The sequence below is a fragment of the Humulus lupulus genome, chromosome 4 (genome assembly GCF_963169125.1).
Source record: "Humulus lupulus chromosome 4, drHumLupu1.1, whole genome shotgun sequence".
NCBI classification, from domain to species: Eukaryota; Viridiplantae; Streptophyta; class Magnoliopsida; order Rosales; family Cannabaceae; genus Humulus; species Humulus lupulus.
This window is the reverse complement of record NC_084796.1, coordinates 53,083,496-53,155,584: the sequence shown is the minus strand read 5'-3', so window position 1 is coordinate 53,155,584 and position 72,089 is coordinate 53,083,496. Positions and strand designations below refer to the sequence as shown.

The 72,089-nt window shown below is 37.9% G+C and overlaps 2 long non-coding RNA genes across 2 annotated transcripts; one reads left to right on the top strand and one right to left on the bottom strand.

The window, feature by feature from the left end:
- Positions 1-40,927: 40,927 nt before the first annotated feature.
- On the bottom strand, positions 40,928-50,040 carry LOC133828965 (uncharacterized). The gene is made up of 4 exons (XR_009891419.1): positions 49,566-50,040; positions 46,465-46,512; positions 41,052-41,146; positions 40,928-40,966 (listed from the first exon to the last, which is right to left on the bottom strand). It is a non-coding gene; the product is annotated as an uncharacterized LOC133828965 (long non-coding RNA).
- Positions 43,200-45,113, top strand: LOC133830441 (uncharacterized). The gene is made up of 2 exons (XR_009892040.1): positions 43,200-43,302; positions 43,754-45,113. It is a non-coding gene; the product is annotated as an uncharacterized LOC133830441 (long non-coding RNA).
- Positions 50,041-72,089: the final 22,049 nt, after the last annotated feature.

Below are 72,089 nucleotides of genomic sequence, written 5' to 3'. Positions count from 1 at the left end.
CCTGTCTTTAGCCTCCTGAGGGATGTTGTCCTCTGCTATGAGGGTTTTTCTCCCCAGCTGTTTGGCACTAGGGCTTCTGGGATGCTGCTCAACCCTATTCAGTCTTTGCTACTGAGCATTATCTCGACCAGCTCGAGAGGATGGTTGTTACTCAGGATTTTGGACTGGTCCCTCTTGTTGAGCAGCGGGATGTTGCTCTGGCCCTTGAGGATTCCTTGGTTGTGGTGGATTATGGTGATTCTGGGGATGGTCTGAATGTGGATTTTGTTGAGGGTGAGTGTTAGGCGGCTGATTTGGTTGGAAGGCACGTGCAGGTTGTCCTCGTGCCAATTGCATGGCCACTTCTTAGGCCACAGTGGCATCCCTCTGTCGACAATCCATGTCAGCTCGTCTCTCATTCAGCTCTTAGCGCTGCCGGTTAATCTCCCTTTGCTGCAGCACCATTGTCTCAGCTGCATTCTCTTAATTAGCTCTCAGATTAGCTAATTCCTCTTGCAATACAATCAAAGTTGTTCACAAGGTTTCATCATCCATCTCCTCCTCTTCTTATTCCATCTGTGGCTCATCTTCTGCTACATCTTGTGGAGGAGGTTGATTTGGCATATTTTCATAAGTTTGCCCCACTTTCATGGTTGTTTTTGCCATTGATTTTCTTGAAGGTCTTGAGTTCAACTCTCAATGAAAGCACTAAAATGTTGACTGTTGATTTAGCCAACAACGCGGAGTCATCAAAACGATAAGGATTTGTAAGCTGAATGCAAGAACTAAACAACACCTGGATTTATAGTGGTTCGGCCCTAGATATTGGTAATAACCTTCTTCCACTTAGTGTTTTTATTGATGTATTAGGAAACCTGCGATCAACAAACCATGGTTGACTGAGTTTCACAAGCTCCAAAAAAGGATACAAAAGTTTGAGTATATAAAACATTGATTCTCTCTTAATACAAATTGTTCCCCTTTTCAATGAATCCCTTGAGTCCTATTTATAGACTCAATGATATACATATGGGCCAATGGGTCGTGTCTACATTTTGATTCAATCATATTAAAATAATAACAGAAATCATAATCTTTACATAAAAGCAGGGTCAAATATCTTAGAAATATCTAACTTATAACTGTATTTGAACTCTGGCTTTGTTACTATGACCAGACCTGGTGGCATATACATCACATCTACTGTCGCACAATTATCTTTATTAAATCCATTGAGCAACTTATCTTCTGGTCACTGGTCGACCTAGATGTAAGCACTAAGTAGTCACGTGCAACCCACGTGCGTACTAATCTTGCCACGTCAGCAAGTAAGTATTTTTTAGGGTAAACATAAGTATTATATGAACTGAGAGTTCATCTGTGAGAAAAAAAATTATTTTTCTACTCATTGTGTATTTGGGGTTCTTAAAACTATTGAGGAGAGAGGATGGTTGGACACAATTTCTAGTTTTGATGGGTACATTCATTGGGTAGTTAAAAAATTATATGCAAATTTTAATGATGAGTTATTTGATAAAAAATCATTAATGTTTGAGAAAGCTTATGCCCGAGGGAATTGGTATGTCTTTAATAATAATGAGATTTCCAAGGTTTTAGGTATTCTTATCGATAGTAAGTTTGACACTTTTGAATTTTTCGAATACATGGTGCTGTCTAAATTGGTGGGTTAAAACTATGAAATGGGGGCCAAACACAACTCTACAGATTTCTGATCTGACACATTACAATGTTGTGTTTCACAAGTTTGCCATCAATAATTGGGAACCAACTACTCATTCTTCCATTATTACTCTTGAATTGGCATTCTTTCTCAACAAAGTTAGCACCGGCATCGTGGTGAATTTGGCTACTTCCATCTTTGATCAAATCATGGCTTTGAGTAATGCCACGAAAAAAAGGTCAGCACATTCTCTTTGCAAGTGTTATTTACTAATTCATTGAGTCTAAAAGACCTTTGAAGATGAAATATGAGTCACTTATCCCCACTCCAAAGGGTGCAAATTATAAAGTGAAAGAAGAGGTTGGCTCCACATTTGCAAAGAAGACCAAAAATATTACCTTGAAACCTGATGTTTATAAATCTGCTGGTACTGATTTGGTAGTTATCAAAACAGATATTGGAAATGTCCATTCAGTTGTCCACAATTTAAAACATTGATTGAATGTTATGGAAAGACTTCAGCGACATATCCTGGACAAATTGACTACTCTGACCAGTTTTGCAGCACCATCTGGTGCCAAGTAGTTTGCTCATCTCTAGACACTTTAGTTGTTCTTCCCATTTTGTTTTATTTTATTTTTATGTCTGTCATGTACAGAACCATGTTTCTATTTATTTTTTGTCCTTTTTTTGTTCCTTTTTCCATGTTGTAAGCCAATAAGGGGAAGTAATTTAGGTTTATTTTAAACTTTTTGTTTGAAGGAGTTATTTATTTTTTATGTTAAACTTTTTACAGTTAACATTCATCTTTCTTGGTTATGTCTATGGCCTATTTACTTAAAATGTCTAATGGAATGGGAGTTTGTATAAACTCTTTGTCGAAACTAACCATTGTTTTTTCATGTACTTTTTGAATAAATTAAAATAATTATTTTTGTCTAAAATGGTGCCAAAGAGGGAGATTGTAAAATCCATATTTGAAAATTTTATATTAGACAAATTATTTTACAATTCAAAAAGTCATATTGGGAATTTTCGAATATATTATTCATATGGCTAAAGTCAAGAAATATTTTATTAAGGATTTGTTTCTTTAACTTAGTATTTTTTATGACAAATATTCTTGATTTATTTCCTTTGTGTATTTCAGGAATATAGAGTGCTTTAATAGTTGGGGAGAATATTTTATTTATAGAATATTATTCTTAAATAAAATATCTCTTTCATTGTTTACAAATAAAGATTTTTTATATGAAAATTTTATTTCTTTTAAATCTGACTAAATTACTGCATGATTTGATTTATTCTGAGAAAGTTTCTTATTCAAGAATGAATCTACACGTCTTAATTGTCCAAGTGCATTCAAGCTGTTGAGACAAATTTTCAATTTGTTGACACAAATAGATTTATTTGTTACAAGAATTTGTGTGAAATTTTTTAATTGAATCTTGAAGATTTTGTGTACTGTGTTGCACGACTACTCTAGCTATAAATAGAGGATCTATAACATCCCGTGTTTTGAACACTCTGTAATGACCCAACTACTCTAGACTTTGGACCATTAATGAAAACTAAGCATAGACACTAATCCCTAATAATACTTACAAGTGAAATAATCATACTTTATTAAAAACTTGTAAAAGCAAATGTTAAACTTACATAAACTCAAAGCAGGATATGGGATCCCATTGTTTTAAAACCAAAACATGACATAATGATAATTTAAAAAGAGATTACATAAATAGGTGCGGAAAAATACACATAAACCATAAATAAAGACTTCATCCTCGAAACCGAAACTCTCGACTCCTTGAATCCATTCCGCCTCAATACACATTCCCCAAGCATCCACGAACCTTTCCCGCCACTATAGCTAATTTCCTGCACATATAAACATAAAAGGAATGAGCCTAATGCCCAGCAAGGAAAATCTAACATATAGCCATATACATAAAAAATTTATAATGCAACATAAAAATATACCATAACACTTATGTCACATACATACTATAACACTTATGTCACTACATACTATAATACTTATGTCACATACATACTATAATGGCCATTATTACTTGGGGTCCCATAAACTAAACAAGTCATATGCCCATTAGATTAGTGGGGTCTTGCTTGCTAAGCAAGTCATATGCCCATAATCTATTTGGGGCTTGTTAGTTGTATAGGTCATATGCCCAAGTCTACAAGCATACTTAACATAGCATATTACATAACATAAAATCATAAGATAACATATAAAAGCATATAACACATAAATCCTATCCTATTTTCCTTACCAAAATTACCGGGATATGAGGACAGAGTTGGGACTTTGGAACACTCCTAAAAACCAAAAACTCATGTGCAAGCTCTTAGATTTCCTAACCAAAAATAAGAATAAGGTTAGAATGAGTAGAAGACTATGAGAACTTTAAAGAACATAATACAGAAATGGACTAGAGTTTGGAAATACCTTGAAGACTTATATGATAAATCTAAATCTTTCACCGAAATGTGTATAGAACCTTACTTCCCAAAGTGTTTGATAAGCTTATGATGATCAAGCTTATAATTCCCAACCCAAGTGTTTACACTCTCACACTCACCTAGCAACTTGCAGCCTCTGAACTTAGAGTAATAGATGAATAAATGGCTCGACACTAGGTCCTATTTATAGAGTTTAGGAATGAAAAGATCTTCATTTAACTTGAATAAAAATAATGGCTTTTTAAGTGAAAATAATTTGAATTATCGTTCAGTAGAGGCTGAAGACTCGTTCAGAAAGGTGCTGGACTTATCAAGATGTTGAAGGTTTGAATGGAAAACGATTTCAAAAACTTTCAAATTATGCTGAGAGGGGCGATATATCGCCCCCCTGTAGGCGATATATCGCCTGGGCCAGTATGCCCGAGGCAATCGTGCAACGTTTTGTGTTTTTCGTATCTTCGTGCTGCGATATATCACCCCCTATAGCTGCGATATATCAGCATACGCTGATTATTTAAACACAAAATTACACATTTTTAGCTTAATTTGAATTGAGTAAACAGCCTTGACTAAGCTCTTTTACGTTTTCAAAGCTGTTGACTGACCTTAGAGCATTCAAATTTTACCCTTAATAAATTTAATCCTCAAAATACTTAATCATTAATAACCCATACATAACATGTGCTATTATCTATTTGGTTCTTATCTAAACCTTATAGTATAATAAATATTATCCTCAATATCAATCATATTATTCAAACCTTAGGTTAAAATTAATATTCCTAAACTATAGGTTAAACATAGAAAATCTACAAGTACTACTATGAGTGTCCAAATAAATCCCGGTCTGAACCAAAATTCCACAGTCATACTGATAATACTATTATTACTATCATACTACTATCTAACTTAGCTAAGTAAAGTTCTTGGACTCTACACACCCGTTAGTAGCTGGTTGGAGCCATTGAAGAATTATGTGGAATATTATTTTTACAAATGATATTATATGAATTGGTGATGATTAGTGAATTTTATAGTTGTTGTGATGATCCAGTAAAGGATCTAGTTTTATTCAAAGAAAGATTGATCTCAGACCACGGAATAAACCCTAATGGGAGAAAAATCTCAGATTAAATAAAATAATGGCATAAAAACATTAATATTGTCTGGCAACTAAGACTTTATAGTCAAGCCAATAAGTTTAAGAAAAATCGATTGAGGTTTGAATTACAATCAACCAGGCTTAAGAATGAGAATTTCTTATTCGGGCCTCCAAGGGCATTTTGTCAATTTGATAAAATTACCAAAATTATGTGATATGTGACAAATTTAGTTTTGGCCACAAAGTAATTTAATTAATTATGCTTGGAGATTTAAAAACTATATGTTAAAAGTTAAAGGAAATGTAGAGCACAAAATTCCCAAAGGACCCTTGGATTCCTTAAATGTGAGGTAAAATAAGTAGGGGTATAAAAGTAATTTTCAAGGAAAGAAAGAGAGAGAGAGAGAGGTGGATGGCAAGGCTAGGTCCTAGGGCTCTCAAGAGCTAGGACACATACCCCAAAGAGAATAGGAAGAGTCTTACCCATTCACAAGTTAAGGGTTTAATCATTGTTTTCCTCTCAAAACAATTTTCTCTCCACCATTCCCCCTCCCAAAACCAAGGCACCCTTTCTGTAACGACCAGGATTTTCAAAACTCGATAATGCGGAAATATAAATGTTTTCATTTAACAAAAAGTCTCAAAAACCCATATAAAAAAAACTTTTAAAAAGTCATATGGCCATACTTAACATTTAATTACAAACTGTTGACCCTAGATTTGGGCAACTGACACGGAGTCACAATTTGCTTGACGTGTATGAATGCGTTGAAAAGAACGTAATGACGAAAAGAATAAGAACACGATATTTTATAGTGGTTCGGCCCCAGAATCTAGTAATGACCTACGTCCACTTAAATTGTTATTAGATTGAGATTCAAAGGAGTGATCAAAGAACTCGGGTTCAATGAGTTTCACTAGCCTCTGAAGAAAAAATACAATATGGTTTCTATGACCTTTCTAATCACAAGAGATTTAGAAGTCTGAAAAGAGAAAAATAGAGCCTGATCCTCTTCCCTGAGTCCTCTTCTTCTATTTATAAGCTCGGGGAAGATTTACATTGATTTGTTACAGATATTATTTCCTAAATAATAGGATACTCAAGAAATCATGGGAGAGAATCTCGGATTTGCTCATAACCGCCCAAGATCTTTTCTGCGTATAAAGTGCATACGATCAGTCTAGTCGTATGAAAAACTGATCGTCTGATACAGGGTGCTTTCCTGGTCGATAGTCGAACACGCATTCTTCCAGGTGTCAGCCATGTGTAATTAATGCTTGCCACGTCATTCGCTTCTGATTTTTTGGATAACATTTGCCCCCAAAGTTTGTTTGTTGCGACCAGTAACGAAGAAACTTAAGGGAATAACTGTTCATATCCCCACGATGTCTGTCAGAACCCCCGTGCGTTCTTATAAACCATGACATAATTATGTCTAATCAAGCCTTTTCAGTTTCCAAAAAGGTAATTTTGATGGCTTGTCCACTTCCCCACGTTTTGAAAATGAGAAACGATGGTTACCGCCTTTTGGCTGTCCCTTTGCTTTTTATAAGTAGATCTTCCTTCTCCTTCAAGAAAATTTTTTATTCATCAACTTTGCTAAAGTCTTCAAGAACCCGCACCTGTGTTCAAAGCTCCGAAAACCAGTCCGACGTTGTGTTGCAGATCTTCCGATTCAAGTTTTTACCTTCCTCCGAATCATCTTCTCGCCCAGGTAAGAACTTTGTTCCCTTTTGATCTGAACTACGCCATGCATGCTATTTTTCTACTCTGATGTGCTGCGTTCTTGAATAGGGTTTTTTAGGGTTTTTGATAGGAACCACTTGATATTTTGTAGAAGTGCGTCTTTATACCTGGTATGGGTCTGTTTAGGACTTTGATAGGAAGAGTTTCTGATTTGGGTTGTGTAATGACCCACTAATCTAGACTATTTGGACCATTAACGAAACTATACATAAAACTTACATTTTTATGAAAATACCATAATTTATTGAGTAACTTGCAAAGTAAGAGTTATTTACAAATAAACAGAATACTAAGAAGGATTATGGGATCCCATTGTCTTTAAAAACAAAAGATGATTTAAAATAAAAGACATTACATAATTGGTGCGGAAAATACACATAAAACCATAAAAACATAAAATGAGACTACATCCTCGAATCGAATAACGCTCGGACCCTTGACTCCATTCATCATCGATACACATCCTCCAAGCGTCACGAATCTTACCGCCTCTAAGCTTATTTTCCTGCACATAAACAGAAAGGAGTGAGCCTAATGCCCAGCAAGGAAAATCTAACACAAAGTCATATACATACTTTCATAAAAACATAAAGACTTAACATAATACATATAACATACACTTATTATAATGGTCATTATTACTTGGGGTCCCATAGACTAAACAAGAATATGCCCATGGGATTAGTGGGATCCTACTAGCTAAGTAGGTCATATGCCCATAACCCTTTTGGGGTCTTGTTAGTCATATGGGTCATATGCCCAAGCCTACAAACATACACATATACATATCATAACACATTAATAACATAAAACATATAGATAACACAAGCACATAACATATTGATTCTAGCCTATTTTCCTTACCAAAGTTACCGGGATATAATGGACTGAGTTGGGACTTTTTGGAACACTCCTAAAACCATAAGAAGGAGTGAGTCTAAAGAAAGGAGATGAAATGAAAGAGATGGAAAGACTAAACCATAAAAACATACATACCGACTTATATGCTTAAGAACTTGGATTCCCTAACCAAAATAAGAATGAGGTTAGGGGACTGAGTAGAAGGTTTTGAGAAAGGAAATAACATGAAATAAATGAAATAGAGTTTCGGGTTTACCTCAAAGATTTGCAAGATCAATCTAACCTCCACCGAAATACTATAGAACTCACTTCCCAAAGTGTTTGATAAGCTTATGATGTTTAAGCTTATAGTTTTTCCCAAACCAAGTGTTTACACTCTCACACTCACTTAACACTAGCAGCTTCTGAACTTAGAGCAAATGGTGAATAATGGCTGGGTACTAGGTCCTATTTATAGAGTTTGGGAATGAAAGTATCTTGATTTTACTTGAATAAAGATAATGGCTTTTTAGGTGAAAATCATTTGAATAATCGTTCAGCAGAGGCTGAAGACTCGTTCAAAAGATGCTGGACTTATGGAGGAGTTTGAATGGCTGAAAGGAAAAGAATTCAAAAGTATTTGAATTTATGCTGGAGGAGGCGATATATCGCCCCCTATAGGCGATATATCGCCTGGACCATTGTTCCCGAGGCGACCGTGCATCGATTCGTGTTTTCCGTATCTACGTGCTGCGATATATCGCCCCCTATAGCTGCGATATATCGGCACACGCTGAATATTTAAACACGAATTTACACATTCTTAGCTAAGTTTGAATGGAGTAAACAGCCTTGACTAAGCCTTTAACGTATTCAAAGCTGCTGACTGACCCTATATCATTCAAACTTTACCCTTATTTAATTTAATCCTAAAAAATACTTAATCCTTAATTACCATTCATAACATGTGCTTAAAATCCTATTGGTTGATGTCTAAACCTTATAATATAATAAATATAATCCTTAATATCAGTCACATTAATCAAACCTTAGGTTATACTTAATATTCTTAAACTATAGATTAAACTTAGAAAATCTATAAGTACTACTATGAGTGTCCAAATAATTCCTGGTCTGAACCAAAAATCCATAGTAACAAATATAACACTAAACATACTATAATACTACTAAAAAATTAGCTAAGTAAAGTTCTTGGACTCTACAGGTTGTTAGGCTGTTGAAAGTTTCACCCTTTAGGCTAGACGAAAGAAAAACTGAAAAATTTTACCGCCCTTTAGGAGTTGAAAAAGGTTCTTTTTAGAAAATCTTTTTCTTTCCTTTTCTGATTCGATTTATCCACGTTGAAGTCAGCGTAGGATTAGGATGTTGCTGGCTACTTAGGCACGAGCAACATTATCCCAGCTTCCCCACACTACTTCGCGGATTGTGTCTGATCTCCTCCATTGTTTGTTTGCATTTCATATGCAAGACCCTTGGGGGGGAGAGAGACCTATCGAAGACGAACTCCTAGCCCAGCTGCTCGAAGGCGAAGAGAATCCTTCCACATTGATTCCAGAAATCTCATTTTCACGCCCTAACCCAAATCCTCCACCAGCTTCTGCCCAAAAAATGGCCAGAACAAAAACCAAGGCCAGAAAAAGACGCGACCCTCCTCAAAGTCAGCCTCCTGCTGACGCTCCCTCAACCAGTGGTCGAGGAGAATTTCCTCCTGAGACCGAAGTTCAGGCACGTGCCCGACCTCTCCATGCCAACCAGACGGCTGTCGAGTGGCATGTGGTAGCTCCGAGCACGGTGACCATTCGAATGGTCTCCAATTATTTAACCAAGTACAATCTGACGGGGGTGACCCTAGTCAGACCTACTGTCGACCAGCGAGCCAACCTTCCAGGTGGGGCTTATAGCGCCTGGTCAAGATACCACCTTGAGGTGAGTGCCACCCTGCCTTTGCATTCATTTTTTCAAGGGGTGGTTAATTACTTTGGGGTGGCCCCTTTCCAGATTACCCCAAACGGATACAGGATGCTGACTGCGCTTTACATCCTTTACAAAATCCAGAAATGGCCAGCCCCCTCCCCTCACGAGGTCAATTATTTATTTGACCTCAAATCCAACCCTAACCAAGACAGTACAGGGTTTTTTCATTTTTTCCATCAAGAGACAGGACGAACCTTCCTGTCCGAGACCACCCATATCTCTAATGCAGAGAAGTATCACTTGGAGTACTTCCTCACACCTGATATTGCTGCGGACAACCTGGCGTTCACCCAAGGAGGTAAGGAAATTAATGAGCCTTAAACCAGTAGTTCCTGCCCTTTAACTTTTTCTTGTCGTAACATTCTACTGTTCCACTATATTCCAGGTCCATGGTTGCGCCCGACTCCCACTCCAGGAATGGAGTCGAGGGCAGCACTCTTAGCGAGTATGTCCAATGCAGCTAAGAGTGTAAAAAGTTTGATCACTGAGGCTAACCTTAGGTTGGCTGGCCTTAAAGGCTCTCCACCTACGACCAGTGAACATGCGGCGGGTGGTGTTCATGCTGGGGGACGCGAGCAGGGTCCCGAGCAGCAGCCTCAGTCACCTCCTAGGAGGAGGCCAACTGGGGTTACTATCAGGGAGTCTGCTGCTACCCATCGAGCAGCAGAACCGTCGGTCCCCAAGGGCAAGGGGAAACAAAAGGCTACTGAGCCTGCCGAACAGTCTGACGACTCGTCGAATGAACACGGTACACAATTCTCGTTTTTAAATAACTTGCCCATTCCCGTCCATCTATTTGACGGGGACGGCAACTTTAGGAACGCTCCTTCTTTAAATTCAGATTTCTTCCAGGAACTAGGTAGTTCTGTAGATAGTGTTACGACCAGTAGGCATAGCTCGGGTACCTTACTTTTGCAACTCTTACATTCTAACTTTTGTTTCTTTGCGATCCTTTAAACTTATTGTTTGAATGTTATCCTTTGCGCAGGCATGAATTCAGGGGACTTCTTTGCACACTATCAAGCTGCTGCCGAAGCTTCTGTCCCGAAGGATGGTAAAAGGGTCCGAGGGGAAAGTAGCAAGACCCCAGCGAAGAAAGCCCGAACAGAAAATGTTTCCACAGATGCTCCCTCCAAAGAGAACTTAACACATCTGCCTGCTCCCGAGCAGCGAACTCCCTCTCCTGCGGATCCTCGGTCCTCCTCGAAGGCCGTAGACAAAGAGGCCATGGATCATTTGTCCGAAGGCTCCCTGCCCAGCCACGTAGTTGGCATGGCCAGGGAGAGGATATATCGGCTCTCCAAGCATAAGCGTTCCCAGGTCGCCATCAATGACACTGCGACAATGGATATCCACGACATCATCAACAGAGGTTTGAACGAGATAGCCAGTGTAAGTTGTCTCATGTTGCTTTGTCCTTTACGCTAAACTTCCTTACTTAACCCATTTTTCCTTCAGAGGTTTTTATCCTTGACTTCTAGCTGGCGCCGAGCTGGGGCAATGGTCTCTCGAGAGAATAACTTTGACTCTAGGCTTGCCCAGGCTAAGCAAGTGCTTGAGGATGAGAAAGCCAAGCTGCTCGAGGAAAACAGCAAGCTGCTTGTGGAGAACAAGGAGTTATCTAAGCTAAACGAGCAGTTATGCGAGGACCAATCCACTCTTACTCGAGAGCTTCAGGAGAGTGAAGATTCCCGAGAAAAAGCCAACGAGGAGCGGAAAAAATGGAGGGAGAGTGCTGTCCTCAATACCCGAGAGTGTAAGCAGTTGAATCTTGATCTGACCGCCAACAGAGATGAGGTAACGAGGCTCGGGAAGCAGGTCAAGGAACTTGAGGAGCGCATTCAAGAGCTCGAGGAGGATGGTGCCAGAAATCTGGAGAAGTATAAGGAAGCCACCTTCCTAAGCTTATATGATTTCTGGAAACATAACCAAGGGGCCAAAATCGACTACTAGGCTGAGAACTTGCAACAGTCGCTAATGGCAGAATGCATTGCTCGGTTTGAGGCAGAAAAGAGGGCCAAGGCCCAGACCCCTGCTGCTGGTGCCAAAGATGATCCTCCAGCTGACAAGAATGCTCCTGCCCCGAAATAACTTATATTTTTATCTTTCACAATTTTTGCGGCCCACGGGCCTTTTATAAAGACAATTTCCTTTTATTGCTGTATGGGCAGCTAATTTTACTTATGTTTGAACAATTACATCCGACAATACTGCTCGCGATGTACGGATTTTCCTTTTAATTTCATATTTACATCCGAGCACTAATGCTTGCAGTGTAAATGGTTGCCTTAATGATATTATAATATTTCTATTATAATACCTGTTCGCATGACCGAACTTAGCATAGTACTTTGGTTTGATTTAACAAAATCATAAATTTTGAAAAATACTCTAAGTACTGTAGCATGCTTTCACTTATTTTGTTCATGTGTTTACATACCTCGTGGTATGCTTTGCTATCGATGTGCCTTGTATGCCCCCCAAGTGATCGAGGAGCTTTAGGTCCTTGGTCACTTGCCTTGACCACAACCTGTTTGAACATTTCTGCTCGATACAAAATTCAATACTTGTAATACAGCAAAACAACACACGTAATGAACAAATACTTGTAAAAATAAATTCACAAAAGTTGGCAAGAATGACTGGATGTGCACAGTCCCTTATATTCTCGTATTAAAAATGGACTAAACATGTCTTTACGACTGATTCTAAAATAGAATCTTACATATACGAGCGATTAGCCATGCAACGTGGCTAACCCTCTTTGCTAAACTTGTAAAAAGAAAAATTTTATACAAGCCAGTTCTTTAAAAAGGACTATTCACTGATAATACTTGCGCAGGTGTTCTCCATTCCAATAACGTGGAACGAGATCTCCGTTTAGGCGTGCAAGTTTGTAGGTGCCCGGAAGAAGGACTTCTTCGATTTGGTACGGTCCTTCCCAGTTAGGTCCGAGTACTCCATCAGTGGGGTCGCGGGTGTTTAAGAAAACTCGTCGTAGCACCAAGTCACTGACGTTGAATTTTCTTTCTTTAACTTTGGAGTTAAAGTACCGAGCGACTTTTTGCTGGTATGCAGCAACTCGGAGTTGGGCCTTCTCCCATATCTCGTCAATTGAGTCTAGGGACTCCATCGTTAGTTGGTTGTTCTGGTCCTGGTCGTATGTTATACGTCAATGTGAGGGGGGATCTAACTCGACAAGTAACATAGCCTCATATCCGTATGCTAGGGAAAATGGGGTATGACCTGCCGCTGTTCGGTGAGATGTTCTATACGACCAGAGGACTTCAGGCAGCTGCTCCGGCCATGCTCCTTTAGCATCTTCAAGCCTCTTCTTCAAGGTGTCTTTAAGAGTTTTATTCACGGCTTCGACCTGCCCGTTTGCTTGGGGATGCGCAACTGAAGAAAAGCTTTTAATAATTCCATGCCTTTTGCAGAAGTCGGTGAATAAGTCATTGTCAAATTGGGTTCCGTTGTCTGAAATGATCTTTCGGGGCAAGCCATACCGGCAAACAATGTTCTTGATGACAAAGTCAAGAAATTTTTTGGTCATGATGGTAGCGAGCGGTTCAGCTTCGACCCATTTGGTGAAGTAGTCGACTGCCACAACGGCGTATTTTACTCCACCCTTTCCTGTAAGTAAGGACCCAATCAGATCTATCCCCCATACCGCAAAAGGCCACGGACTTTGCATCTGTTTCAATTCATTTGGAGCTGCTCATGGAATTTTGGAGAACCTTTGACACTTATCGCATCTTCGTACAAACTCCATCGAATCCTCGTTCATTGTTGGCCAAAAGTAGCCTTGCCTCAGAATCTTTTTTGCCAAACTCTGCCCCCCAGCGTGATCCCCGCAGAAGCCTTCATGCACCTCTTTCATGAGTTCCTTAACTTTTTCTGGTGTAACGCATCTGAGTAGTGGCATTGAATATCCTCTTCGGTACATAACACCATCGACTAGTATGTATCTAGCAGCTTGCCTCTGTAGAGTTCTGGCTTTGTTTCTATCTGTTGGTAGCGCACCGTTTGTCAGATACTCCAAGTAAGGTGCCATCCACGTATCCTTCATTCAAATTTCCATACTGGCCTTAACTGCCTGTATGCTTGGCTCACTCAATCTTTCTACTGGTACGATGTTCAAAGTGTCAGCATCTTTCGCGCGTGCGAGTTTGGCTAAGGCGTCTGCGTTTGAATTTTGATCTCGCAGTATCTGCTGGAGGGTGTACTCCGTGAACGGTTCTAGCAGATCTTTTGTTTTATTCAAGTAGGCCACCATTTTTAAACATCGCGCTTGATATTCTCCTAGAACTTGGTTCACGACCAGCTGTGAGTCACTATAAATATCAAGCGTCTTTATGCTCATATCTTTCTCCATTCTCAATCCAGCGAGGAGCGCTTCGTATTCGGCCTCATTATTTGACGCGGTGAAGTCGAACCTGATGGCGCAGTGAAATCGATGCCCTTCAGGCATTATCAATATCACTCCCACTCATGCGTGGGATTCGTTGGATGACCCATCCGTGAATAACTTCCACGAAGGAGCTTTTTCTTGAGGCTCAGGCGCACTAGGCGATTCGCACTGCTCGCTATCTGGGAGTTTTGTGAACTCTGCAATAAGATCAGCCAATACTTGTCCCTTTACTGCTACTCGCGGTGAATAAGTTATATCGAACTGCCCTATTTCGACTGCCCATTTTAATAATCGCCCAGCCGCCTCTGGTTTTTGGAGGACTTGCCGTAGGGGCTGGTCAGTTAAAACTATGATAGGATGGGCTTGGAAGTAAGGGCGCAGCTTCCTAGAGGCCAAGATTAAGCAATATGCTAACTTTTCAATTGGTGGATATCTCAGTTCTGCTCCGACCAGTCTCTTGCTTACATAGTAGACCGCTTTTTGTACGCCTTCTTCCTCTCGAACTAGTACCGTGCTAGCAGCAACTTCAGTAATCGCCAGGTAAATAACCAAAGTTTCTCCTTTGATTGGCTTTGATAAGATGGGAGTTTGTGCCATATGGGCTTTCAAGGCCTGAAATGCCTGTTCGCAGTCTCCTGTCCATTCAAACTTCTTATTTCCCCTAAGTAGATTGAAGAAAGGGACGCACTTGTCTGTTGATTTAGATATAAATCTACTTAGGGCTGCGATCCTCCCGGTTAAACTTTGTACATCTTTGATCCTTTCTGGCGATTTCATGTCGATCAGGGCTTTTATCTTGTCGGGGTTGGCCTCGATTCCTCTTGAGTTTACAATGAACCCCAAAAACTTCCCTGATCCAACTCAAAGGAACATTTGAAGGGATTTAACTTCATCTGGTATTTGTTCAATACATCAAAGCATTCTTGTAAATCCTTTATATGTCATTTTGCCTTCTTAGACTTTACCAGCATGTCATCCACGTATACCTCCATGTTTACTCCGATAAGTTCTTTAAACATGTGGTTGACTAGCCGTTGGTAAGTCGCACCTGCGTTTTTCAGTCCGAAGGGCATTACTCTATAACAATATAAGCCTGTATCGGTCCGAAAGCTGGTGTGATCCTCGTTAAGGGGATGCATGCTAATCTGGTTGTAGCCCGAGTATGCATCCATGAACGAGAGGATCTCATGTCCTGCAGTAGCCTCAACCAGCTGGTCGATTCTTGGGAGTGGGAAGCAATCCTTTGGGCATGCTTTATTGAGGTCTGTAAAATCCACGCAGGTCCGCCATTTGCCATTAGGCTTGGGAACTAGCACTGGATTGGAGACCCATGATGGATAAAAGGCCACCCTGATGAACCCATTCTCCTTTAATCTTTCAACTTCTTCCTTTAAGGCTCTCGATCTATCCTTATCGAGCAGCCTTCTCTTTTGTTGCACGGGTGGAAAACTCTTGTCTATATTTAGGACATGGCTGATAACTGCAGGATCTATCCCAGCCATGTCTTTGTGCGACCAGGCAAAAACCTCCTGGTTCTTCTGCAAAAATTCTACCAGTGCGTGCTTCGTGGTGGGCTCTAGGTTTTTCCCGACTTTCACAACTCTGGTCGGGTCTTTTTCATCGAGTTGGACCTCTTCCAGGTCCTCGACGGGTCCAACGTTCTCTTCAAAATCCCCAAAGTGAGGATCTAAGTCTCTATCCCCACTTTGGGCAACACCCTATTTGGTGACTTCATCACCGGATTGGGCTTGTGTATCAACTGCCATCTGCAACCTATCTGAGGTAGGGCTCTTTGGCGTTCCCCTTTTCACCTTTGTGATTGAGGCGTTGTAGCACTCCCTGGCTTCCCTCTGGTTCCCCAACACGCGTCCTACCCCTGAGTCCGTTGGGAACTTCATGGCTAAGTGTCACATAGAGATGACGGCCCGTAGATCAACTAGTATTGGCCTTCCAATGACGGCATTCTACACCGAAGGACAATCGACTACTACAAAAGTAGCGAGTAATGTCCTGTTATCAAGCATCGTACCTGTCGTCATCGGTAGTCTGATCGATCCGGCGAGGGCAAGTCCTTCTCCAGAGAAGCTGTATATCGTTTGGTTGCAGGGCTCCAGGTCCTTAACGGACAACTTCATGCGTTCTAGCGAAGACTTATACAGGATATTCACTGAACTTCCTATATCGACCAGCACTCTTTTTACCATCATGTTAGCCATCTGGATATCCACGACCAGCGGATCGGTATGTGGGAATCGGACGTGTTGGGCATCGCCATCAGAGAAGGTTATTTCGCACTCTTCTGATCGAGCCTTTTTTTGGCGCGCGGTCCTCCACAGTCATCATCTCGATGTCCTGGTCGTGGCGCAGGGTCCGAGCATATCGTTCCCTGGCCTTTCTGCTATTTCCCGCGAGGTGCGGGCCTCCACAAATGGTCAATAATGTGCCAGTCACGGGGGCAGGCTGTAAGGGTGGCGAGCGTTGGCGCGCGGGCGCCTGCTCCTTGCTACCCGGATCTTCTCGCTAGGAATTTCCCGAGGCCCGTACGTATCTTCTCAAGTGTCCTTGTCTAATAAGGAACTCGATTTCGTCTTTCAGCTGGTTGCATTCGTTGGTGTCATGTCCGTAGTCGTTATGGTAACAACAGAACTTGGTAGTATCCCTCTTCGAAATATCCTTTCGAATGGGGCCAGGTTTTTTATAAGGCACGCTAGAATTTGTGGCCTGATAAACCTCTCCCCGAGACTCAACAAGGGCAGTGTAGTTAGTGAACCGAGGTTCATAACGGTTACCCTTCGCTCGTTTATTGTCGGAGGTGGAAGGCTCGTTATACGGTCGTTTTCCACCATTCTTGCCATTGCCGATGCCGTTCCCGTTTCCGTTAGGTTTGGACCCATTGGCGGCTTTGGCGGGCTTGGCTGCTTTCTTATCCTTGCCAGAAGGCTTTCCATCGTCGGCAATGGCATCTTCGAGCTTGATGTAACGATCAGCCCGGTCCAAGAATTCTTGGGTAGTTCTAACTCCTTCCTTTCAGAGTCTTTTCCAGAGGGGGGAGCGACGCCTAACCCCTGCGGTAATAGCCATCATTTTGCCTTCGTCCCCCACTGTTTTTGCTCCAGCTGCAGCTCGCATAAAGCGCTGGATGTAGTCCTTCACCGATTCTCCATCCTGCTGGCGAATTTCAACCAGCTGGTTTGCTCCAGTCAGATGCACACAACCTGCATAGAAATATCCGTAAAACTCCCTTACGAACATTTCCCAGGAAACTATGCTTGCAGGAGGGAACTTAAAAAACCACTCCTGCGCGGCCTCAGAAAGTGTTGCAGGGAAGATCCTGCACCGAGCATCTTCGGACACTTTCTGAATGTCCATTTGTATTTCAAACTTATAGACATGAGATACTGGGTCTCTGTACCCGTCAAAGTTTGGAAGTGTAGGCATTTTGAATTTTCTTGGAGTTTCTGCATTAGCTATCCTCTGTACGAAAGGAGTGCCTTTCCTCCTATCGTGGTCGATATAAGATGTCCTCCCCCCGACCAGCTGTTGCACTGCCTGGTTGAGGGCATCTATCTGGGCCTGTACAGCGGCAGGAATCACTGTAGCCTCTGTTGCTGGGGGGACATTCTCGCCATGCCGCTCGCGGCAATCGTTGATTATGTCTCTCAAATCCTCGTCTCTTCTCCACTGCTCGCTACCTCCGAGCTGGTTAAAGACATTATTTTGCCTGGGCTACCCCCCAGCATCCCGTCTATTGGGTTGGTCATCTTGAGGTACCTGGCTCCTGCCTCTACCTCCTTCTTCATTCCTCCTACCAGCATTTCCCTTGCCTAAGTCGGCCTCATTATACCCATGGCCATCTCTGAACCTCGATTGGCTGTGGTGGGATCGACTGTTCCCTCGATTTCCATCCCTGGCTGACATGTCCCGAGCGTTAGAGGGTGGCCTACGCTGGTCGTTGTGTCCCCGTGCATTATCATGTCGTGGGGGACCCCAGACCGCAGAGCCTAACTCTGAGTTCCTCCTGTTACCAGGAGGATTCAAACCTCTGTTCGGTAGGTTTGGCTCATCACCCCTATGGTGTCTAGGACTACGAGGCTGATGCTCGGTCCTATTCTGCCTCTGCTGAGGGGGATTACCACGACCAGCCTGGGATGGTGGCTATGCCTCAAGGTCCAGCGGGACATTGTCATGGGGCGCCTGAGGCTGCTCGGGCCTTTGCGGACTCGATGGCTGGATTGGTGGGCTAGGATTAGGACCCCTTTGAGGTGGCCCATTTGTAGGCTGACTTCTAGCCAGTTGCAAGGCTGCCTGTAGGGCTTCCATGGCCTCGCTTTGGCGATGATCCATCTCTGCCTGCCTCTCGCTTAATTTCGCGCGCTGCCGTTCAATCTCCTGCTGCTGTCGCGTCATAATTTCGAAGGCAGTCTCTTGACAGGCCCTCAGAATAGCCAGCTCTTCCCGCAACGCCCCCAGGGTACTCTTCAGCATTGCGTCATCCATTTCTTCCTCCTCAAAGTCCAAATATGGCTCATCCTCAGACACGCTTGCAGGAGGAGGAGGAGGTGGGTTTGATGGTGCAGCGACGGCCGCTTGTCCAGCTTTCCTTGCAGTTTTCGCCATTGCTTTTCTCAACAATGATAAATCAAGCTCTCAATGAAAGCACCAGAATGTTGACCCTAGATTTGGGCAACTGACACGGAGTCACAATTTTCTTGACGTGTATGAATGCGTTGAAAAGAACGTAATGACGAAAAGAATAAGAACACGATATTTTATAGTGCTTCGACCCCAGAATCTAGTAATGACCTACGTCCACTTAAATTGTTATTAGATTGAGATTCAAAGGAGTGATCAAAGAACTCGGGTTCAATGAGTTTCACTAGCCTCTGAAGAACAAATACAATATGGTTTCTATGACCTTTCTAATCACAAGCGATTTAGAAGTCTGAAAAGAGAAAAATAGAGCCCGATCCTCTTCCCTGAGTCATCTTCTTCTATTTATAAGCTCAGGGAAGATTTACATTGATTTGTTACAGATATTATTTCCTAAATAATCGGATACTCAAGAAATCATGGGAGAGAATCTCGGATTTCCTCATAACCGCCCAAGATCTTTTTCGCGTATAAAGTGCATACGATCAGTCTGGTCGTATGAAAAACTGATCGTCTGATACAGGGTGCTTTCCTGGTCAATAGTCGAACACACATTCTTCCTGGTGTCAGCCATGTGTAATTAATGCTTGCCACGTCATTCGCTTCTGATTTTTTGGATAACACAAACATATTTTATAAAGAGTAGAGTGAACCTAGTTTAGAAAAATTACACAACATTTCCAAAAATAAAATGGCTTCCCAAAAGGTCGGTCCACATGTACATTCGCAAGGTAGACTCCACCACTCACTGCTCTGCCTTGCCCTTGCTCTTACCTACAACAGAAAACAACTAGGTAAGCGAAAACGCTTAGTAAGTTCAACCTTAAAACAAAAGCATGCAGAGAATTAGGGTTTCGGATCCATCCAGACCCTGCACAATCAATTTCAAGAATGCAAAAGCGTCCTGGAAAACTTAAGGTCATGCCTGATAACCAATGACAAATTATTTCATTTAAACAGATAAATTCCTGCACTCAGAAAATCCCTGAACAAGCAGATATATTAAATCACAACTATATCTTATCAACAAATATATCCTGGCACTCAGAAAATCCCAAACCAAGCAGATATAATATATCCCAATATAATTCGAGACCAACGCTCGACAATTTCCAACGATTCGGGCGTAACACGCCCTCTAGCATAAATGCTAATCTGTAAGAGAGAACCGAGTCTCAACACTAAGATCTAGCCAATAAATATTTCCATCAAGGGTAACCATCGTTTTATCTAGGGCATCGCTACTTATCTAAGAGTAAATCCCTCACAAGGGTATTTATCAAGTTACCGAGGGCATCACTACATATCCAAGAGTGTAATCGAATTTAAACGGTTTTACAGAGACTTCTATGTTAATCAATGGTGCTGGTCAGCAATTGCCCCTAGGGTGTTCAACCTCACTCAAACTTGGCAACCCCAAGTATCTCTAAGCACTCTCACTGAATGGCCAATATTCACAGCTGCTATCCGGGAATAACTTATCAGAGCACTTGCTCGGGTTCTAACCGTTCACTGATTAAGTAAGCATGAGGGCTCCTAGGTCCCATTCATTTTGGCGCCCCTAGGTTTAACCAGCAATCCTCACCTCTTGTCCACTCATCGCGGAAATGAACCAGACATAATAAAATCAAGCAGTGTGACGGGGATCAGCCGTCGAGGATATGACGGATATCTACCGATCATAATTTCTAAATCAGCACTCACTCGACTAACATCTCTAACCAACTTTCTACGATAGTGTATATATGTGCATGTGTCCCTATACTAACATACAATACAATAGTCGTTTCATGTTGCAGCCACGCAATATAAGTTGACTTACTTGGAGTCCTTAGCACTCAGCAGATTTTCACCCTCCAACGTTCAGTCTAGTTACGCTAGCCAATACTGTAGTTATCCATACAGTTTACTCGGATTAATTATGACACTCATAATTCATTATTATTATTTTGGGCAGTTTAGTCATTTTAATAAAAATCATTTGTAAGGATTAATGATCCTTATTTAGTTTTAAACCCATTAAGGAAATTCATACAAAAATATTTGAGACTAAATCCTAAGTCTTGGGGAGACCTACCCTATGGTCTCGATACCTAGGCTCTAGTATCACAATAGTATTTTCCTACAATTCGCTAAAAATCTTTTTCTTTAAAAGTTTCGCTATTAACCCGTACTTTCAATAGTCGGTAAAAAATAAATAAAAGATTTTACCCATTATTATATCCCGAAAATACTAATTAAATTCCTTAATTATTTTTAGAGAAAATAAAGTCTTAATTTTCTTTTTATTTTTCTTCAGGTTTTAATCTCTAAAAACTATTTTAAGAAAATTGCCTAATTTGTCTTAATTAGGAAAACTGTTAAAAATTTCCCATCTTGACTAGTTAATCTTTACGAATTCAATTAGTCAAGCTTACTTACTAGAAAAATAATTCACTCAATTATTTTATCAAAATATAGGGTTTTAAACCTTCTTTTAATTTATTCACTTATTAATAAATATTTTTTTTTATTTTTAGAAAGAATAACAATTCTTTAATAAAAATAATTCCCACTAAACTCAAAGTGGTATTTTAGGTCAAAATATGTATTCAAGACTTGCCAAGTTTTTATCTCCCAATAAGCAAAATTTTACTTTTTTACCTTAAGTTCCAAAATCTCATTTTTTGTACTAAGTGTGAAAACCCTATTTTTCACATTTTTAACTACATACTTTGTTAGTTCATAACCTGAAATTTACTTACGCAATTGTTACCGAAATTTCTCAATTCCATTTTTGGTATGCCTTTTAGGTCTTTGTAAAATATTAGGTCAAAATGAACATTTTTTATTGGTGAAATTATTTTCCAACAATGAGGTAAAAATGACCTTATTTTCAAGTTCTTAATTTTTCCAAACTTTGACACTTAATAACTTTCAAATTGTTCAGTATTTTCTTACCAAATTTTATAGTGGAATACTAGGTTATACCAATAATATGTCCACCAAAGTTTGGAAAAAAATGGGTTCATTTTCCCTATACAGTGGCTGTCCAAACTTTGTCCCGAAATTAAGAATACGAAAAAAAACAGTTTTTTACCTAAACTTTGAAATAGCATAACTCACTCATTTTTAAACATTTTTGAGTGTTTCAAAAGCTCAATTTTATGTACTCAATCTCAAAAAAATCACAGTACAATTAAATTTTACAAAATCAATATACAGTGGATGCTTGACCCCTTGGAAGTCACAGCTCAAAACATGTATTTTGTTTTAGGGTTTCCAACAAAACCCTTGGAGGTTTTGGTCCCTATTTTCAAAATCTGTACACAAGCATCATAAAAATTATAAAACAACTACCATAACCTTATTACATCACCAATAAGACACTTTAAGCATTAACTATACATAATAATGCTTAAAACTAACAATCATACAATAACAACCATAAAAAGTAAACTTTTTACCTCTTTGTTATTCTTGCTTAAGGTTTGGATCTTCCTATTAGCTTTGGATCCTTCAAAAACCTTTCAAAACCTTAACAAACTCCCCCAACAACATATATAATTAGCTATTTGAAAATCTATGGTTAAAACTTTACAAAAGTCTAGTTTATTGAAACTTTACCTTAGGAAAAACCCTTCCTAGACCAAAGCTTAAATGCTTCCAAGCCTCCTTAGTGTTATTGAGGTTGAAGATGGAGAGAAAACTTGAGAGAGTTTTAAAAAAGATGATAGTGAAAGTGAGAGAGGGTGGGGTCGGTTGGGGAAGGTTAGAAGAGCATATCAACTTAAGAAAATATCTAAACACTTGAGTGTTATTTTTTTTTACCACCCACTTGATGCCTTAACCCTTATATTTAAATTGGGAATAAACTAAAAAAAAAACATTTGGTCAACCTCATTAAATCCTTCACATGGCCGGCCACCACATATATTATATATGTGATTATTTTTTTTTATAAAGGTTAATAAATATTTCCCAAGAAGAAAAATCCAATTTGACTTCCTATAACCTTTTTCACACTTATTAAGTTTTAAACCCAAAACATAACACTAAATAACTAAATTAAATCTCTCTCACATTTAATTTAATTAATCACACAATAAAATTTAACCTACGGTCCATTCATGGAATAAAATTCCACAATTCGGTAAAATTAAGCATTTAACACAAAATTCCCTAAAATTTCAATTTTCTCTTAGGTTTATTATTTTTTACCAAAGTTTAATTTTTATGAATGTATTTTATTCCCAAAATATATTTTCCATAGCTTTTCATTTTATTTTTCCGAGATTTTTACCCGATCAGGGTTTCCGTGTCGGTCCAAGACCGAACGTCTTATCTTGACTTTTAAATCACAAAATTCATAATTTGGCTAGCAATAACTCATGGAATAATTTCCATACAAATATAATATTACTTAAAATAATATTCTTAACTCAGGGAAAAAATCCTGACCCGAGTCGTTTAAAGGTACCTGAAAACGCAAGACATTACAATACCTACAATTTATAGAGGTTTCGTCCTCGAAACTTAAAAAAAATGAGGATATAACTCCCTCATCTTGTCTTCTGTTTCCCAAGTTGCCTCTTCAATGCCATGGTTAAACCATTGCACATTTACCAACGACACTATCTTGTTCATCAACACTTTTTCCTTTCGGTCTAAAATCATCACCGGCTTCTCCTCATAGACAAGTTGAGGATCAATGCTCAGTTGTTCATAGCTGAGTACATGTGAGGGATCGCACATGTATTTTCTCAACAAGGATACATGAAATACATCATGCACCTTAGACAAGGCAGGCGGAAGAGCTAAACGATAAGCTACTTCCCCAATCCTTTCTATGTTTTCGAAAGGTCCAACGAACCTTGGACTAAGCTTTCCTTTCTTCCTGAACTGCATAGCCCCCTTAGCAGAGCTACTTTAAGTAGCACATTATCGCCAACCTCAAACACCAGGGGTCTCCTGCGTCGGTCGGCATATTTGCATTGTCGATCAACCGAAGTTTGCAAGCGTTGCCTTATCTGTCGGATGTCCTCAGTAATCTGATCAACCTCATCCAATCCGAGAAACTTTCTTTCACCGATCTCGTGCCAATGAATCAGAATTTCCTATCGTACAGAGCCTCATACGTTTCCATCTTGATGGAGTCATGATAGCTACTATTGTAAGAAAACTCTATCAGTGGAAGCTTCTGATTCCATGATCCTTGAAAGTCGAGCACACAACCTGTTAGCATATCTTCCAGGGTCTGAATTGTTCGTTCACTTTGACTATCTGTTCGTAGGTGGAAAGAAGTGTTGAACTTCAGTTTAGTACCCAACCTCATTTGGATTCTATTCCACAATGTTGAGGTAAAACGTCTGTCGCGATCTGATACGATAGAGTTGGGTACACCATGAAGTCTCATTATTTCTGCAATATAAATATCTGCTAACTTATGTGCCCCATAAGTTACCTTGATCGGCAAGAAATGAGCAGACTTAGTCAGCCTATCTACGATAACCCAAATGGCATCGTGCCCCTTGGGAGTGGTTGGTAGACCTGTGACAAAGTCCATAGTGACCATCTCCCACTTCCATTCCAGAATTTCTAATGGCTGTAGCAATCCGGCTAGCCGTTGATGCTCGACCTTTGTCTGCTGACAAGTCAAGCAATGTGCCACATATTCTGCTGTCTCCTTTTTCATCCCCAGCCACCAAAAGTACTTCTTCAAGTCATGCTACATTTTCGTGGTACCCGGATGCATGGCATAAGGAGCATTATGTCCCTAAAAAAAGATCTGCTTCTTGATCTCATCATCATCCGAAACACATATTCTACCCTTGAACCCCAATACTCCATCTTCGGAGATATGGAATCCTAGTCGCCCCTCGTTCCTCACTTCGTACATCAATCCTTGAATCCAAGGATCGACTAACTGGCCGCCTTTTATAGCTTCCATAATGGTAGGCTCGATAGAGAGGTAAGCCAATTGACCAACTACTATCTCTAAATTCAAGGTAGCAAGGTCGACTCGTAACTGCGGCGAAACATCTTTCACTATCATCACGTAAGCATTTGGCTATCGAATCAATGCATCTGCCACCTTGTTTGCTTTTTTCCAGGTGGTACAGAATGTCGCAGTTGTAGTCGTTGAACAGCTCCAACCATCGACGTTGTCTCATATTCAATTTCTTCTGAGTGAAGAAATACTTCAGGCTTTTGTGATCAGTGTAGATGTCACAGTGTATCCCGTACATGTAGTGCCTCCATATTTTCAGTCCAAAACCACTGCTGCCAGCTCGAAGTCATGAGTGGGATAGTTCTTCTCGTAATTTTTTAGTTGTCGAGAAGAATAAGAAATTACTTTTCCGTGCTGCATCAGCACTGCTCCCAACCCTCAGTCTGAGGCATCGCTATAAATCGTATATCCCTCTATGCCATTAGGGATTGTCAGCACTGGGGCAGTCGTCAATCTTGATTTTAGCTCTTGAAAACTCTTCTCACACTTGTCAGTCCATTCATATTTGATGTTTTTGCGGGTGACGGCAGTCATTGGTGTGGCTATTTTGGAAAATCCTTCCAAAAATCGCCGGTAATATCCTGCTAACCCAAGAAAACTTTTAACCTCATGTGCATTTTTTGAAGGTTTCCACTGCTTAACAGCTTCTATTTTGGCGAGATCTACTGAAATTGCGTCTCCCAACACTATGTGCCCCAGAAAACTTACTTTCTCTAGCCAGAATTTGCATGAAAATGCATGTTGCCAAAATTTTGTGGTCAGGCTTCCAAAGGGTCAGATAACACTCCACTACCTTTTTTTGTGAAAAATATTTATGTAGCTGCATAGTTCTTTGTGAATAATTGATCATAGCCTTTGGGAAATCGTAAAAAGGTTTTTTTTTAAACCCAAGTTATGCACATTTCGGCGTTGTAATGCAAATATGGAAAATTCTGGGCAGCATGCACTCCCCAGATTTCTTGAAATATTTTAATGGGTTTTACTAATCTAAAATCTATGAAATTTGGTAGGGTTTTATTTTAAACATGTATAAGGATTACTGTAAAATGTTAGAGGAAAATGTGTTATGGTATAAGAGGTATGATTTTTCAAAGTTTGCCCTAAAATCTAGAAATAAAACTTCTGGGTAGCAAGCACTGCCCAGATTTCTTTAAACATTTTTATGAGTTATATTTCTCCAAAAATGTTGAAGGAATCTAATTTAGACATACAATTTCCGTCTAAAATTTCATAAAGAACTGGACTACGGTGCAAGACAAATAAATTTTCAAAGTTACCTTAAAATCTAGGAAAAAGTTCTGGGCAGCAAGCACTGCCCAGATTACTTTAAATATTTGAATGATTTTTTCCATCCCAAAAACTATGAAATTTTTAGGGGAATTATTTAATTTGTTTATAAGGATCTCTGTAAAATTTTATAGAAAAATGTGTCACAGTTTAAGAGAAATGATTTTTCTAAGTTTGCCATAAAATCTGAAAAGTAGTAATTTCGAACCTTAAAGAAAAAAGATTTTTGGGAGGTTAGTTCTCTTAACCTAAAAAAAAAAATTGTTACGAGGCTTTCTATTAGTTCCCGCCCATATGACACAGAATACGTGAACAATAGTTTAAGGGTTTTTGTTAAAAACTCAATTGAGGACAAAAGTTTAAAAACAGGACTTTATCGCTTTAAAACATATAATGACATTAAAGTTTTGGAAATGAGAAGAAATAATCCTTTGCAATGATAACTAAGGATTTGGAGATTCAACCAATCCCAAATCAGCTTGAGTTAATTTAAAAGTTGATTTTTTTACCATTTTATAAGTTAAGGGTCTAATTTCTTTTCTTTTAAAAAATAAAAAAATGGTAAGAATGGGAGTTTGGGTTTTGTAGAACCATTAATAGAATGGGAAAATATTTTCATATATTATTTGTAAAGGGTCAAAAAGTGGTATTTTGATAGAAAACAGTAATTTTTTGTAAGAGGACGACAAGTTGGTATTTTTCTAAAGATATGAGTTGAGTAGAACTCCTTTTTCCTAAAACCAAAATATGAATTATCCGATAAGAGAGTTCTTGATATTGTAAAGACAAAAACGAAATCCAGCCTTATACATTGTAAGGTGTATAAGAGGCTATAGTATAGGGTCTTTAAGAGAACTTTCTTGTATGTAGATATCATAAAATATTAGCTATAAGAGTATGCACTAGTTTAATTCGAGTACACTGTATTAATTATAGTAATCGCGAAACAGGAAAATGAAAGTGGTGTTAAAGATCCAGCTGGGAACTAAGGACTCCAAGTAAGTTGGCATTTCTCTTTCATGGCTACAACATGAATATACCAGTGTGTGCTTGTAGTAGTATATTACACTCGTTTTGTTTGGGTCGTTAAGACCAGGGTATGCTTAATGCCTACCTTTGCAATACTTATGTATTCTGTGGCTTAATGGTAAGTGAGTTCGGGTTGGAGCTAGAACCTTATTGTAATACTATCCGGGTTGGAGCCAAGACATGATAAAATATAGTATGGGTCGGAGCTAGGACATGGTGAAATTATAGTCCGGTTTGGAGCCAGAACATGGTGAAATTATAGTCTGGGTTGGAGCCAGGACATGGTAAGATAAAGTTCGGGTTGGAGCCAGGACATGGTAAGATTGTCCAGGTTAGAGTCAGGACGTTAAGAGGGAATCCGGGTTGGAGCCATGATCCTTTATGTTTATTGAGTTGATTAAATTGTGTAATTATATATATCTCGAATGTTCTGGGTTTTTCTGAGTTCAAGTTATCATGTTATGTGTAACGTTGGTTGTTAGGTACAATCAAAGTAATTGATTTGGCTATTGTTTCAGAAGTGTATGATAGGGTTGGAACTAATGGCTGGTAGCGATAACTACCTTAGGTTAACACGTTACTGGGTTTAGTATACTTGTGTGTAAGGATATTCTTACTAAGCGTTTTCACTTACCTAGTTGTTTCATATTGTAGGTAAGTGCAAATACAAAGTGGAACAGAAAGCGCTGGAGTCTGCTTGTGGATATGTACATGTAGCCTGACCTGGGGAGATTTTTGATGGATCACCATTTTGAAAAGAAAAGGCTAGAAGTTTGTTATTTCTTTTGGGATAATTGTTTTGTTATAACTCTGTTGAAAAGTAGTTGTATTTCTGTTTACTAAACTAAATGTGTGCGAACACGATCTTTTTAAAAAAAAATTATATGGGTTTTTGGTACAATGAGTTAAAAGTAAAAAGTTTAAATTTCCGCATGATTTTGGTCTTGTATGTTTTGAAGGTCATTATAGGATCAAGCAACCACAAATTCTCATCTCTATTGTCATATTTTAATATATTTCTTGTAACTTTGAAAGAGTTCTTTGTGGAAGATTAAGCCTGGATAACTTAACCTTATTCTGGTGCATTGCATCTACTGTTTTGTATACATCTTGTGTCTTGTTTACAAATGTTATCCATTGTGTTCAAATCAACAATCTTCGGGAGAATATTTCATCAAGTCTTTCTTCGAGAGGAAGAAAGCACTCATCAACCTTTGAAGGGAGTTCAAGAGCGTTGATGTTTCATCGTTGAAACTGGATTCGTGAAGTTAGTAGAACAAGCTTGCAACAATAGTGTAGAAGGATTCTATCATTGTATAAGTCAATGTTGTTTTGTACTTTGTCATACTTTATGAATTAGTTTTATCTCTGGGCGTGACTATGTGGACTAGGATTTCCAAACCACATAAAAAATCTCCTGTGTTGATTTTTTATATTTCGATTTTCTTAACTAGTATAATAATTTGTTCAAAGAAATTGCTTAGTTGTTAGATCAAAGCCTGATTTTGTCAAAATAACTTAACCACTACTACATGATGCTTGTCATTTACCACAATAAATTTAACAATTATTTTTCTTTCAAACTTCCAATTATTTTAGTATAATAGCAAGCACAGGTCGAACTTACGAGGACTATCATTCACTTTATTATTCAACAATTAGCAGAAAAACTTAGAAAGGGGATTTAGATTTTGAACTCAAAATTAAATAATATAAACTAAAAAGCAAATAAAGATTGATATTACGATCTTAAGAAACAGTTAAAGGTGAATCTCCACCCTCAACAATCATTCCCAATCACTAATAGTATATATTATTCCAATTTCACAATTAAACTATTAACCCCGCATATAACGTTGAAGCAGACAATTATCTTAGTCTCCCTATTACAAGTAATCAAGGCGAAGCGCTCAATAATTAACTATTTTAGCTAAGCAATAAATCTATGAAGCATACAATCTATTTAACTTAGGTAAAACATTTAGTCCTGTGGAAACAAGTTAATCTAGGCAATAAATTAATGAAGCATATAATTTATTTGACCTAGGTTCTATTTTTCATCACAATCAACAATTCTTTTCACATTACTATCAGTTGCAATTTATCACATACACTTAGAATCCTAAACTATTAGATGAGTAGTAATTCTAAGATGACAATTGAAAAATGTAAAACTTTAATTAGTTGGCCACCTAACAAGAAATCACAAAATTCATAACATTCAATTGGAAAAATAGAAACAATTTAATCTTGAGAGAAATTAAAGAATAATACTCATTATCAACAATCAAGAATTTATGTCTTGGGTTTTACATTAACCCTTAACCAAAAAAGAACCTACTCCATAATAGAAACCATAATCACAAACATAATTATAATTAAGATTAAAGAGATTAAGGGAAGAAAAGGAACTAGATTGATGAACTATAGTGTTGTAATGTTGTAGTCTTCTCTCCAACCCTTTCTGAGTCTTTTTCTCTCACAAATCATAATAAAAACTTAATCTCAAATTAACCCTAATAATCTTTTATAGTCCCCATTAAATTATATTTAAAATATAATTAAAAATCTAAAAACAGCGTTGCAGGCCGCGGCCTGAATTTCTGCGTGTCGCGACCTACAACAGAATATGAGCAAAACTGGTCATGCAGGTCGCGGCCTGAAAAATCTGTGCAGCGGCCCATCTAGAACATGAAATGTGAAACGTCATTTCCAATTAAAGTGTCACGACCTATCTTCAATTCTCAAACTTAGAGAGCTTGTACGATGCCGCCACTTGAACATTTTAATCCCAAAAGCCTGGAATTCTCCTACAACTTCATTTTAACCTAATCTCAGCGAATCCATTTCAACCTATGATTCATAAACTACACTTGCCATCAAAATGTCAGATTTATCATCATAAAATGCAATGTACAAAATATGATGTAGATTCACGAAACTATGTTAAAACTACTAAACAATGCTGTCATAACACCATCCAAGCATGGAATAACTCAAATATTAATACAAAAATGACCTTATCAAATTCCCCCACACTTTAATTTTTCTAGTCCATTAGCAAAACAAAAAAATAACAAAACTAATAATAAAAATAATACAAACTAATCTAGACTCACTAGAAAAAGGTCTTGTCTAAAGTTTGAATGTCTCTGAGAATCACACAAATATGTAAAGTCAAAACAAATCAGATTTTCATACTCTTTAGAATTTCAACTCCATATGTAATTCACCATTTGATTTTCAAAAATAATTTAATAAGCAATTAATCACAACACCAACTCAAATGCATCAAATTTAATCTATACTTCCCAAATCATTTTCTTTTAAATTAGTCCCCATATACCAAAATGTTTTTCAATGAAAAGCATCCACTCCATAGACATCAACTAATCATTCTCCACTAATATAAACATACAATGTTCAAAATTGAAAAGGTCTTTATTAGCTTGTAATGTAAGGTTAAGGGTAGTTGAGAAAAGTACATTTAAGCTCAAATCACACCATAGCATACATCAATTCCATTCTTTGAACTTTCCCAAAGACGAGTGCACAACCAAGTGTACAGACGCCTAAGGGGAAGAAGAAGAAAAACAAGAAAGGTAAAGGTAAGTGTTTTCACTGCAAAGAGAAGGGGCCTTGGAAACAGGATTGCCCCAAGTTTCTAGTAGCTAAAAACAAAGGTAATCATTATAGTTCATTTGTCTTGGTAACATGTGTTTTAGAGAATGATAACTCTGTGTGGATTATTGATTCTGGATCAACTAACCATGTTTGTAACTCTTTACAGCTTCTTGAATCGTGGGAGGAAGTGGACGAAGGCGGCTGTTGACGCCGTTTTTCGTCAACAGTGAAAGGAGAGCACGTAAACAATAACTGATAATGGCCAATTAAAATATGACAATACAAACACACGATTTTTACGTGGTTCAGCAGTTAAATCTGCCTAGTCCACGAGTCTCTGTTATTAAACTCAAGATTATCTCTGAAAATTCTTAAGCGTGAATTCTTCAGAGTTTTCTCTCAAGGTTTCGAATTTCGTTCCATTACAATGGTGCATGACCTCTCTATTTATAGAGAAGGCTGCAGAATACTATCCCACATATTTTGGGTAGTTACTCTTTTTGTGTAAATAAAATAAATGGCTTCAAATGCCTATAATCAGATATAAAAGGAAACGTCCCCTGAAGACCAGGGGGCGTATAACTAACCAAATAATATCCCATGATATTATGGGATTTACAACAATAAATGCAGACTGCGTCTTTTGTGGATAACACTTGTGGATATTCAAAGTCATAATCATGTCTCTCTAAGACCTTAGTCCCTCAGATTTCTCATCAGCTTTTGAGCTAACGACATCTCCCGAGGTCACATGTCTTTCGAGATCGTGTGCGTGTCAGGGCTCGGAACCCCTGATCCGAGGTCATTCCTGAAGATAGATGCGTCTCGGAAACTACCTTTCGAGATCGTAAATATTTCGAGGTCACCATAATCGAGGTGGTCTCAGTTTTGCAGGCTTGATATTTAATCCTTGAGCATGTTTCAAACTGTACGAGTTCATTCGCTACGAATCCAGCTTTCGAGGTCACATTTAACATGGCTCGAAAACTGGGTACAACAGCGGCTTAAAGCTTAAAGTTAGGAACGGAGCGTTTGTTGCGGTCCAAGCTAGAGGAAGATCTCATCTGAAGTTCAGAAATAAATTTGTAATTTTAAATGATGTATTTTTTATTCCAGATTTTAGTAGAAATTTAATTTCAATTTCCATGTTGCAATTAGAACAATTTTTTATGACTTTCACAAGTTTTAATAGATCTATTTCTTTCAATGGATCAAAATTGTGTATTGCATGTTTGGAAAACAGGCTTTATTTTCTGCAACCTAACGAACCCCTCACTCTTAACAATGATTTATTCAAAGTTGCTAAACCTAGGACCAATAAACGTCAAAAGACCAATAACGATAATATGACATATTTATGGCACTTGAGACTAGGTCACATTGGCTATGATAGGATTCAAAGACTTACAAAGGATAGACCTTTGAGAGAACTCACCTTAGGTGAATTACCTGTCTGTGAATCTTGTCTAGAAAGAAAACTGACCAAGCGTCCATTCTCTGCAAAGGGTGATAGGGCCAAGGAACCACTTGGACTTGTTCATTCAGATGTTTATGGACCTTTGAATGTACAAGCCAGGGGTGGTTTTGAGTATTTTGTCACTTTCATTGAAGATTACTCTAGATACTCATGTCTTTACCTAATGCATAGGAAATCAGAAACATTTTCAAAGTTTCAGGAATTCCTAGCAATGGCACAGAACTAATTAGGTAAAACATTAAAGATCTTGTTATCTGATAGGGGTGGAGAATATTTGGAAATGCAGTTCCAATATCATATAACTAAACTTGAGATTTTATCACAACTTACTACCCCAAGTGCTCCGCAACAAAATGGTGTAGCAGAACGTCGGAACAGAACTTTATTGGAAATGGTTAGATGCATGCTTAGTTACTCAACTCTACTAACTTTGTTCTGGGGACATGCAATTGAAACTGCGAATGACATTCTCAATGTCGTTCCGTCAAAATCAATCCCCAAAACACCTTTAGAATGCTGGAATGGTCATGAACCTAGTTTACTCCATTATAGAATCTGGAGGTGTCCCGCACACGTTTTGAGGAAAAAGGAGGGAAAGCTAGAACTGCGAACTGAAGTTTGCATGTTTGTTGGCTATCCTAAAGGTACTCAGGGTGGACTTTTATATATTCATTCAGAAAAGAAAGTGTTTGCTTCTACAAATGCTACTTTTCTTGAAAATGACTATGTCCAGAACTTTAAACCTCACAGGAAGGTAGTTTTAGAGGAGATGGTTAAAGATTTGTCTCCAACCAATATTCCATCATCATCAACGCAAGTTGATGATGAAATTCCCAATGTTCATTTCCAACCGACGCAAGTCAATTTAAATGAAGAAAGTACCAGTGTTCCTGAGCAAACAGTCACAAAGCCTCGTCGTGGTGGGAGGGTTTCTAGGAACCCAGTTCGCTATGGTTTGGATGGTGAAACCAATATGGTTGTTGGTGACACTAGTGATGATGATCTGTTGTCTTTCAAACAGGCAATGGCTAGCCCTGAAAAGGAATTATGGCTCGAAGCCATGAAACAGGAAATGGAGCCATGTACTCAAATTCTGTCTGTGATCTTATGGAAGCACCTAGTGACTTTAGGGCCATTGGGTGTAAGTGGATCTACAAGAAGAAATGAGGTGTTGATGGAAATATTGAGACTTATAAAGCTCGATTAGTGGCAAAGGGTTATACCCAAAGAGAAGGCGTGGACTATGAGGAAACTTTTAGGCTGGTAGTCATGCTCAAATCCATTCGCATCCTCCAATCCATAGCAGCTGCTCTCAACTATGAGATCTGGAAAATGAGGTCAAGACAGCTTTTCTTAATGGAAAGCTTGACGAAGTCATTTATATGGATCAGCCAGAAGGATTTAAAGTAGCTGGACAAGAAGGAAAAGTTTGCAAGTTGAATAGGTCCATCTATGGACTTAAGCAAGCTTCTCGTTCCTGGAATCTTAGGTTTGATGAAATAATCAAAACCTATGGCTTTGAACAAAATATTGATGAGCCATGTGTTTACCAACTGAAGGCAAATCAAATAGTGGTATTCTTGGCTCTTTGTGTAGATGATATCATACTTATTGGAAACAATGTTAAGAAATTATCAAATGTGAAGAATTGGTTGAGCACTCAATTCCAGATGAAGGACTTGGGTGAAGCAAGTTATGTTCTAGGTATCCAGATCATTAGGGATAGAAAGAACAGACTCTTAGCTCTTTCTCAAGCAGCTTACATAGATAAAGTGCTTGAACGTTTCTCAATGAAAAATTCCAAGAAAGGGAGTCTATCGTCCCGCCAAGGAATTCATCTTTCAAATAAGCAGACTCCCCAAACTCCTAAAGAAGAAGATGCAATGAGAAAAGTTCCTTATGCATCTGCGGTTGGAAGTCTGGTGTATGCCATGTTGTGTACTAGACCAGATATCTGCTATGCAGTGGGAGTAGGGAATAGGTATCAGTCAAACCTAGGACCAGAACATTGGATAGCAATTAAGCATATCCTGAAGTATTTAAGGTGGAGTGGGGATTATATGTTAGTCTACAAGGGTGGTGTTCTGAACCCTGTAGCCTACACCGATTTAGATTTTCAGACTTATGTCGATGACAGGAAGTCTACTTCTAGAATGGTGTTTACTTTTGGGGGTGGAGCTGTGATTTGGAGAAGCGTAAAGCAATCTGCAATCTCAGATTCCACCATGGAGACCGAATACGTAGCTAAGTCAGAAGCAGCTAAGGAAATAGTCTAGCTAAGGAAGTTCTATTCGGATCTTAGTGTTATTCCAGAAATGGATAAACCACTTGTGTTGTTTTGTGACAATACAGGAGCAATATCCAACTTGAAAGAACCTCGAAGTCACAAGAGGAGTAAGCATATAGAAAGGAAGTATCACATTATTCGAGAATATGTGGCCAGGGGAGATGTGAAGGTTATGAAGATTGTAACTGAAGACAATCTTACGAATCCGTTTACAAAGACATTACCAGAAGCTACATTTGATAAGCATATCAAGGAAATGGGATTAGTAGAATTAAGGCATTAGTCTCAATTAGTTCAAGTGGGAGTTTGTTTTGGTTTTATGCCCTAATTGTGATGCCCCACATCACTATGGCTGCTTTCTAGAATGATGACTGGCCCTACATACCAAGACAAGTCTTTTCAGCATGCTTTGTCCTCACTCGCACACTTCCTGGGAAAACTTCCCAGGAGGTCACCCATCCCTAGATTACCCCAGGTCAAGCACACTTAACCATGGAGTTCTCAAGTGATGGGCTACCGAAAAGAAGATGCACCTTCCTGATATAGGTAGTACCCATCAATCCATTTAAGCCCTCTTCAACTGTGTAGTCCCATACCTACACAGTCTTAGAATCATTACACTTGACCTTCCCCAGGCGGTGTGGGATTGCACAGCTTACCCGGTCTTTCCCCTTACGGATCACGGGATTCTGACTGTCACAATCACCCCCCCTTACGGGCCCGATGTCCCTGTCGGCCACACTTCCGGCTGGGTCAAGGCTCTGATACCAATAACTACTGCAGGCACTTGTTGCTGTCTCAGGAGACGAAGCTCCTCTCCCTGTTTCAACACTATAGCCTGCAAATCATTAAACAACTGCTGCCAGTTTGCAGGTGCTGGCTGTGGAATCTGGGATTGGTCATTCTCTTAACGCTGACTGTTGTCATTATTCTGACCCTGACCACTCTGGCCAGCTGTAGTGTCTGTCTGTTCTGGGTTCATTCTGTCACTGATACCTTACTGAAACAATAATCAATACGGCCAATCAGGTAGTAATAACTAAACCTTTTGCCGCCTCACAGTCCAAGAACAAGCAGACAATTATCATATTCCACAGTCATTCAATACTCACAAACAGATACATGTTTATGGCACTCAGCACTCAACATGTATCACATAACAGTTCACAATATTTCAGGGGCACAAGGCCAACACAGTGACTCATGCATACAGGTAAAGCATTTGCACCACATTTAGGCAGTTATGCACATAACTACATAAAGAGTTACCAAACCATGAGTCAAGCTTGACTTTAGTGATGTGTGTACATGCCCAGCCAGTCTACAGGAACCTTAACCTTGGCATTGCTCTGATACCAAGTTGTAGCGCCCTGGTTATCCCAGAACAGTTACGGTGAATGGTGGACCAGAAATTTGACTCGCTACCCGAGTCCTTTGATCAAAAACGTGCTCTAAGTGTAGTTAACAGGTTAAGGCATAAAACCAATAAAAAGGAAATGGAGATTTTCACTACAAACTGCTCTGCAGAGCTAATCAAAATGTTTACAAGGTGTTCTCAGTGTAAAATGGTCACTACTATTTTACATTTACAATCCCGCCGACCTAAGCGGCAAAATTAGGGTAAACCCCCTAGTTCCTCTGAGAAATCCTTGGCCGTGGTTGTCAAGCGGCCGCATATGTACACATCACCACCTAAGCTCTCCACTCAAGGCTAGGTGAGCTTTTCTTTCCCTTTACCTGCACCACATAGCACCCATGAGCCAAATCCCAGCAAGAAAACATAACACTATATGTAAACATTATCAAATGATTATCATTATAATCACACTGAGCATAAAGTTTTCAAACAAATGAGTGAACATCACATGAGGTCCTGATAAACCATACTGAGTGACTGACAAGCAAGTCACTAATTCAAATGGAAGAGTGGCTGCTAGATAAGCCACTAGCCTTCAACATGTTCTGGTAAACCATACTGAGTGACTGACAGGCATGTCACTATTTCAAGTGGGAGAGTGGCTGTTAGGTAAGCCACTATCCTCCAAGCGCTCATTTCATTCATCGACCCTCGGGGTCGGTCTGGCATTAATGCTCTTTGAGTCAATCAATGTTGATAGTCAATTAGATCTAATCTTTGTTGGCTCGCGTTAACACGCAAAGGCCGTCCTGACTAATGACTCAGCACAATGTGACCAGTGCCCAGTACCACTGCCGAACCTGACTAATAAGTCATAGCTTCACAGTTGATACTAGCACCTTTGCCAAATCTGACTAATGAGTCAGTACCATGCACAAGTGAGCAACATTTGCTAAGTATACCACATTCAATCCATGTCCATATTTACACAACTAACATGCCTCATGAATATCCATGCATGTCACACTTGGGGCACAGTTTTCTTACCTTTGATTCGAGCTAGAATAAACAAAAGAACGACCCTTGAGAACAGTTTAGCTTTTAATCCTTTAGTGGCTACCTAATCATAACACATATAGGATACCATCAATAATCAAGATAATCAAGGGTTATCAAACCATTATCTAGCCTCCAAGAGATCAATCCAAACTAATCCAAGTAGTAAGGACACTCCCGAGGCCTAAAACTAGGTTCTCGGAGTCAAAACGAGCAAACGGGGCGAAAACAGGGCAAGGGCTGCGGCCCTAGCACCTTGGGCCGTGGCCCCCAGGGTTCTCTGAGGCAAGGGCCGCGGCGCCCTCCATCAAGGGCCGCGGCGCCCAGCAAGCACAAGTTCTCTGCCTGCTTCTTCAAGGCAGGGCCGCGGCGCCCCAAAAACAGGGCTGCGGCCCTTCACCCTGGGCCATTCCCAACCGCGTTTTTAACACTCCAAAGCCTCCAAAATCATACCTAAACATTCCCCAATCATCAAATCAAATTTCCCAAGCTTCCCCATGCATCAAAACCCTCAAAACCCAAGGTTCAAACGAATCGAAAACTCAACAATTCACAAAATCAATTCAAAGCTTAGAAACTCGGAAAAACTCAAAACTTAAACTTCGATTACCTTTAATTGGATTGTGTTCCATTAAATCCTTCCATCAAGAAGCTTCTAATCTTTCCTAGGATCGCTATGCCTTGATCCTCACTCGATTCCGACTCCTAGAACTCAAGATTTCGTCAAATATGCTCCGGGTGGCGAAAATGAACTAACGAAGGGGAACGAGAGGTTTTCTATCGTATGTTCTATCTGATAAGCTACTTCAAGCTTAAGTAACCTCAAATAAAACCTAATGCTCGGGGTCCCGAAAACAACCCCGGGGACATTATAGTCAAAACCTCCTGAATTTCACCCTGATCTCAAATATTCTCAATTTATCATCAAATGAACATTTCTATTACCCCATAATTGACCCCGTTATGACAAAACCGCTAATCCACTAAAAATAACCGTCTCATGCCGAATAGCTCGAATATATCTCCATAATAATGGAATCTCATTCACAAATCACATCATACACCCAAAAACAAAAATTACCCTCAACGGGCCAAATTATCATCACACCCCTTTAATTAGAAATATGGACTCACATGCATGAATTTCACATCATATTATAATATAATCAACATATACATGCATTTTATCAATTAATAACATAATTAGGCAAGTATGGCCCTCCCGGCCTACTATTCACGCCGTTAAACACATCGGAGAAATCGGGCCTACTAGACCAGGGGGCATTTTATCAGAGGCACCTTCTGTGTCAGTGCCAGCAGCTGGGCAGCTGCCTGAGGTTGTAAACAGATTGGAACCTCTTTATGAGCAGTTCAGAAAGCAACAACCTCCTATGTTTGAAGGCAGTGCAGATCCTATTAAAGCTGAACAATGGATGAGCATGATTACCACTATTCTTGACTTCATGAGGGTAGTTGGTAGTGAGAGGGTGGCATGTGCTGCCTATATGTTTCGAGATGATGCCCGGATTTGGTGGGAGGTGGTTGGCCAGACCAAGAATGTTAATCTCCTGAGCTGGGAGGAGTTTCAGACCTTGTTTAATGAGAAGTACTATAATGACGCTATTAGAGCGACGAAGGCCGATGAATTTATGAGGCTATTTCCGGGAAGTTTATCAGTAACTGAGTATGCCTTAAAGTTTGACCGTTTGGCAAAGTTTTCCAAAGAGTTGGTGCCCACTGATGGGACCAGGAAGGAGAGATTCCTCCAGGGGCTACAGCCCAGGTTAGCCCTTGACGTTCGCATCACCACTGTGGCAGCAGTCACTACTTATGCACAGGTGGTGGAAAAGGCACTCACAGCTGAGAGTGCAGAGACTAAGATCTGGCGTGACAGTGCAGCCAGAAAGGATTTCAGGAGGACAGTTCCTCCATTTGTTGGTTCTGGTAGGGGTGTTGGCACCAGTGATCAGAAGAGGAAGGTTCCTGATACCTTCCCAGTTCCAAGTCCTGAACGGGAGACCCCGTGGTATTACAATGGGTCGTCCTGGGGGCAGTGAAGCCTGGAAGACACGTCCTGAATGCCCTAGGTGCAAGAGGCGCCATTTGGGAGAGTGTAGGGCAAAGGCCTGCTACTTGTGCGGAGCGCACTACAAGAAAAAATGCTTTTAATAACTCCAAAAATGTGTTATCAAAACCTACGATAACACTTTCTGATGTGTTAAGACATACTGTGTTATCGTAGGTCAGGGTACTTACCATAACACTTTATCAGTGTTATACAGATGTGTTATTGTACTGTCAACGATAACACAATTTATGTGTTATTTTAATATATAGATAAGTGTTGAATTATGTTATTTATAGTCGATACTATAATACTTTTTTTGTGTTATACTACACTTTACTATAACACTTTTTTTGTGTTATACTACACTTTAGTATAACACATTATTTGTGTTATATAATAAAGTTTCCATAACATAATTCTTTGCATAAAAAGTGTTATTGTAATATATATTATAACTCAATTTTCCTATTATTGTTATATTTAGATATATTTAAATTCTCATTATATATTTTATTTATATTACACTAATTTATTCTATTATATTTTAATTTTTTTTATATAATTAAAATTAGCTTTCTAATATATACTAGCATCATCAAATGAACTTGATTTTCAAATAACAAAAAGCAAGAACATTCTACATTGAATTAACAATCCACAATTTAGTTTAAAACATGCAACACTGTCATTAACAACAAAATATTCTTTAAGTATTCAAACAGTCTAAAAGTTACTACTTTCAAGGAGTCTTAAGTATCCTTTTATACTTCGCTTGTCATATCTGCAAAATAAACAAAGAAATATTTTATTGTTATTATCTAGCATCACAAATTACTTCTAAAAAAATGCTATGGAAATTATATCCAAGAAAGGACACCACATACAAAATAATAGATTCAAAACTACACCAAAGCAAACAAAGTAACAAAACACTAAATTATAAGACATTAGTTATTTTTTTAGTATAAAAATGTACCTCTTGGAACAACTTTTTTAGAAGGCCATGCAACTGTGGAACCAACTGCTTCTTGTATTGTAAGCATCGCATGATTAGGACGAAATAAGTAAGACTCTGGTACAATAGCAACGTCAACCCATACTCGCATAAAGTCCGGTCCAAGAGGCTTTCCATGTACAGTTATATTTGGATCACTAGAATCCCAACGACCTTCAGCAACAATTGCATCTGCCCAGTCAAGCAAGTAGCAAGCATTCTTCCCTTCTGTAAAGTTATGTCTTTTTTCTAGTGCAACACTCTACCAAATTTATTTTAAAGACAATATATTAGTTTCTGTAATTGTTCTTCTAAAATGAAAATTTAAAACAATAACAACTTTTATAATTTACCTTAGGGGACTGAACATTGTTTGACTGCAGTACATTGCGAGACTGTCCTTCGCTTGGTGTCACTTTACCACCAACCTAAATATAAAACCAAGATAAGTTTTATTAGAAGAAAAGAAAACTAAGATTTATAAGTGCAAGATAGAAATACCACCAAGTGTTCTTTAAGTAGATTCATCATTTCAGTCATTTTGAGCTTCATATTATGTTGCTCTTCTTCTAACTTGGAGATCTTGCTATTACACGTATTAACAACAGTTAGCTTTAACCTTGTCACGCCTCTTCCTTATCCGATTAAACGACCAGATTTTTGGTTACCAAACAATTTTGTCAAGGCATCCTCATCAGCGTTGTCTGTAGTTCCAGATTTTGATGAAACCATGTTTTGTAAGAATGGTCCATGCCCCACAAAACTAAGTGTTCGACAACTTCGTGTGAAAGTTGATGGCTTAGATTGTGACATTTGTTGCATGGACAAAGAATCTTGGCTGGAAATCCAAGATTCGTCATGGCTGTCTCAACAAACTCTCTAGCTTTTTGCTCATATTCCACCGTTACTCTACAATTTTAGAGCATACGTCAATAATCAAGCACTAACACTTAAACTTATATCCAAAATAAACTATATGATTTTGGTTACTAACCTGTTAAGATGGATCCAACTTTTATCCATCTCCAATGAATTTGTATTTGATGTTGTTCTCTTACTAAAATCTTGTTTTTTGTCTGGGTTTAACAACTGTTAGACAAGACAATCACATTATTTGCGGTTGTAATATCAGGGTCATGACAAGGTCATTCACACACATGCTTTTAAAAGAAAACATGCATTGGTTGAATTTCAATATATTTGGGTTATTGAAGTTTAAAGCTTTATTGAATATCATTCAGGGGCAGAGTTGCTTGTTCAGAGTTAAATGATCACTTTTGCTGAAGATTCTAGAGTGGAGTTAATTACTTAATTCCAATTTACAAATTTGTTATAGTTCCCTGTAGAGTGTTTGGGATTTCTTTATGGTCTCGTACCTTTTCTGATTGTTAATGGATATAAATTTATAATTGATTCCAGATTTGTGGTTTATAGATCATTATTAGTTCTCAGTTTGATTATATAACCGTGTATGGTGAGTTGTGTTCAGAATAAGTGGTAAACATTTCTAGAAGAACAGGGTTATTTTAGATTTAGAGAGAGAATTAAGATAGAAAATAAAATAGAACTTTAGAGAGAAATAGAATAATAACAGAGAAGGAGCACATTTAAAGAGAATCAAGAGAGGAAGAATTCAGCAATTCATTCATTTCTTACTAGTGTCAAAAACAGTGTCAAGAAGACTGTGGATACTATTTTAACAAAGCCCAGCAGGTCTAGCCGTTTTGACTTTTCTCAGGTAAGCTCTGCTAATTACTAATTTTTTTTTAACAGAAATGTGATGAGAAATATTTTTATCACTAATGTTTACTTAGCTCTCCAAAGTTTCTGTTAGGAGGTTGGAGGATATTGGAACCAAAATGATTAACTTATAATTTATTTCTTTTTGGGTACAGATAAAAACACTGAATTTTTTTCCATTAATTTGATGGTTTCAAGTGAATATTTGTTATCTAATTCTTATCTAGGGTGCATGTGAAGTGGACAACTTCAAATTTGATGCACTTGACTAGGTTTGCTTTACTACTGGAAAAAAAAGTAAATCTTTGATGTGTGTATGATTACACAGGAAAAAAACTATTGTTTGGTACTGTCCTAAGCATTTTAGACTAGGCTTCATTTCATTCTACTCTAGCTTGTATCCAAATTATTAGATTCATATTCAACAGATGTGTTCAATTTTTCTGCAGACTGATTTTAATTTTAGCGACAACTTTGAGTATCCGTTTTACCAAGTAAAAATGCCTAAAATGATTTTATTTTTGGTGTGAGTGTTTTTTACACAGCCTATTATGGTCCTAAAAAATTTTGGACCAGATTAATAAACCAAATAGATTTTATAAAGTCTCAAAATTTGTTAAAAAGATTGACCTATTCCTAGACAGCCTTAAAGTAAGATTTTTGAAAATAAATGTCACTAAATAAAAATAATTATTTTTGTGTAAAATTTTACAAGAAACTGCTTGATATAGCCAAGGTTAATTCTGTGAAGTTTGAGAATTTTTGGAGATGTAGTTTTCCAATTATAATTTTCAAACTAATCCAGTTATAACTTAGGACTTATAAAGTTTATACTTAGAGAAACATATGAGGACTTTTCTAAGTATTTAACTAAGAAAGCTACAAATTTATATTGGTAATGGTAAAATTTACTTTAGCACACCAAATGATTATTAAGATTAATTAGATATTAAAGGGGTAATATTTTAGTAACTCACTGTTTTATTTTAGAGAAAATTTAAAAAAGGTCCAATACTATGGAAAACTTGATTGATTCCCATAGTATTGCTACAGACTATGGAAAACTTGATTGATTCTAATTTGCTATCTTGAGAACTAAAGAAAGCATAAAGAGATGATAAATTGTGTAGCTGGGTTTATAGCTATATGATCTAAAATAGCATGATTATGTAGTTTTAATATAATAACTGTAATCATAAAGATTTATATATGATCTAATGCTTTAATATAGTTGTATGTAGTTGTCTAGTGAATTAATTAGAGAAAATATTATCAAAGAAAGTTAAGTATAGTTATTTTCTTCTAATTGTTTCTGTATAATCTTTCTAATTTCAGAAAATTAAGGATGGGACATGAGAAGCTAGCTTGCAAGTTATGATTAAATGAGTTTCAAGTATGGTTCATAGTCTCTCTCTTTGTTTCTTCTTGGCTGGTTGTTTATCGAATACATTTTAGCGCCCCCTACTGTTTAAAAGGTTCACTTTCATGAAGAATAATAATAGTAGGTTTGAGTGTGTTTTTTCTAGGAGAGTTGTGCAGGTTGTTTTTGACTGGTTGCAAGGGCTCTGTTGGCCTCCTATCTTTACAGACTGGTGCAGTTGGCTGGAGGCTGACAGGAAGAACATTACAGACCAGATCACTATTACAGCTCTAGCAGCTTCAGTTTATTACATATGGCTTACTCGGAACAGATGCCATTTTGACAGCAGCTGTTTTATGGTCTCTACTGTAACTAGTCTAATTAAAACCTCTGTTTCAGCTAGATTATTTGGCTTAAAGCTTCGATCTAAGGCTAGGACTTCTAGAGCTATTCAAATGACTCAATTCTTGTCTAGTCTGTATTGATTGAGAGCTATGTTTGCTCTGTTTGTTTTTCTTGTTGTTTTCTGGTTGTAATCAGTGTGTTTGATCAATAAATTACCTTTTTCTTGATCAAAAAAAATAAAATAATAGTAGGTTATTTTTTTAGCTTCAGTTATTTTCATGAAGAATGGTTGCCATTGGTATATTTGTTAGCTTCAGTTATTAACTTAAGATGATTGATTTGTTTCTAACGTTTTTTTTTATGGATCTTATGGACCCTTTAATGATCTTTTAAGCATGTAAAAGGTTTCAGTTTGAGTAACAATACAGAGTTTTTGTAGGCTAAATTGCTGGTTGAATCAAATTATTTGTGATGAAATGTCTATGGTATTGTATTCCACTTGTCTAATCAAGCTTCAGACCTTAACCGTTGCATGCCATTCCAAACAAAAAAACAAGGCAATCTAGTGTGTTTGACATATATTCTTGCTCTGTCAATTGGTGATGACATTATTTAAATATTCCCTTTAAACTTGTTTGAGAATACATTGGCTGGTGTGTGTTTGATTGACTGTACTGCGATTATTAGTTATTACAGTTTATATGATTTTTGATAATGAACAACATAATTATTTGCATATTTGTTATGGTTGGTAAGGCACTGCTGTTTTGGCAGGACGTCATATATTCTCTTTCTTTCTATTTTTTTTTTTGGGAAATAAACAGGAGTTGGTTGTTCTAAAATTTGTTTTCTTTGGAATATAATACAGTATATGCTTGTATTCTTATGCAGAGATCTTTCAGGCATGACAGAATCATGGAAGGTCTTAATGTTACTGAAGAAATGTTGATCTAAAATAGCATGATTATGTAGTTTTAATATAATAACTGTAATCATAAAGATTTATATATGATCTAATGCTTTAATATAGTTGTATGTAGTTGTCTAGTGGATTAATTAGAGAAAATATTATCAAAGAAAGTTAAGTATAGTTATTTTCTTCTAATTGTTTCTGTATAATCTTTCTAATTTCAGAAAATTAAGGATGGGACTTGAGAAGCTAGCTTGCAAGTTATGATTAAACGAGTTTCAAGTATGGTTCATAGTCTCTCTCTTTGTTTCTTCTTGGCTGGTTGTTTATCGAATACATTTTAGCGCTCCCTACTGTTTAAAAGGTTCACTTTCATGAAGAATAATAATAGTAGGTTATTTTTTTAGCTTCAGTTATTTTCATGAAGAAGATTGTGAGTACTACTTCACTCACAATCTTCTTGTTTATCCATCTATACTTTTGGTAAAGCTCTAGTTTTTCTCTTTCTCTTTTTCTTTTTTTCTTTTGTCTATACACTTATTTTTTCTTTCCTTCCCTCACTTGTGAATTTGAGTTGGGGATTTTGTCTTTTAATAGTTTTTGGTCGTTGAGATGTACATTGGTGTTGTTCAAGTTCAAGGTTTCCTCTTTTAACTTTTTTAATGGAAATTAATTCTAGCGTGGCTTTCAAAATCTCTAAATATGCTTTTGAATGCTTCCATTTGATGACACTCAATGTGAGAATATTGAGAGTTTGATTGAGAATGATGATGAAATTGAAGATCCTTTGCGTGGTGACCCTACAGCTACATGTTTTATTCAATTTATTTCTCAATGCTTTTGCATGAGCTCTCTTGAAATTGGGCAAAGAATTAATTAATGGGTTTTTGTACAAAAGAGGAGTAGAAAGGTGTTAAGTCCAAAAATGCAACTCTAGCATGTTTCTATATGTTTTATGATGTTAGATGCCAATATGGGATTATTATGGTGACAGTGACCATGTGTGATCTAAGGTTGAACAGAACCATGGGATGGGACCAAGCTAAGAAATTTTTGTCAATGGGTTTATGATATATGAGCCACTGATATGGGCAGCACCACATCACAACAAATACATAAGGTGCATCTTGATTCTTGAGCCTTACTTATGGTGAATTTTTATAAACTACTTGTAATTCATTCATTCAAAACTATTAAATTTGGTTCAACTAAAGCCTTGAGTGCTCAGAAGAAATGAAGAGCTAATAATATTTGTTTGATTTGAAATCTTTTTTGGGCAAATAAATTTATGAGTGGGGACTTTATGAGCTTCAAACCCATTAGGCTCTGCACTGATCAGAAGATTCAGAACTGAACTCATTTCCATAAAGGATCAGCTAGCTATCTGAGTCATAATCATCAAACTGATGCTGAGGAGAGGAAGTGAACTTTTCACCAAACAATTTTTTTCTTTTCTTTTTCTTTTTCCTTTTATGTTATAGTAGTTACTTGATTTTCTAGTACTATGATTCTTAGTCCCACTAAAGATTTATTGGTCTAAATCTATTACTAATTTCTAGTACTTTAGTTTCATTAAGCTTTCAAGAGATTCTAGTGTTGTTTTTAATTTAATAATCAGATTCTAAAATGGTAGCCACTAACTAATTGGGTTTGGATCAAAGACAAGATTTTAGCTTGGGTTGTGGCAATTAAATCTAATCTATACATATGGAAATAATGAAAACAATATGACTAAATGAAAAATTTAATCTATACATATAATGAAAAATCTAATCTATACATATAAAAGCTTACCTAACCATCTATCAATACCAAGTCAAAAAATTCAAACAACACACAATAAGTTTTCTTCCTTATATCACCGCAGCACACAAACAAATTTTCCAGAACCTACTTCTCTAATACACACAAGTTTTCAACCTTCTGTTATCACCGCAGCACACAATTTTAATCTCAGAACCTACTTCTCTACGGATGAATATTTAAGATATTCAAACTCCTCTAACATTTTAAAGATATTAATAATAAGAGTTAAAAGAACAAATTCCGTACCTCTTGCAAATTACCTTTGCAATGCGCCTTGCCAATTCGATCCCCAACCTGAAGAATATAATCAATACTTAAAAGATTAATACAAAATTAAAATTTGTCAATAGATATTAAACAAGCATGTATGATAAACTAACAAACTAAACAACATGGCAAGCAAGCTCAAACAACCAAAAATAAAAGTTGGAATATCAAATAAATGTAACAACAGTGGTTTTATCTTATATTATTTCTTTATTAATCCTTCTTTTAAAAAAGAAACCTTGTGGTTTTCCATGTTTGTTCATATGTAACTTTGATCATTGTTATGAAAATTAACTAGATGAGTAATTTGTCCATGTTGGGACTGTTTTATTAGTATTCAAGTTTTATCATTGTGGTTTTACCTGCGAGAATCCAAGTTTAATGAGGAAATTAGGCTCTGCAACATTTCATGGGAGTGTTATTACTATATATTTTTTTTACTGAAATAGTCTAAAATTAATAACAATTACATGAGATAAGAACAAATAATTCTTATCTAAAAATGGTTCAATTAATGAATTAGAATTTCATTACCAAATAAGACAGCCGTGCAGCCATCACCACATACCAAAGACAGTTACTTACATGGAATAAAATTCCCTACTAAACCCAATATCACAACACTATCTTTAAAAGAACTTTATAAAGAAAATATAAATATTTCATGGGAGTGTTATTACTGCTACCAATAATCCTTAGAAAAAACTGATTAGAAGATGTATTAATAACTCGCACACCATTGAGAATCTCATGTTTTGACCCCTGCATTTTTTTATTATTTGAACTCACCCACTTCGTCAAAGTTGATATTGATACCAAAATCTTAAAATAAACTTTAGCAAAGTAGACTCAACATACATATCAGCATATTTAGTCTCACACAAGCTCGTTTTTACAGATGTGATTTCTCTTTTACTTTGCAAAAGATTTATATCCATTTTTTATTGTTTTTGAGACTAGTTTTACAATCATTATCAAAATTATGGAACTTTATAATTAACAATGACAGAGAACTTTTAGTAGAACAACCAAACACTGATATAAGCACAGGAAAAAGAAGAGTTGTATTCTCATTTATACATGGAAATGAAATGATACATCAATGATATGAGCCATTCATGGTTCAGTGACTTCAGTATGAAACAGTATACTAAATGCAGGTTTCCTACTGTAAGCGATTTCCTACTGTATTAATTTACATGTACTTTAGCTAAACAATAAATTTATTATGTTAAATAATTAGAATACTATCTTTTTAACATAACTAGGAGGAGCTTTTATATTTATATGGTACCAAATTATTTCAGAGCTTGTCTGTCTGCTTATTTTACAGTGTAATGTCTTCTTTTAACCACCCATTTTCTTTTTTTTTTTATGGAAAAAATGAATATATTGAACAAACCAGCAAGATTACAAACCAGCAAGATTACAAACCAAGCTCAAAGAGCCAAACAAAAACAGAAACTACTGAGAAATAGCCCCTAAGAACGCCTCCACACAGGACCTAAAAAAGCAATAAACTAGCAAGAAAACAAACCAAGCTCAAATAGCCAAACAAAAACAGTTATAACTGAGTAATAGCCTCTAAGAACGCCACCTCACTGGTCCTCACTTTCAGCTTAGGCAACCTGGCTAGTCTAGATCTAATACTGAACTTAATCAGCTGAATTACAGGACCAATAGCCAAAGATCTCATCTCAAACACACAGAGATTTCTATTTCTAGAGAGCAATATACATGGTAAAATCTTATACATGAAATTTATTAATGGAAATTAATAGCTAGGAAAATATAGCAATTATATCTGTAACAAATTAATTTTATTTGTTTTGTTTTGTACACTAGAAATAGATGATTTCTAATTTGGTATCCCTCTATTAAATTAACCTATATTCATATCTGTGTCGCTAATACTACAAGGACACATGTAAAGCACCAAAATCAATTTATTAATATTACTTTTTAGCAAAAAGATAAATAATAGTATGATTAAACAATGCAAGTAGGCAGAATATAAGAATTAGTTCAAAGGGTCTTAATGGTGTACTCCTTAAGAATATTAGCTCACAAACATTTAATTAAGAGATTCGCCAGACTGTCAAGATATGATCTTCTTCCTCAAATCACAATTTTGTGAAGCCTTCAAGGATACAATAACTCATTTTGACATTGTCATTGCCAAATTGAAATAAGCCAGGTAGACAAACCAAACCAGTATGAGATAAATAATAATATTCATATACTTATTTAATTTCTTAATTCTCACCACCTCAAATATACCATGTCGGACAACTCATAAATATAACCTGAATTTTATTAATTATTGTAGCTCCTTATCTATGCAGCTTTTAATATTTTATATTTTGTCCAGTTTGATATTACATTTCATGCATTGGTCAACTTTTGAGTAACACTGACTTCAAGATGATTAAGTCAGAAAATGCATTTTGTTGTGAAAATTCAGTGTTTATAAATAAATAAATGATATACACAGTCATCAGAAAACTTATGCAATTTAATTCAAACTATTTCTTTAAAAGGAGAACAAACCTAATTAGTTAAATCATTTTTAAAGAATTGGACAACTGTTAGTTTTTAATACACACAGGCTGTACCATGTACACACAGAGATCTCATCACATATCATGTATACATTTATGAGGTGCATGTACCAACACAGATTTAATACATACTTTAAGCATAAACCTTCCCTTGTTTTAGCAAAAGATTGAATTGTTCGATCACATCTTAATATTTTATTAGGATCTGGAAATGAAAAGAGACCATTTTTCATCTAGACCAGATTTAAAAAGGTCAAACAAGAAAAACCTAATTTAAGAATACCATCATATGATCAGTCATCATATAGCAAAGCAAGTACGACACCCTACTAAATTCTGAGACCACCTGATTCATTTACAAGAGTGCAATTTTCTTTTTCCATTCAAGTAAGACTGTATTCTATCATATACAAGATTTACAACACCAAAGAAAAATGTGAACAAAGTAAAAAAAAAACATAAAAGAAGTTAATTAAGCAAAAGAAACATGAAAACAGTAAAGGTGCCTAATTTGTGTACCTGAGAATGAGTGAAACAGCTGATGGGTTTGAGGTATTTCTCATAATAGAAGAGGCTCCTCCATTGATAGAGCAAAGGAGAACTTGGTACAAAGAGAGGGCTGACCTGCAAGAGCAAGCTACGGGTTAGGCAAGACTGAAGAAATGCCAGAAGAAATGCAGATTAGAAACAAATGTCCGATAAAACAGAGAAACAATCTACACAAAACCCACACTGCAATAACAAAAACAAAACAAGCTACGGGAAGACATGCAAGAGGGCTGACCTGCAAGAGCAAGCTACGAACGGACCACGAACTGAAACCGAGAGACCGAGAGAGAGACCGAGTCTACGGGAAACTGAGAGAGATAGACCACCACGCACGGACCAGGAATGGAAAGACGAAGAACATTGAAGATTGAAGGGACTGAGAGGAAAGGGAAGACCGAAGAATGGTTGAGGAAATGGGTATAGGGGAAGTGGGTACACGGGTTGAAAAAAGTTGAGTAAAAAAAGCTAAGTTATTTTGGCGGTACCTTATTTTAAGTTGCCACCTGAAATTTTTTTCATTTACCATAACTATTTTTAAAATCTATTATAATCATGTGTTATGGTAATGGGTATTTGGTGTAGTGGCGGTGGGTCATCTTAAGAAAGATTGCCCTCAGATAGGGATAGAAGAACCCAAAAAAGTGGACAGCTCAGCCCCAGCTCGAGTGTTCACGTTGACTCAAGCAGAAGCTGAGGCTTCCCCCTCAGTTGTTACAGGTCAGCTTCTTAGTGCAGGAATCCCTTATCATGTGTTAATTGATTCTGGTGCTACACATTCCTTTGTTGCTAGTAGCATTATTGATAGGTTGTGTAGACCTTGTGATTTCTATGCTGTGGGGTTTGGTACTTTGTTACCCACTGGAGAGTTAGTGGTATCCAGAAGATCGGTCAGATCTTTGCCAGTGACAGTAGAGGGCAGAGAGTTGTCAGTGGACTTGATAGAGTTAGTTATGACTGACTTTGATATGATACTGGGTATGGATTGGTTGGCAAAGTATGGGGCAACTATTGACTGCAGAAGGAAGATGGTCACCTTTGAGCCTGAAGGTGAGGATCCTTTTGTGTTTGTTGGTACTGTGCATGGACCTCGCATTCCTATGATTTCTGTGTTGAGGGCCAGGGATCTACTGCAGAGAGGTTGCATTAGATTCTTAGCCAGTGTTGTTGACACCACTCAGGTCATGCCAGTGAGACCAGAGGATACTAGACTTGTATGTGAGTTTCTGGATGTGTTTCCAGAAGATTTGCCAGGATTGCCACCACACAGAGAGATTGAGTTTGTTATAGAACTGGCACCAGGGACGGAGCCAGTGTCTAGAGCACCATACAGAATGGCCCCAGCTGAGTTGAAAGAATTAAAGGTACAGTTGCAGGAGCTGTTAGACTTGGGTTTTATTAGACCTAGTTTCTCACCCTGGGGTGTGCCAGTTCTGTTTGTGAAGAAGAAGGATGGTTCTCTGAGAATGTGTATAGATTACAGAGAACTAAATAAGTTGACAATTAAGAACTGATATCCCTTTCCAAGGATAGATGATTTGTTCGATCAGCTGCAAGGTATGAAGGTATTCTCTAAGATCGACCTTCGTTCTGGTTATCATCAGTTGAGGGTCAAGGAGGGAAACATACCAAAGACTGCCTTTCATACCAGGTATGGGCATTATGAGTTTTTAGTTATGTCATTTGGATTGACTAATGCCCCTGCTGCTTTCATGGATATGATGAACAGAGTGTTCAAGGATTACTTAGACCAGTTTGTGATTGTCTTTATCGATGATATTCTGGTATATTCCCGGACTGAGTCAGAGCATGAGCAGCATCTGAGGTTGGTTCTACAGAGATTGAGGGAACACAAATTGTTTGCAAAGTTTAAGAAGTGTGAATTCAGGTTGTCTCAGGTGTCCTTTCTTGGGCATATTGTCAGTAAGGAGGGGATTAAGGTAGATCCAGTGAAGATCGAAGCGGTCAGGGATTGGCCAAGGCCAAAGAATGCTTCTGAGGTTAGAAGTTTCCTTGGATTGGCAGGTTATTACAGGCAGTTCGTGGAAGGGTTCTCAAAGATTGCTAGTACTTTGACTGAGCTGACACGCAAGAGCCAGAAGTTTGTGTGGTCAGATAGATGTGAGAACAGCTTCCAGGAACTGAAGTAGAGATTGATTACAGCTCCGATTCTGAGTCTTCCGACAGATCAGGAGAAGTTTGTCATTTACTGTGATGCTTCTCATCAGGGTTTGGGCTGTGTTTTGATGCAATCAGAGAAGGTTATTGCTTATGCTTCTCATCAATTGAAGGAGTACGAGAAGAGGTATCCTACTCATGACTTGGAGTTGGCAGCAGTGGTTTTTGCTTTAAAGATATGAAGGCATTATCTCTATGGAGAGAAATGTGAGATTTATACAGACCACAAGAGCCTGAAGTACTTCTTCACCGAGAAAGACCTGAATATGAGGCAAAGGCGTTGGCTGGAGTTAGTACAAGATTATGATTGTGAGATTCTGTATCACCCAGGGAAAACCAACGTGGTAGCTGATGCTTTGAGCCGGAAGGGTCCGGGACAGATTCATGGTATGAGGCTGATAGCCAGAGAGATAGTAGACGATATGACCAGAGCTGGTATAGAGTTGCTAGTGGGCCAGTTGGCTAACATTATGCTACAGTCTACGCTGTTGGAGAGAATCAAGGAGGGTCAGTTGAATGATCCACAACTGATCAAGATGAAAGAGGATGTTCTGGCTGGAGCATCCAGAGATTATTCAGTGTCTGAGGTAGGTTTGTTGAGATACAAGGGACGGATATGTGTTCCATTAGACACTGCATTGAGGTGAGAGATTCTGGATGAATCTCATACTACACCCTACTCTTTGCATCCAGGCACCACAAAGATGTACCAGGATGTGAGGTCATTATACTGGTGGTCGGGGATGAAGAGAGATGTAGTAGAGTATGTGGCTAAGTGCTTGACATGTCAACAGGTCAAGGCTGAGCATCAGAGGCCGGCAGGGTCATTGCAGCCTCTGGATATCCCAGAGTGGAAGTGGGAAGACATCACGATGGATTTTGTGGCGGGCTTACCCAGGACTATTGGTCAGCATGACTCCGTTTGGGTGATAGTGGATCACTACACCAAGTCAGCTCACTTTCTGCCAGTGAGAACTACATATACAGTTGATCAGTATGCAGATCTCTATGTGAGAGAGATCATACGACTCCATGGTGCACCTAGGTCGGTCGTGTCAGATCGAGACCCCACTTTTACTTCCAAGTTCTGGGGGAGTTTGCAAAAGGCCATGGGGACAAAGTTGAAATTCAGTACAGCTTATCATCCTCAGACAGATGGGCAATCTGAGAGGATGATCCAGATATTAGAAGACATGCTGAGAGCATGTGTGCTGGATTTCGGTGGATCTTGGAGTAAGTATCTGCCTTTGATAGAATTCTCCTACAACAACAGTTACCAATCTACCATTGGAGTAGCACCTTATGAGATGTTGTATGGTAGGAAGTGCAGATCTCCCATCCATTGGGATGAGACAGGAGAAAGGAGATACTTAGGTCCTGATGCAGTTCAGAGGACCAGTGAGGCTATTGAGAAGATTAGAGCTAGAATGCTCGCTTCTCAGAGTAGACAGAAGAGCTATGCAGATTCCAAGCGCAGGAACGTGGAGTTCCAGGTATGAGACTATGTTTTCCTCAGAGTCTCACCATGGAAAGGGGTGAGAAGGTTTGGGAAGAAAGGCAAACTGAGTCCTAGATTTTTAGGTCCATTTGAGATCCTGGAGAGGATTGGTCAGGTGGCTTACAGATTGGCTTTGCCTCCGGCGTCTGTCGTGCACGATGTATTCCATGTATCAGCTCTTCGAAGGTATGTATCTGATGTGAGCCATATTCTGAGTTATGAAGATTTGGAGCTTGAGTCGGATCTCTCCTTTGAGGAGCAGCCAGTTCAGATACTTGATAGGAAGGACAAGGTCCTCAGGAATAAGACAATACCTTTGGTTAAGGTATTGTGGAGGAACAGCAAGGTCAAGGAGGCGACCTGGGAGCTGGAGTCAGATATGCAGAGTCAGTATCCCGAGTTGTTCCGGTAATTTCGAGGACGAAATTTCAGTAAGGAGGGGATAGTTGAAATGCCCCGAATTCTCTGATGTGTTTAACGGCGTGAATAGTAGGCCGGGAGGGCCATACTTGCCTAATTATGTTATTAATTGATAAAATACATGTATATGTTGATTATATTATAATATGATGTGAAATGCATGCATGTGAGTCCATATTTCTAATTACAGGGGTGTGATGATAATTTGGCCCGTTGAGGGTAATTTGTGTTTTTGGGTTCATGATGTGATTTGTGAATGAGATTCCATTATTATGGAGATATATTCGAGCTATTCGGCATGAGACGGTTATTTTTAGTGGATTAGCGATTTTGTCATAATGGGGTCAATTCTGGGGTAATAAAAATGTTCATTTGATGATAAATTGGGAATATTTGAGATCAGGGTGAAATTCTGGAGGTTTTGACTATAATGTCCCCGGGGGTGTTTTCGGGACCCCAAGCATTAGGTTTTATTTGAGGTTACTTAAGCTTAAAGTAGCTTATCAGATAGAACATACGATAGAAAACCTCTCGTTCCCCTTCGTTAGTTCATTTTCGCCACCCGGAGCATATTTGACGAAATCTTGAGTTCTAGGAGTCGGAATCGAGTGAGGATCGAGGCATAGCGATCCTAGGAAAGATTAGAAGCTTCTTGACTGAAGGATTTGACGGAAAACAACCCAATTGAAGGTAATCGAAGTTTAAGTTTTGAGTTTTTCCGAGTTTCTAAGCTTTGAATTGATTTTGTGAATTGTTGAGTTTTCGATTCGTTTGAACCTTGGGTTTTGAGGGTTTTGATGCATGGGGAAGCTTGGGAACTTTGATTTGATGATTGGGGAATGTTTAGGTATGATTTTGGAGGCTTTGGAGTGTTAAAAACGCGGTTGGGAATGGCCCAGGGTGAAGGGCGGCGGCCCTGTTCTTGGGGCGCCACGGCCCTGCCTTGAAGAAGCAGGTGGAGAACTTATGCTTCCTGGGCGCCGCGGCCCTTGCCTCAGAGAAACCTGGGGGCCGCGGCCCAAGGTGCTAGTGCCGCAGCCCTTGCCCTGTTTTCGCCCCGTTTGCTCGTTCTGACTTCGGGAACCTAGTTTTAGGCCTCGGGAGTGTCCTTACTACTTGGATTAGTTTGGATTGATCTCTTGGAGGCTAGAAATTGTTTGAGAACCCTTGATTATCTTGATTATTGACGGTATCCTATATGTGTTATGATTAGGTAGCCGCTAAAGGACTAAAAGCTAAACTGTTCTCAAGGGTCATTCTTTTATTCATTCTAGCTCGAATCAAAGGTAAGAAAACTGCGCCCCAAGTGTGACATGCATGGATATTCATGAGGCATGTTAGTTGTGTAAATATGGACATGGATTGAATGTGGTATACTTAGCAAATGTTGCTCATTTGTGCATGGTACTGACTCATTAGTCAGATTTGGCAAAGGTGCTAGTATCAACTGTGAAGCTGTGACTTATTAGTCAGGTTCGGCAGTGGTACTGGGCACTGGTCACATTGTGCTGACTCATTAGTGGGGAAGCTCATAATAGCTATTAATGTCATATGCTTTGAATGACACTGTCACACCTCTCACTTTCACTTTGTAGTTCACATGAGTCACAACATTGGCATAAAATTCATGAACAATAGGCCCAATACCAGGTTCGGGATGTGCACACAATTTATCAAAACCCCGAGACTCAATTTGATGCATGAGGTAGGGTTGATCATGATGCATGTGGAGATCAAATCCTCGTTTAGGAACCCACGCCTTGTCATGAGCAATGGCATTCATGTAACTCTCATAGGCTTCGTTGGACACAAACCTTTGGGGATCATAAGGAATTGGTGCCGATGAAGAAGCTTGATTCATGTTTTTCTTGGGAGCCATGGCTTTCAAAAAATAGAAAAATGAAGAACAACAATCCAAAAACATTAATGTGAGTCACCAAAATATTCAAGAGAAAATCACCACAATGACCAATATTGAACCACGACAAAAAAATTTAAATGTCACCAATTTCGGTGTCAAAACGACACAATGCATCCACTCAATTCATACACAACCGTTTCCAACATACACCAAGAACACTCATACACCAACCATAAATTTCACTCCTCTCAAGCTTTTTATCAAACACATAAAGTGCAGAAAAAATACCAACTCCAAAAAATGTATGCCATAAAGTGAAACTTCCCAAAAATCACAATGTGCATGAATGAATAATCCAATTAATGCAAGGCACATTGCACACCAACATAAACAACCTGCAATGCTTCCAAAATACACTACATCACAATTGTCCAATTAACAAATCAAATATTTTTCACAAATTTAAAAAAAAAAAATTGGTCAAAGAAAAACTTACTTGATGAGAATATTGAATGATAATGGAAACCTTCTTTGAATGTATGCTTGAAATATCTAAGAAATTCATAAGACAAAGTGGGATAGGATGGATTTGTGGATTAGTGTGTGTGTGAATGGGGATGGAGATTTGGGGAATAATGGAAGAAAACAAAAACAAGTAGAATGATTTAGGGTGATGGTGATGGAAGAAGAATGAAGAAAACAAGGAAAAATTGAGAAGATGGTGTGGAGGTTCGGTGATCAGAGTAATGGGAGAGAGAAGAGAGGAATATGGTTGTTTTTGTAAAAAAAAAATGAGGGATGAAATTGAGTTTTTATTTTTAAATTTTTTGAAAAAATGGTCGTGGGCTGCAGCTTGGGAAATGCATGTCGTGGCCCACGCACATACATGAAGCTTCTTTTTTCTGAAATAACATTTTTGGGCCGCGGCCTAGGAAATACGTGTCGCAGCGTACGCGCACACCTCATGCTATTTTTTGATAAAGGGCCACGGCCTAGGAAAGGCGTGTTGCAGCCTGAAAAGACTCCTTCGTCTGAAATCATGCTCGTGGGTCGCGGCCTGGGAAATGTGTGTCGTGGCGTGATCCCTTTTTTCACAGTTTTCACAGTTCTAATTATAGAAATTAAACTAAAATTACCACAACAAAAATACAAATAAAAAATGTTCAACTTAAAGAAAAAATAATTAAAATAAACTAATTTACAAAGTGGCTAAGTTTACCGCCGCTAGCTCGACTTAGTGCTTCATTCATCAACATATATCGGGTCAATGAGGTGAATCATAGCAGCTTGTCCTTTCACCATTGATTCATAATATGGCTTTAATCTCTGACCATTCACCTTGAAAGACTTTCTGGTACTTGGACTTACTACTTCGACCGCTCCATTAGGAAAAACCTTGGTGACAGCGAACGGACCTAACCATCGAGACTTCAACTTCCGAGGAAAGAGTTTAAGGTGAGAGTGATACATGAGAACTTTCTGACCATCCACAAAACTCTTTTGAATTGTGTATTTCTTCTAGCTCATACAATTGAAGTATTCGTTGTTTTCCTCCAGCAACCATGTCCATGTTGTACTTCTTCACAGCCCACCAAACCTTATGCTCCAACTCTACCGATAGACGGCAAGGCTTCCCATACACCAACTGATACAGTGACATACCGATAGGTGTTTTATATGTCGTACGATAAGCCCACAAGGCCTCATCAAGCCTTGTATTCCAATCTTTCTTGTTTGGATTTACGGTCTTCTCAAGAATCAATTTGACTTCACGATTAGAAACCTCCACTTGCCTATTGGTTTGTGGATGATAAGCAATTGTCACCATGTGAGTTACACTATAGCATCGAAACAATGCTACTATACTCTTGTTACAAAAATGAGTGCCTCGATCACTAAGTATAGCTTTGGGTGTACCAAAGCGCACAAAAATGTTCGAGCGAATGAAATCCACCACTGTTTTTGAATTATCCGTTCTAGTTACAATAGCTTCTACCCATTTAGACATGTAATCCACTGCCAAAAGAATGTATTCATAGCCAAAAGAATATGGGAACGGTCCCATGAAATCCATGCCCCAAACATAAAAAATCTCATGAATTAAAATAGGACTTTGAGGCATTTGATCCTTGCCTGTTATGTTACCAACTCGTTGACTATGATCACATGCCTTACAATAAGCATAAGAATCTTTGAAAATTATGGACCAATAGAAACTACTATGGAATATCTTACGAGTTGTCCTCTTGGGTCCGAAGTGTCCACCACAAGCATACGCATGACAAAAAGCAATGATGGAACGAAATTTAGATTCAGGGACACGCCTTCGAATGATTTGATATGTGCAATGCTTCCAAAAATAAGGTTCGTCCCATATTTAGTGGCGAGCATCATGCTTCATTTTATTCCGTTGTGCTTGTGTGAGATCACTTGGTAACTCCTTTGAAACAAGGTAGTTGATAATGTCGGCATACCAAGGAATAACATCTTGCATGGCGAGGAGTTGCTTATCAGGAAATTTTTCATCCATGGGAAAATTATCTTCATCCCGAATAAGATGACTCAAGTGGTCTGCCACCAAATTCTCAGAACCCCTTCTTGTCTTTTATCTCTAAGTCAAACTCTTGAAGAAGTAGAATCCACCGAATCAGCCGAGGCTTGGCTTCTTTCTTTGCCAATAAATAGCAAAGAGCAGCATGGTCGGTATAAACAATCACTTTATGTAATGCCCTACTACCTAGGGACCATTACGTTGTGCATTTTAAACAGTGATAAACTCGCTAACCGAGCCATTTGGTTATAATTGTGTAACTAAGTATGATTAACGGTGTCGGGTTAAAAATTTTGGTTAAAGAAACAACGTTTCACTAAAACGTTTACTGTATACATAGGGATCCCAAAATTATATTTTAAAGGTTAATTACAATAAAATATTTACAGCCAACCGACCTAAGTGGAAAAATAGGGTTTATCCCTAGTTCCTCTTTAAACCCTCGGACGTGGCGGTCGAGCAGCCACATATGTACACATCGTCACCTAAGCTCTCACTACTACAAAAAAGGGCAATTGTGTCAGTCAAACGCATCAGTCAACGCAGTTGACTGACACTGTTGACCAAGAATTAGCATTTGTGGCAGTTGGACACTGCCACAAATGAAGGCCCAATTGCGTCATAACATACACTGACGCTGTTTAATGGGACTGTTTGCGTCAGTGGGGCACTGATGCAAACGGGTCGTTAACGGCGTTAGTGCCCCACTGACGATAACGGAGCGTTTGCGTCAGTGGGGCACTGACGCAACTGGGCCTCCATTATAAACCCTTCTTCGTCCCCAGCCGAGCCTCATTTCACTCAAACTATTTCAGACTGCGTTTTCTTCCCAAACCAGTGGCGCCCAACCGAAGTTCTCCACATTTAGGTACGTTTTTAGCCATTTTTTTCAATTTTAATGTTAAAATAATGATTTATATATGTTTATGAAACTTATATATAGTTCTTTTGGATTTTTTTGTATAGATTTTGTTTTTTGAAGATTATAGTTTGAAAACCCATAATCTTTATTGGTTTTTTGGGGTTTTCTACATCAAGAACCCACATTGCTCAATTACCACAAGTGTAATTTTATTAATTTTTATGATTTAAATATAATTTTTGTGAATTTTTTTTTTATAAATTGACTATATTTCGGATTTTTAATTTTTAGATTGTTTTATATTAATGATTATGAAATTTTTTTAGGTTTAAAGTTTGGATTTTTAATATTTTATTTCTTTAGAATTTTTTTATTATAATTTATTTATTTTTTATTAACTTGTTTTTAAAATTTAATTAAATTTCGAATTTACTATGTAAATGAGTATATATATAGATTAATGTATATATTTTGTATAAGTTTCATTTTATTAATTGTTTAGTTTGATTATTATTAGTAAATTTTTGTTTATATTTTGTTAACTTTTTTAAATTATTTTTAAATTTTGGGTTTAATTGGTTAAATAGGTATATATTAAAATTATTTATTTTTTTGAGTTATATTTTATTATTGATTTAGTTAGGATATTTATAGTCGATTTTTATTTATGTGAGTTGTTAACTTTTTTTAAAAAAAAAATTATTTCGGGTTTAAGTAAACAAATGAGTACATATAACAAATTATTTGTTTTCTTTAAGCATTTTATTCTTTATTTAGTTACAATATAGCTTTATGATATTTTTCTTTATATTTTGTTAACTTTTTTATTATTTTTTTGTATATTGTTATATTTGAGTAGGTATTTTGTTGACAACTTTGTTGGTGAGATCAAGCTTTGGAGGATTTTATATTAGAGGTAATGTTTTAAACCATAATGTATAATTAATATATTGAACTTAGTAGCATGTATGAATTATAAAATAGTGGAGATAGGATCTGGGACTGTGTGCTGCGGTGATATAAAGCAGTAATTGTGCATGTTTGATTGATTACTTGATTTGTTGTATTTATGTGATGAATATAGGTTTATTTAAATTTTGGGAAATATGATAGAAATATGGGAAATGCTGCCCAATTTTTTGTAAGATTTAGTAATTTGAGAATTATGCATGTTTGATTGATTAATTAGTTTGTTGTGTTCATGTGATGAATATATGTTTATTTATATTTTGGGAAATATGATAGAAATAGGGGAAATGCTGGTCAATTTTTTTTAGGATTTAGTAATTTGAGAAATTATGCATGTTTGATTGATTAGTTGGATATTTTAGAATGTAACAGATTAATTGTAAGTTGTGTCTTGGTTCGACACAAAATATAGCAGTAGAGGGGAAACTTATAAGTACCTATTGCACAGAAATACATAGCGTTCAACTGCCTCCTGGAAATTATCGTGTGAGAATTGAGGTAGCCATTCAAGAGAATGCTAGTTTACCATATCCGCTTACAATGGAAGGTTATACATTGGTTGGACAAGCAGTCGGGTACGATGTTGGATGGCCACAACATTGGGTTCTTACTAATCAACAAACGAAAGAGCCACTTGCGCCCTCTACTCAACAGCCAAGACAATCAAAGAAAAGAATAGAGCCATTGACACAGAAGCCTACAGAAGTGTCTATGCCAAGAATTGTTAAGTGTTTGGTGAAGTTTACTGATAAATGGAAAGCTGACCACGTGGTAGAAATTCCAATTGTAGAAAGGGTATTTGGATTCCAAACTACTGCTATGTTAGGGAAAGATGAGATCTTCCACTTTTGCAACTATGAGATGATCGGGCAGACTGAACTAACATTATATATGAGGTACAATGGTGTTTATAAACTTTTAGTTTATTTAGTGTAACTTGAAATTTAATAGTTTATTGACTTTTTTAATTATATGTAGCGTGCTCGATGATTTAGTGCAATCGAAGGGGTTGAACCACATGTACACTTTCATGCACCTTGCTTTAGTGTCCACTAATGCAGGAACCAATGAAATACGTGCTAAAAATCTTTTCGATCGGTTTCTACAGATGGAGCTAGAGACACAGTTTCTAATTTGTCCTTAGAACAACAAGTAAGTCAATTTAATTTTATATTTATACATTTTGTTTATTGATAAATATCTTACGCAAGTTTTTTTATTGTAGCTATCATTGGATGTTAATATTAATTCAGCCACATAGTCATTCGGTAGCTTTTTTGGATCCTGTAAACTCTCATTTTCGCACAGAAATCAAGGAGATAATTATCATGTAAGTTATACATATTACTTAATTAATTTATAATTTCATTTCAAACTCATAATTGGGTAAATATTAATATTTTGTGCAGGTCATTGGATCTATATGATACTCACCGAAGACAAAAAGAGTCAATCAATCTTAAAGTTTGTGTTCCTAAGGTAAGTAAATTATATTACTTATCGTATTAAAGCTTTTGGCATATTTTTATTATAATCACTTGCTAAATATAATACTTAAATTTGTATAACTATGTTGTAATAGTGTCGAAACCAAACTGGGCCAACCGAGTGTGGCTTTTACATTATGAAGTTTGCTAGAGAATTGATTTCACAACCTAGACCAAAGGCCTACTTGAAAAATGAGGTATTGTTTTACCTTTTAATTTTAATTTAATCTATTGTTCGTGATTTTATTTGGATGATTTCTAACTTATTATTTTTAATATTTTCTAATTAGTTTACGAATACGGCACCATATTCGGCTAACGAAATCAACGAGGTAGGGGAAGAGTGGGCTGGATTAGTTTTGGCGTGTCTTGCTTAGCAAATGAGCAAGTTGGTGAGGAAATTTTAGTTAAATGAGGTTTAATACTTAGAAATTTAGAACACAAGTCTCCCTATATACATAGATTAACATTGAAATCTGAATTACTTTTGTAGATTTGAACAGAAAAGTTAACTTTAGATAAATATTTAAAAAAATTATACAGTTGTTTTTCTGTTTCTGCTGCTATTTTTTCTGTTTCTGCTGCTTTTTTTTCTATTTCTGCTGCTATTTTTTTAATCAAAATAGGCTAGGGAAATTGGCATAAACATTTGCAATTTCCCTGGTTAATACTTTATGTGACAGTTCCCAACTGACGCAAAAAATACCCATTTTTAACATTTGCGGCAGTGCCCCACTGACGCAAACTCCAAGCATTTGCGTCAGATTTGTGACAGTGCCTTACTGATGCAAATGCCGGGCGTTTGCGTCAGTGGGGTACTGCCACAAATGCCAGATTTGTGACAGTGCCTAACTGACGCAAATGCTACTCTGGTTTGCATCATGGGCAATTGAGTCACATATTAAACTGACGCAAAAACTCAATTGTGGAAGTTATAAACTAACGCAAATTGCCTTTTTTGTTGTAGTGTCTCCAAATCAAGGATGGTCTAGCTTTCTCTTGCCTTTACCTGCACCACATAGCACCCGTGAGCCAAGGCTCAGCAAGAAAATTCAATATGCTCATGAATAGGTAATAACATGTCACTGAATCATAATAAGCATGCCTAGCAACAATATCCATATTCATGCATACAAGCAAGTCCAATTAAGTGGTTGTGGGCCCTGTCCTCCTGTATGGATGACTATCAAGTCAATCCTAAGTGAATATCAATAATGATTCTGATAATCATGCTGGGGCTTGTAGCCCAATCAGATAAGTGACTATGGAGTCATGAACTTGGGTTCCACACCCTAACCAGATAAGTGACTATGGAGTCACGAACTTGAACCAAATAAGTGACTATGGAGTCACGAACTTGAACCAGATAAGTGACAATGGAGTCATGCACTTGAATTAGATAGGTGACTATGGAGTCACGAACTTAAACCACATAAGTGACTATGGAGTCACGAACTTGAACCAGATAAGTGACTATGGAGTCACAAACTTAAACCAGATAAGTGACTATGAAGTCACAAACTTGGGATCTACACCCTAAGCCATGTGACATTACAGTCACCTGGGCCTTTTGGCTCTGGCTCTAAGTAACTAGCCTCTATATTAGACAAGCGCTTTTGTTTTCATCGAACTTAAGGTCGGTCATGCATTTCATACTTATGTTGATAATGCTTATGTCGATTAGATCTAATCTTTTCGGCCCTGCATTTATTACGCTTATGCCGCTCTTGATGCATAGGTCAATTCCATACGACCAGTGCTCAGTACTACTGCCAAACTTAACTAATGAGTCACAGCTTCACAGTCAATACTAACATCATTGCTGATTCTGACTATGGAGTAAGTTCCAGTCACAAGTAAGCAATGCAACCAGGCATATATCATATGTCAAATATCAAAATACAGGGCGTTCAGCTTGCTTACTCAACATTCACTAGCATAATTATGATCATGCACCTTTGCAGAGACTCAAGCTCTAATCAATCTCATATTCAACATTCATGCCATGCCCTAATCTCATGTATCTTATGCATCACATGCATCACATAATGGGTGCAATTTTCTTACCTTTAGTCCAAGCACAGGTTACCAATGAACGACCCTCGAGCACGATCCTATTTCCAAGCCCCTAGCGATAACCTAGTCACAACCATAAATGGTGTTTCAATGAGTTTCAAAACCCTATCCCGGGACCAATCTCGCACTCTCAGCACCTCCAGTCCCACCAAACAGGGTGGTGAAATCATCCCCAAACCCCTCAGATCAAAATCCCAAAAAGTACCAAAAATCCAAATTCTGAAGACTGTGTAGCACTACAGCACTACCTATTGGGCACTACAGCGCTATAGTCAGCACTTTAACCCCCAAATAGACAACCTATGCCAATGTTCTAGAAATGGCTATAGAAGTAGAAAGGCTTCAGGCAAATGTTAGTAAAGAGGAAGCTAGTAAACCTGAGCCTAAACAGCAGAGTCAACCTCAGAATGGTCGGAACAACAACCACAACAACCATCAGTCCAGCAACAATAGTAATGGTCAGAAGAGACGGCATCCTGACAACAAGCAGTCTGACAACGATAAAAGAGCACGGATGAACAATGGAGGTAGTAGGTTGGGTTATGTTGAATACCCGCAATGTGCTAAGTGCCAAAAGAAACATCCTGGTGAATGTCATACAAACACCAAGGCATGCTACAATTATGGTCAGGAAGGCCACCAAAAGAAAGAATGTCCCAAGCTCAAGCCAGAGGAGAGAAGGGATCACAAGATGGTTCCTGCCAGGGTCTTTTCCTTAACCCAAGAAGAAGCTAACGCTAGCAATAAAGTAGTCACAGGTCAGATTTCTATCCTCAATAAAGTATGATCAAAATTATTTGATTCGTATATCTCATTAGGAATGATAGAGAAATTAGACAAACCTTGTGAAAGATTTAGAACTAGGTTTGTAACAGAGTTGCCTTCATGCGAAGTAGTCCTATCATCACAGATAGTATGAGGCGTACCGATCAAAATTGAGGACGTAGAACTAGAAGGAGACCTGATAGAACTAGAGATCAAAGACTTCAACGTGATACTAGGAATGAATTGGCTAGCAAGGCATGGTGCAACCATCGACTGCAAACGCAAGAAAGTGACGTTCGAGACTTCTGACAGTCAGAGACTATGCTATATGGGAAAAGTTTCAGGACTACGCACACTGCTTATTTCATCTCTCAAAGCTCAGAGGATGATAGAAAAAGGATCTCAAGCATTCTTAGCCAGCATCACGAATGTGGTAAAGGAAACACCACTAAAAGTTGGAGACGTCTGCATTGTAAAAGAATTCACAGAAGTATTTCCTGACGACTTACCAGGGTTGCCGCCGACTCGGGAAATTGACTTCACAATCGAGCTAGTACCGGACACCGAGCCTATCTCAAAGGCACCATACCGAATGGCACCTACTGAACTCAAGGAATTAAAGACGCAGTTGCAAGAACTTAGACTTGGGTTTCAATAGACAGAGCCATTTGCCATGGGGAGCACCAGTTTTATTTGTGAAGAAGAAGGACAGAAGCATGCGGATGTGTATAGATTACCGTGAGCTGAACAAGGTAACAATTAAGAATAAGTACCCGCTACCCTAGATTGGCGACTTGTTTGATCAACTCTGAGGCGCGACCGTGTTTTCAAAGATTGATCTACGATCCGGGTATCATCAGCTCAAGGTACGGGAAGAGGATATTTCTAAGACAGCTTTTAGAACTCGTTATGGGCATACGATTTTCTAGTTATGTCTTTTGGTCTTACCAACGCTCCAGCCGCATTCATGGATTTAATGAATAGGGTCTTCAAGGATTATTTGGACAAATTTTTCGTAGTGTTCATTGACAATATCTTGGTGTACTCAAAGGACGAAGTCGAGCACGAGGAGCATTTAAGGTTGATCTTGTTGCGATTGAAAGAGCATCAACTTTACGCCAAGTTCAAGAAGTGTGAATTTTGGCTTTCACAAGTAGCATTCCTCGGGGACATAGTATCCAAGGAAGGAGTTGTTGTATACCCATCTAAGGTAAAGGCTGTGAAGGATTAGCTAAGACCAAAGAATGTGTCTGAGGTAAGAAGTTTTCTGGGACTAGCATGTTATTATCAAAGGTTTGTAGAGGGCTTTTCTAAGATAGACACTCCGCTCACCAACTGAATTGGAAGCAGCAAAGATTCAACTGGACTGATAAGTGTGAAGAAAGTTTCTAGTTGCTTAAGGATAAGCTATGCTCAGCACCAGTATTTTGTGTATCGACACCCAATGACAAGTTTGTAGTCTACTATGATGCGTCGAAGCAAGGTTTGGGTTGTGTGCTGATGCAGAACGACAAGGTAATAGCCTACGCCTCAAGGCAGCTGAAGGAGTATGAGCAACACTATCCAACACACGATATGGAGTTGGCAGCGGCGGTCTTTGTGTTGAAAATCTGGCGCCATTATCTTTATGGAGAGTGGTGTGAGATTTATACAGACCACAAAAGCTTAAAGTATTTCTTCACAAAAAAGGTGCTTAACATGAGGCAGTGCAGGTGGTTAGAATTAGTAAAGGATTATGACTGTGAAATCCTATACCACCCGGGAAAGGCAAACATAGTTGCTGATGCGCTAAGTAGAAAGAGTTATGGAAGTGTAGCAGCGTTAGCTGGAATAGAAAAGTTGCTACAGCAGGAGCTCATCAATGTCAGAATAGAAGTAGTGATTGGTAAACTGACTAACTTTTCCATTCAGTCAAGTCTGTTAGAAGATATACAAATTGGGCAAGGGCATGATGACACATTAGTAGCACATATGGATGCAGTTAAGGAAGGCAAGGCCACATATTTCTTGATCTCAAACAGGGGTTTTTGAGATATAAGGATCGGGTATGCCTGCCAAATGATGAAGGGATTAAGATGAAGATTTTAGAAGAAGCGCACAATACCCCATACTCAGTTCACCCAGGGTCGACTAAGATGGCTCACGACCTTAAGGCGTTATATTGGTGGCCAGGAATGAAGAAAGATATAGCAAAGTATGTCTCTAAATGCTTAGTATGCCAGCAAGTGAAAGCAGAACATCAGCGCCCTGCAAGCTTATTGCAACCACTTAGTATTCCAAAATGGAAGTGGGACGACATAGCCATGGATTTTGTGACGGGATTGCCACGAACAAATAAGCAGCACGACTCAGCTTGGGTAGTAGTAGATAGACTAACCAAGTCAGCTCATTTCCTGCCTGTTAAGAGTACGTATACAACAGATCAGTATGCAGACATTTATGTTCCAAAAATAGTAAGACTACATTGAATCCCTAAGACCATAGTGTCTGATAGAGTATCGGTGTTTACATCGAGATTTTGGGGAAGCTTGCAGCAAGCCATGGGTACAAAGTTAAGTCTTAGTACAACATTTCATCCTCTGACCGATGGTCAGTCCGAGCGTACCATACAGATTTTAGAGGATATGTTGCGTGCTTGTGTACTTGATTTCGAAGGATCATGGAGTAAGTATTTGCCACTGATAGAATTCTCCTACAATAATAGCTACCAGTCAACAGTTGGGATGGCACCCTACGAGCTACTTTATGGAAGAAGGTGTTTATCGTCGTTACATTGGGACGAGGTAGGAGAAAGGCAACTTCTTGTACCCAAAGCAGTTAGAGAAGCTCAGGATGTAGTAGCGCTGATTAGAAAATGTATGCTCGCTGCTCAGAGCTGTCAGAAAAGTTATGCGAATGCCAAGCAGCGTGGTGTGGAATTCAAGGTCGAAGATAAGGTCTTCTTAAAGATATCTCCTATGAAAGGTGTGAAGCGGTTTGGGAAGAAAGGCAAGCTTAGTCCCCGGTTTATAGGTCCTTTTGAGATATTGGACAAAATGGGAGCAGTTGCATATAGATTAGCCTAACTGCCAGCTGTAGCAAATAGCCACAATGTGTTCCACATCTCAATGCTGCGTAGATATGTGTCAGACCCATCTCATGTCCTCAAGTATGGTATGATAGCACTTCAGAAAGACTTGAGTTACGAGGAACGGCCAGATAGCATCCTAGATATAGGAATGAAGGAATTACGATCTAAGAGTGTTCTGATAGTCAAAGTCCTATGGACTAATAGTTCTGAGCGGGAGGCAACGTGGGAGTTGGAGGAGGACATGTTAGCCCGATATCCGGAATTGTTTGGTAAGTAAATTTCGAGGACGAAATTCTTTGTAGTAGAGGAGAATTGTAGAGTCCCAGAATTTTTACTTAGCCTAGTTAGATAGTGGTAGTAGTAGTAGTTAGTATTAGTTAGTAGTATGATAGTTACCGTGGATTTTGGTTCAAGTCAGGACTTAGTTGGAAACTCATATCAACAGTTATGGATTTTATAAGTTTAACCTATAGTTTGAGAATATTAATTATAACATAAGGTTTGATTAATATTGCTGGTCCTAGATATATTATTTATTATAACCTAAGGTTTAGATAGAGCCATTAAGAGCATGACACTTGTCATAATCATGATTATTAAGGAATGAAGTATTTTGATGAATACTTTTATTAAAAGAAAGATCTAGAAGCTCTAGAACCTTCCAGCAGCTGTTAAGATCGTATTATAACTCAGTCAAAGCTGTTTATCCAATTCAAATTATGTTGAAAAAGTGAAAATACATGTTTAATATATCTATGTATGCCGATATATCACAGCATAGGGGCCGACATATCGCCTATGGAAGATACGAAAAACACGTCGACTTTGCACGAACGATCGAACAAACCTCTGGAATACTGGGGGAGGTGATATATCGCCTAGGGTGGGTGATATATCGGTTCCATGGGTATATTTTTGGAAGTTTGACTTTTTGAATTTTAAAAATACCCTTAACCACTTAAGACCTGCCTTTGAACGATTTTTACCGAGTTCTGGGCGTCAGTTGAACGAAAATTCAAATCTTTTTCATTTTATAATCATTTATTTATTCAAATTAAAAGGAGTTAGTTTCACTCCTTTAACTCTATAAATAGGACCTAGTGCTCAGCCATTTTCTCTATTCTTCAAGCATTTGATCAGAGCATCCAAGGTGCTAGTGTGACTATAGAGAGATACGCTTGGGTTTTGGGTTAAAGCTTTATTATTCTAAGCGTTTATAAACACTTGGGAAGTGAGAAATAGTGTGATTTCGGTATTGAGGTTTAGACCAATCCATAAGGTCATTCAAGGTATTTCTATTCCTTAAGTTCAGTTCTATATAATTCTTTAGTTTTCTTTAGTTTCTTTTATTCAGATCCTAACTCTTGTTATTGATTCTTGATTAGGTGTTTATGTTCTTACAACTTAAGGTCTTTCTTGGTAAGTTTCTTCTTGATGGTTTAGTTCCCATATTCATCTTTATTCTTAAAGATTCTCACCCTTTTCTACTGTTGGTTTATATGAGTTTCTAAATCTCGTTCTTGTTCCCAAATATCCCGGCTTTTGGTAAGGAAAATAGGATAGATTTGATATGCTTATATGTTATGTTTATGTTATAATATGTTTATGTTATGATATGTTATGTTATGTTATGATATATTTGAATAAGTCTTGTAGTCCTTGGGGCTTATAGTTGCTTAGCTAGCAAACCTCAACGCTTTTATATCGCTTGAGGCTTATAGTTGCTTAGCTAGCAAACCCCAATGTTTTTATGTTGCTTGATAGCAAACCCCAAGATTACCATGATCATGGGTTAGAGTTGTGATATATGCTTTATAGTATATGTTTATGATATAGTCTTATGTTTATGATTTATGTATATGTTGTTAGTAGATTTTCCTTGCTGGGCATTAGGCTCACTCCTTTATTTTTAGTATGATGCAAGAAAATAGATATGGAGGCGGAAGGATTCTTGGTGGCTTTTCTTGTGTGTTAAGGATGAATGGATTGAGTAGGCTGCGTGTCGATCGAGGATGGCGTTTATTTTAGTCTTTTGAATTATGTTTCTTTTGTAATTCTGCATTTAGTTTTTGAACAATTGATTTAAAGCTATGTTTTTATGTTTTATTAAACAATGGGTACCCATACCACATTTTATATTGTAATTTGCACAATATTTATTTTGGAGTTTTAATAAAGTTATGATTATTTCTTATGTATGTTTTCTTCAAAGTAGTAGCTATGTCTAATAGTTTTAATGGTCCAAAGTCTTAGAAATAGTTGGGTCATTACATGATCTCACTTCTTTCACACTAGTCGGAGGTGGTAGAGAACGAATTATATCAATCTTTTCCTTATCAACCTCTACTCCCTTGACTGAAATCACATGACCCAAAACTACACCTTGGTTTACCATAAAATGGCATTTTTCCCAATTAAGCACAAGGTTAGTTTCAATACATCGCTGGAGTACAAAAGCTAGATTATGAAGGCATCAATCAAATGAGTCATCATAAACACTAAAATAATCCATAAAAACGTCAATGATGTTTTCAATATATTCTGAAAAAATGCTCATCATACATCGCTAAAAAGTGGCAGGAGCATTACATAAACCAAATGGCATACGTCGGAAAGCGAATGTACCAAAAGGGCATGTGAAGGTTGTCTTCTCTTGATCTTTAGGAGTAATAAAAATTTGATTATATCCCAAATAACCGTCAAGAAAACAATAATAAGGATGACATGTTAACCTCTCAAGCATCTGATCAATGAAAGGTAATGGAAAGTGATCTTTACGAGTTGTCGTATTCAACTTGCGGTAGTCAATACAAACTTGCCACCCGGTTTGCATTCTTTTTGGAACCAACTTGTTTTCTTCATTCTTTACCACTGTGATTCCAAACTTCTTTGGCACTACCTAAACTGGACCCATTAACTTTCTGAAATTGGGTAAATAATACCCACACTAAGGAGCTTCAGTATCTCCTTTTTCACAACCTCCATCATAGGTGGATTTAATCTTTGTTTTGCCTCACGTGTTGGTTTAGACCCTTCTTCAAGTAAAATTCGGTGCATGCACATAGAAGGGCTAATCTTAATATCATCAATAGACCACCCAATGGCTGTTTTATATTCTTGAAGTACTCTTCTCAATTTTTCTTCTTGAACTTGGTTAAGATTTCTTGCAATTATAATTGGAAGTGTCTCATTCTTCCCCAAGTAAACATATATGAGATGCTCTAGAAGTGGCTTCAATTCAAGTGTAGGAGCTTGAACAATTGATGGCTGCAATTTCTCATTAGAAATTGGTAAATCCATAAATGCAACCTTCTTAAAAGTCTTGTCAAAACCACTATTGAGTGTGGTTATGACATCCATGATCTCATCAGAAAAATCTTCATCGGTCAACACAAGATGCTCTCTTAACGCAACCTCCAAATAGTCTTCATTAAGCAAATCTAAGACTCGTTGAGAAAATATATCCAAGACATCAAGATAGTAAACAACATGTACATCACTTGGATACCTCATAGCCTCAAAAATATTGAATCAAATTGTCTCCCATCAAATTCCATGGTCAATGTACTATCATGCACATCAAACTTGGTTCCTGCAGTTTTCATGAATGGTCTTCACAACAAAATTGGAGTGGAGCATGGAATGGATTCATCTTACATATCAAGAATATAGATATCTACTAGAAACACCAATTCATTCACTTGATCTAAAACATCTTCTATTACACCCTGGGATAAGCATTCAACCAATCAACAAGTTGAATAATCACCCATGTTTCTTCAAGTGGACTGAGATTCAATGAAGCATAAATGGAGAATGACATGACATTTATAGAGGCTCCCAAATCCAACATACAACTCTCAATGCTTTTATTTCCAATAGTGAAAGGGATTGTAAAAGTACTAGAATCCTTACACTTTGGCGGAAGCTTCTTTTGAAGAATTGCAGAAACATTCTCCCCCACACTAACTTTTTCATTACCCCTTAACTTACGCTTATTAGTACACAATTCTTTCAAAAACTTAGCATAACGCGACACTTGTTTAATAGCGTCAAGAAGAGGAATATTCACTTCTACCTTGTGGAATGTATCAAGAATTTCTTTGTCAACATCTTCCTTTTTTGTCTTCTTCAGTATGCTTGGAAAGGAGGTGGGGTGACAAAAGTAGGCTTAGAGGTAGGTTGTGTAGGGTTGGTTGGCTTTGGAGGAATATCTGCATCAACCGAGCAATCAACTTGTGGCTTGGATGACAAATTACTAGGCATTGGAGGACTAGGTGGATCATATTGCTTCCCGCTTCTCAAAGTTATTGCACTAGCATTCTCCTTGGGAATCATATTAGGTTGTGAAGACAATTTATTAGACAGATGAGCTTACTGTTAGGAATTTATGCCCTAATTAAAACTCAATTTCTTTGTAATCTCATTTATTATCAATAAAATAATATAAATTATTTTTTGACTTGGTCAATCACTCTGCTCACATGTTTTATTTTCATGATTATTTGTTTAATATAAACTTCTATTAAATCCCAAGCATATACCTAATTGTATTTATAGTGACGTAATCACAGTGGAATATAAATATGATTATATGTTCAAAATAAGTTAGTCATAAGATTAGTCAGTGCTCAAGATTTGCACCGACTTGCCAATCTACGATATGATCTACTTACACATTGTAGTGTTATGTTATTTCCAGAACATTAGCAAAGTAGATAATATCGGATGTACTTGTTACATCGGATTGGACCGATATT